Source organism: Bufo bufo, chromosome 3 (genome assembly GCF_905171765.1).
Source record: "Bufo bufo chromosome 3, aBufBuf1.1, whole genome shotgun sequence".
Taxonomy (NCBI): Eukaryota; Metazoa; Chordata; class Amphibia; order Anura; family Bufonidae; genus Bufo; species Bufo bufo.
This window is the reverse complement of record NC_053391.1, coordinates 607,285,847-607,357,935: the sequence shown is the minus strand read 5'-3', so window position 1 is coordinate 607,357,935 and position 72,089 is coordinate 607,285,847.

Here is a 72,089-nt window from a genome sequence, read left to right as displayed (position 1 = left end):
GTGAGCCAGCTCTACATATAGGGGAATACAGCACCACATACCTCTTACATCCAGTGACTTCTCCTGTCATTTAGATCTTCTCTTTCCTCTTCTCCTCCGTTTGACCCAGACCGACATGACTAATTCTTTCAGCCGCATCTCGTCTCTACAGAGTTTGTTACACAGACACAATAGATGTCTCATAATTGGGGTCATTTATCAAACTGGTGTAAAGTAGAACTGGCTTAGGTGCTTATAGCAACCAATAAGATTCCACCTTTCCTTTTCCAAAGGAGCTGTGAAAAATGAAAGGTGAAATCTGTTGCAATGGGTAACTAACCCAGTTCTACTTTACACCATTTTGATAAATTACCCCAAAGGTCCCTATAGTGTCTACAGCAATTAGAATGTCCCCTAGAGTGCCCCAGTAATAATAACACCCTATATTGTGCTCCAGGTAATAATGCCTGTATAGTGTCCCCAAAAATAATGTTCCCTAATAGAAACGCCCCCACACTGCCCCCATATAGTAATTTCCCCCACACTGCCCGATATAGTAATTTCTCCCACACTGCTCAATACAGTAATTTTCCCCACACTGCCCCCATACAGTAATTTCCCCACACTGCCCTCACTCAGTAATTTCCCCCACACTGCTCCATATAGTAATTTCTTCCATACTGCCTCCCATGTAGTAATTCCCCCCACAGAGTAATTTGCCCCCCACAGTGCCCCATCAAGTAATAACCCCCCACTAGATAATTTGCCCTCACACTGCCATCCATTAAGTAATTTGCCCTCACACTGCCATCCATTAAGTAATTTGCCCCCACACTGCCATCCATTAAGTAATTTGCCCCCACACTGCCATCCATTAAGTATTTTTCCCCTACTCTGCCCTTCATTAAGTAATTTGCCCCCACACTGCCCCATCAAGTAATAACCCCACACACTGCCCCATTAGATAATTTGCCCTGACACTGCCATCCATTAAGTAATTTGCCCCCACACTGCCCTTAATTAAGTAATTTGCCCCCACACTGCCCCCATCAAGTAATAACCCCCCACACTGCCCCCCATTAGATAATTTGGCCCGACACTGCCATCCATTAAGTAATTTGCCCCCACAGTATTAATTTCTCCACACTGCCCTCACAGTATTAATTTCCCCCACACTAGTAATTTGCCCCCACGTAGTAGTTTGCCCCCCACTGTCCCTTCAGTAATGTCCCCCAAAGTTGTCACACAAAAAAATTGAAAAAATTAAAGCTAATACTTACCTGTGTCCCAGTCAGCACTCACTCATAGATGGTGCAGGCGCGCTGCGCACACACATCAGTGCGCTGCATCCGGGCACAGGCGTAGCGCGATGACGTCATCACGCCCGCCTGCGCCAGGATTTTACTATTGCATAGGCTTTAGGCTTACTAGGCCTGAAGCCTATGGCGGTGATCGGCGGACGGCGGCGGGGCAGGGAACTATGTGCTCTCGTGCCCCACCGTAGTTTGTGGGCGTTTGGGTCGGCGTTGGGCCCCCCAGTGATGCCGGGCCCAGGGCTACAGACCCAAACGCCCCAATTATAATCCGCCACTGAATGTATGCTGCCGGCTCTGCTCTGATTTTCAGCTAGGACAACCTTAGTGAGGACACTCATCAGCTACAAGCCAGCACAGACTTGGAGGAGAGGTCCGCTTTAGGTGTTCAACTAGCAATGATGACAGTCGAGTGGGAGCACGTATTGAGAATGGTCAGGGACATGGCAATGAGACTGGTGAGGGTGATATAATTGAAAGTCCTAAACCATCATTACTTCTCTAAAAACGTTGTACCAGCCCTGCACATGTATGCTGAGCAGAAGGTGGGCCAGTCCTTGAGCCTGTGGGTGTCTGGTACAGTTCACGGCAACGCCGACGTGTGGAGCTGTAACTATAGTCAAGAACAATATATGTCATTTACAGCCCACTGGGTAAAGGTGGTTCCTGCCCAGGCATACCAGCAACTTGGCCAGGTGATGGCAATGTTGCATCTGCATTGTAATCATAGGATTTCTGCACCAGTGTCGAATATATTGGAGCACTCTATTTGAATATAAAGCTATTGTAGTGTTCTGTCATGCCAACCATTTTCTACAGTCTCAGGAAAATTCTAGCAGCTTGAGAAATGTAGCTATAGTGACCAATGCCTGTATTTCACGCGCATTACGTGAATATTAAATTGGCGATTTTTCACGATCAAGAAAATAATATATGATGAATATTCTACCAAATATTCGCGAAATATCGTGAATTTGAATATTGCCCCGCCGCTCATCACTAATATACAGTCCAGTCACGCCCCCTCTACTCAGTAATCACCAGCACACTAACACTCCCTTGGTTTCACAAGACATTTAGCTAGAGAATTGATAGAAACGCACTGAGCATGCTCGACCTAACAAAGGCTCAAAACTACAGGTCGATGCCATGGTAATTTATGAGGAAACACAGTGGGTAGCAGAGGAAGAAAACTACTTTTATAACTACTGAACAGTAAATATGTGAAATTTACATTATATTAGGTAATTATTGATGATGAATTAGTCTAAAACATAAGTTATAGTTATGGTAACCGGAATACCCCTTTAAGTCTTCCACTCAACTGCAAGACGTCTTGAAAATATCAAGGAAACTGTGCATGCACCTCAGCCACTTACTGTGCAAAAGACGCCCTCCTTGAGCTGCAAAGGCAGAATGGTGTTCCCCTACATCGCTTCATATGCAATGTTTCCAAGTGTTGGAACTCCACCCTCCACATGTTAGACCGACTGTACGAGCAGAGGAAACCTGTGACTGATTTCTTGATGTTGCAGATGGACTACTCTGCAGTGTAACTTCAACGTTAAACAGTGGCAACTCATGCGTGTGCTGTTTTCTCAGGCCCTTTGAGGCAGCCACTTTATTTGTCATTTGCCAACACTACGGGATGAATTATGTCATTCTACTCCTTCACGTCTTGGAGGGGATGCTGAAGATGAAGCGTCTACATCTCACTGCCACCTGAGCCCTGTGGAGGCTGAACTGGCACAGGAGGAGGACAAGGAGGAGGACATAAACACCCAGGAAATCTATACACAAGTTAATCTGCCCAAGTGATAGGTGATGAGCAGGAGGAGAATGAGGAGCTAGATGGAGACGACGCAGATGACCTCAATAGACCATGGTAGTATGCAGTGGAGATGGAGGCAGGCAGTTCCTCTGAGTCCCTTGCACAAATGGCCAGATGCATGCTGAGTTGCTTGCGCAGTGACAGCCGCATTATCACCATTCGGCAGAGGCATGACAACTGGCTCTCAACAATGTTAGACTATCACTATCGGTCCAAAATTTGAGACCTTTATTTACACTTTCCGAGAGGGATGAAAAACTAAACCATCGAGACATCCTTTGTAGTTGGTTGGTCACTGCCCCCATATAAGTACAGTGTTCATTTTAGGACATGGTCAGATATCATAGTCAAGTATCAGAATAATGCCAGTGTGACACCTAACTCTGACACCTGGCCCTGACTCCTGACTCTGACACCTGGCCCTGACTCCTGACTCTGACACCTGACTCTGACACCTGACTCTGACACCTGACTCTGACACCTGGCCCTGACTCCTGACTCTGACTCCTGACTCTGACTCCTGACACTTGACTATGATATCTGACCATGTGCTAAAATGAACACTGTATATAAGACCCCCTTTAGACCTCCATGTCAGACCTCCATCAGACCTCAAACCAGACCCAAAATAAATAAACTAACATACTTCTGTTCTCCTCTGCAGTCGCATTCCCTGGTCTTCTCCGGGCCTGCACTGTACTGTGACCTGACTGCGTACAACGTCATGTCATAGTGCAAGTACTACTCCCTGATGCTGTACACAGTCAGGACAGTGCAGGCAGCACGGCCGGAATAGAACAGGGAGGAGTGAGTACAGAGTTTCACTTAATGGAAGCACTCACTAGTATTCGATTTATAAGGTGCACTGCATCTTATAAAGCAAAAAATACAGTTATTGGCGGTGTGTCAGTGGCAAGGGCTTAGGGGCCCAGTCGCAATAGCGATAGCTGCGACCCCTATAGCTATGCCACTGCTATTGAAATTATAGCAACTGAAGAACAAACAAAGAACTCTAAGGATTATTTCATGCGGGTACATAATATAACACTATATAGTTCTTCCAGTTTCCCAAACAGAAGACTACAAACTGAAATGTAATTAGATACAGTAAGAAAGGACAATACTTCCGACTTACGTGTGCACACAAACAATCAAAGAATGGACACACAAAGAAAATTCTGATTAGATTGTAGGAAAACATGTTAGAAAAAAATAATGTTGCTCATAATGGACTCCTTTTATTCTTGTATTTTGTTGGGGTCCCTGAGGTCTGATCCACAAGACTAGCAAGTGGCGGCATATCCAAGCCATGCACTGTAACTTGATACTACAGAAATATATGGATTAGTAAAACATGGCTGTGTTCTTCCAAAACAGCACCACCCTGGTCTACATATTTTATGTGGTATTACAGCTCAGCCTCATTCACTTCAGTAGGAGCTAAGCTGCTATACCACAAACAACCATGTTTTTTCTAATCTTTTATAACCTCTTAATTGTACTGGTTAGGCAATGTTTTTACGGCTGATGCGATGACGGCCGTGTGTGTCCAGCAATCTGTGGAACGGAATGGGCCGCCCATTATAGAAATGCCTATTCTTGTCCGCAAAATAGACACGAATAGGACATTTTCTATTTATTTTGCGGGGAAACGGAATGGAACAAGAGTGCTGTCCGCATCTTTTGCGGCCCCAGCGAAATTAATGGGTCGGCATCCGAGCTGCAAAAAATGCAAAAATGTGTTATGAATTTCCCCAAAAACTTTGGGACTCGTTTTGGATGAATCAATCAAAATGACATCTGCCATTTTACAGATCATTCAGAACTTCAGAAGACAACAGGGAAGATAAAGAAGGTGGATCACTTAACCGTGGGGGTGCTCCAGCTGGTGGATTTGCCATTCAGCCTAAGCCAGGAGAGAATACACTGACACATGTCATAAGCACTATATAGGATCCCAACTAGGAAATACCTGTGTCTTATGGTTTATTACATTACTGGCTTAGAAGGTCTGACAGAGGGAGAGAAAAGAGATCTCATCTTCAAACAAAGAATACAGGTAGATTAGAGTCACTGAGTATTTAGTGAGACAATAGCTAGTTAATTAATTGACAGGAAGATAGGTATTTGAGATGTGTCACTGTGTAACTCAAGGAATACTGCAGCAACATTTAAAGCTATACTACTCATTTTTTATTAATGTGTATCACCCCAATATACATCATTTAATACACGATGACAGACACAGATATTTTACAATATTAAAGGGGTTGTCTCACTTCAGGAAATTTGTCATTTAGAGAAGGCAGTTACTAATGTATTGGGATTTTCTTATTGCCTCCTCTGCTGGTTTCATTCATTTTTCCATCACATTATACACTGCTTGTTTCCAGGAGTTACAACCAACCTGCAATCCAGCAGTGGTGGCCGTGCTTGCACACTATAGGACAAAGAGCCAGCTTCTCTGGTGGCCAAGACCGTGGAAGTGCGCATAAACTGGGACCTTTTACTATAGTGTGCAAGCACGGCCACTGCTGCCGGATTGCAGGGTGATCATAACTAGTGATGAGCGGCAGGGGCTATATTCGAATTCGTAATTTTTCACGAATACTTGGGGGCGAATATTTGTGAATTTGAGATTATTTTCTTGACTATGAAAAATTGTCAATGTAATATTTGCATAATGCGCGCGAAATACAGGTGTGGGTCACTTTTGCTACATTTTCCAAGCTGCTAGAAGTTTGCTGAGACGGGAGAAAATGGTTGACACGGCAGAACATTAAAAATGGCTTTATATGAAGTTAGAGTGCTCCAATATATTCGTGATTGCGCTAATCGGCACTAATGATGCAAATATTTTGGCGCAATACGTGAAACTTCACATTTTTATAGGTCTGACTACATATTACTGATTGGTGCACTATGTCTTGTTGTGACATCACAGCAATATGTATGTAGCATGTATGTACAGATGTAGTAGAGTTAACACACATGCTTTATGAGACGTGTTATTTAAACTAAATGCGTTACTCGAACACCTTCAATTGCTTTTCAATGGCTTTTGTTTCAAGATAATGCGATGAGTTAAGAAATTTGAGTTAAGAGTTTGTGTGTTAATCCTGCTACATCTGTATGGACATCAGAACCTATCACACTACCTAACACCCTGCACTGGAACCTATTAGCTACAGTACACTATATCAGGATATAACCTACACTGACTATCTCCCACTAACTATCTGTATTATATATATAAGCTATCTAACTATCTATCTAATGTAATGAGTGCAAAGCACAGAGCACAGCAATGACACTGCTCTCTCTCTCAGAACTTTAAAAAACTGTAGAAAATGGCTGCTGGGGAGGTTCTTATATAGTAAGGGGTAGGTAACTTTCCTATTGGTCGCTAGGGTTGTTGCTAAGCTCAGACAAAACATTGCAGCCTTCTCATTGGCCCACAAGCAAGAAGCAGGGAGGGATCATGGGTTCAGATGAAAAAAAATCTAGACTATTCGAAAATACGAATATATATCACTATCTTCTAAATATTCGCAAATTCTCGAAGTGCCGATATTCGCGATTAATATTTGCGATTCGAATATTCGTGCCCAACACTAATCATAACCCCTGGAAATGGGCAATCTATAAAGCATAGTTGCCAACTGTCCCGAATTTTGCGGAACTCTCCCTGATTTTAAGACATTCCCGTAAAATTTGTGATGTCCTGATACAAAAATAGGTATGGCTAATTCAAACTCCACCCATAAAAAGTGGGTGTTCCCAGGTGGGGTTGGGACGTTCCCACTGGCGGGCTTAGATACTACGATTTTACCAACTGAAATATTGGTAAGTATGTATAAAGTGATGAAAAAATTAATCAAGCCAGCAAAAGAGGCAATATGGACACTCACAATACATTAGTATTAGTAAGTGCCTTATCATAACTTTGTCTACATGATAAATGCCATTTAGGATCTGCTGTGTCATTTGAACAGGTTTGACTTAGGGCTGCTCCTAAGGATATTATCTAAGTGGCTCCCCGGGTCTTTACCCTTTAACCACTATACAGGTGTCTGGACTCCACTGCAGGAGAATTACCAGGCCACTACCCAGGGCTGCTTTAAATGACTCCTTCCTGCCCCAGCCAAGCATTCAGTCTGTTCATTCTTTGTGTAGCGCTATACTAGCCCCGCATCCCTCTCATTTAGGCATCTCTGGGGTGTTGCTCAGACACTATGAGCAAACCTTATTGCGGATGCAAATAAGGGGGGACATGGTGTCATGAACCCTCTAGATTTGAATGCGTAATGCTATAATTGTGTGCAGAACTTACCTGGGTCACAGATTCAGATGTTGAAGTCTGTGGGTCCTCGAGGATGGGACGATGATGCTGATTGAGGCAGATAACGGTCATCTCGGGGCACCTGTAAAAAGAAAACATCAGTTGGAAGCTGCGCAGTACCGTCTGGAGCTAAGAAGAAATCAGACCTGCGCCGGGCAAAACATGGAAGAATTACTTCAACAACTGATCCAGAGAGCAGAAGAACATGGGGGAGAGGCATGGCTTCTCTCCTGCCTGCAACAGGACCGCTTATCTGTGATTCCGGATCGGCAATCTGCTAATACAGCCGGCGCTTCCTCCAGCTTTAGAAGCGCAGGGCTGGAAGGGATCACAGAGCTAATCGCGGTGCCTGCTGGCAGCGATGCTCCTCCCTCCTCCCCTCCGCTGAAAAGAGCAAGAAGAGAGAAGAGGACCTTCTCCCCTTCAGTAGATATTAGAAGACGCAGATCAAATAAAACTTCTGCGTCACATGGCGCAAGAAAGGATCAATGTCAGGCAACCACAACTCACCAATGATCATCCGCAACGGCAGCTAGGCAATCCCGGGCACCTGCAAAAGAAAATACAACTGTCGTCATTCAGAAGGGTGAGCATGCATCTATTAACAGTAATAGTGACTGTTTATTACAGGGCACTAAACCATAGGGACACATACCGAACAAACATCACCTAATATACTTCAGGAGAGAATTCAATTGTTTAATGAATTTTTGTAATTTCTATCACAAAAAGACACAGTCCCCATTCAGGATTCAGCATGGTTCTCTCAGGACTCTTCATCTGAATCTGAATGTCAAATATATCCTGAAACATCCAAATCTTTGGTTAAAGACAAGTGTCTTTTGCCATCTTTAGGTGCGGGTAATGGTATTAAAAAAAGTGCAATTGCAGAAACTATGCCATGTCAGATATCACCATTAGGCTGCATTCACACGTCCGTGGTGTGTTGCGGACCCGCAAATTGCGGGTCCGCAACACACCAGCCCGGCACCCCCATAGAAATGCCTATTCTTGTCCGCAAGCTGCGGACAAGAATAGGACATGCTCTATCTTTTTGCGGAGCTGTGGACCCAAAGATCAGGGCCGCGCACCGCAAATGCAGATGCGGACAGCACACAGTCCCCATAGAGAATGAATGGGTCCGCACCCGTTCCGCAAAATTGCGGAACGGATGCGGACCCATTTTGCGGATGTGTGAATGGAGCCTTAGAGTTTCATTTGGCCAAGTCAGCAATAAGAGAAAATATGGCATAGAGAATATGTAGATCTAATATCTCTTTTACCATCAAACAAAACAGGCGCAAAGAAAGATGATGCCGAAAAGAAAAAAGTTCACAAAAATCCTTTTTTAATTGGTTACAGGGATTTTGCATTTACTCTGCAGTGCTAGGGGAAAAATATCCTAAACACTGTTGCGGTTTGTTTTATCACCTTGATGCTATTTTGGAGGCCTACAGAAATTTTGGAGGGTCGGCATGGTATTTATACAAAGAATCCTTCCAACAAAAGCTAGCGGTTTATCCCGAATTAAATTGGGGACAAAAGGATGTGGGGCTATGGATAAATCTCATGCTACCACAAAGGTCTCATAATTTTCGCCAGCAAATCCCTAAGAAAGGAGTTTGCTTCGCATTTAATGAAGCCACTTGCAAATGGCAGTCAAACTGCAAGTATAGACATGAATGCACTTTTTGTGCCGGAAATCACCCCGCCACTAAGTGCTTCAAGAAACAAATTACCAATAAAGAGTCCGTTAGAGGAGGTGACTCCATTGAACCTGTCAAGACTAATCTCCTATTTAAAAAATGTATCCAGACAGGCAGAAAGCGGAGTTGCTAATTGATGGATTCACTAATGGTTTTTACGTACCAGCCTTTAATGGACAAGGTTGTTATTTTTCTGACAATCTAAAATCTGTTCAGTTAAATAAAAAAGTAGTTCTAGATAAGATAAATAAAGAAATATCTGAGCATAGAGTTGCTGGGCCATTTTCTTATCCTCCATTTACCAAATTTAGAGTTTTGCTGTTAGGCCTTTTTCCTAAGAAGGAACATAATAGCTTTAGACTAATTCATAATTTATCTCACCCCAAAGGCGATTCACTTAATGATATGATTGATAAGGACTCCGCTACTGTGCGTTACACTTCGTCTGACCAAGCTCTGTCTTTATTAAGAAAAGCAGGTAGAAACGCTCTATTAGTGAAAACGGACATTAAGTCCGCTTTTCGGCTATTACCGATACATCCATCCGGATACAATTCTTTAGGTTTCCAACTGGAAGGGTTATATTACTATGATAGAGCATTACCTATGGATTTTTCTTTATCATTTTATTATTTTGAAACGTTTTCAACCTTCCTGCAATGGATGGTAGAGTACCATTATAATGGAGGATATACCCTTCATTATCTTGACGACTTTTTATTCATAGGTACGGCGATTCTGAAGACTGTATTAATTTATTACATACTTTCAGAAATATTGCCGGATATTTCAATCACCCTTTAGCGGAAGAAAAAACTGTCTATCCTATGAATTTTATCAAATTTCTAGAAATTTAAATCGATACTATGAATATGGAATTCAGAATCCCAATAGAAAAGATAGTATCTACCAAAATATTATTAATGAATCTGTTAAAAAGCCAGAAATGTACGTTAAGAAGGATTCAATCTGCATTAGGTTCCCTTAACTTTATCACCAGGGTTATTCCAATGGGCCGAATTTTTTCTAAGAGGCTTTATGCTGCCACGGCTGGAAAAAAGAATCTGCAAGATCACATTCGCATAAACAAAAACTTGAAAGATGATATTAGGATTTGGTTAGAATTCTTGGAGAATTATAATGGCAGATCTATTTGGCAAGAAGAATTTGTTACAGCTGAGTCATTACATTTATATACAGATGCAGCAGCATCAATTGGTTATGGAGTGTTATTCGATAAACAATGGTCAGTTGAACGATGGCCGTCTGATTGGTCGTCAAGAAATATTATAAAAAATAAAAAAAAATTGGAACTATTTCCAGTATTAGTTGCATTAACTATTTGGAAAAATCAACTCAGAAACAAGTGTATTTTATTCTTATCAGATAATAAAGGAGTGGTGTTTTCATTGAATTGCTTATCAGCTAAGTCTGAGGCAGTCATCAATGTATTAAGACAAATTGTAATGATATGCTTGCATAATAACATGTGGGTTAGGGCCCAATACGTTACAGGCAAATCTAACGAGATCGCTGATTCTCTATCCCGACAGAATTTCACAAAATTCTGACAACTGGTTCCAGAGGCAGAGAGAAGAGGAATTCCTTGTCGGACATTGGTTTAGACATCTTGAACATTAGTTTACAAAATTTAATAGAAGTTGGCTGCGGTGTATATTAGCCATTTAGCCAAGTTGGATATATGGCGGGTGGGTAATAGTCACTCTGAGAGCGGACTAGGTATTTAAGTTAATAGTTGATGGCAACTATTTGATGGTTATCAATGGTTGGAAAATTTTAAATGGTTAGAATATATTAACTCAAGGTAACCATAAACACCATGGCCAATTATCTACCAATTTATATAAATAAAATAGTTTAATAATCTAATTCAGTAATTGTCTTGGTTATTTATTAAGGTAATGGATGGGTAAATATGACACCATGGAATGGAATGAGAGTGGAGGAATTCCTAGTGTCCCCACCCCCTTGCCAGCCTGAAGAGGACACAGCTGTCAAGAAGGAACATTCTCTCCTTAGCTGGAGGAGGGAACAAGGAGAAGGGTGCGGGACCACCATCAGAAGATAGAGGAGGATGGAGAGAAACAAAGAGTAAGAAGGGGAAAACCTGGTGGCACTGAGTAAGGGGGCATAGTAAGCTGCAACTGGAAGCTTATCACTAGTGTTGAGCACGAATATTCGAAAAGCAAATTTTTATCTCGAATATTGCCACTTTGAGAATTCGTGAATATTTAAAATATAGTCCTATAGATTCGTTATATCGAATATTCGTCATTTTTTCCATCTGAACACAAGATTCCTCCCTGCTTCTTGCTTGTGGGCCAATGAGTCATTGGCCGACAAGCAACTTAAGCAGGGAGGAATCATGACTTCAGATGGAAAAAAAAATACGAATATTCTAAAAAACAAATATATAACACTATATATATATTTCTTTTTTAAAATATTCGTCATTTTTTTTTTCATCTAAAGTGAACACTGAACACTGTTACTGAACACTGAACACTGTTACCGCAGCTACACAGAGTGACAAACGCTATTAGAACAAAAAATTTCTACTGGTGTGATATACCAGTTGACCCCCAAAAAAAGTGATTGAGGCAGGGGTGTTATATACCAATAATATACTTTCTATATAGTGCATTTGGGTAGTGCAGCATTTGTTTGCAATTTTGCTGTGTTATCGCAGTTACACAGAGTGACAAACGCTACTGAAAAACCGGAATTAGTCTTACCGGTAATTCTGTTTCCATGAGATCATCACGACGGCATACAAGGAGATTGACCCCTGACCTCTGTAGGGGCAGGAACAGAGAAAGGTTAAATACCCTCCTCCCACCACCAACACCAGTGTTTCCAAAATCACACAGAGCAACCCGGTGGTGGAAAATAGTGAAACAAAGGTATTACTTCATACCTTCTAGAGACCTACTAGGTCAAAATGATTTAAATCATAGGGAGGGAATAACGTGCCGTCGTGATGATCTCATGGAAACAGAATTACCGGTAAGACTAATTCCGGTTTTTCCATAGCATCATCACGACGGCATACAAGGAGATATAAAAAATATATCAGTTAAGGGGGGGCTACAGCCTGGAGGACTTTCCGCCCGAAGGACAGATCAGAAGATCTGGAAAGATCCAGGCGATAGTGCTTTATAAATGTATGAATGCTGGACCAAGTGGCAGCACGACAGATTTCCTCCAGAGAAGCCCCAGCTCTCTCCGCCTGAGAGGAAGACATGGCTCGAGTGGAATGGGCCCTAATGTTGACTGGACATGTAAGGTTTTGTATCTGGTAACAAAGACTAATGGCTTCTTTGAGCCATCTAGCTATAGAGGACCGGGAGGCTTTTTGGCCCTTAAATCTTCCTCCAAACAGGACTAGAAGATTGTCAGATTTTCTAAACTTCTCAGTCACCGTGATATAGTTTAGGACTGCCCGTCTAACGTCCAGAGAGTGAAACGCCAATTCTTTATCATTAGAGGGGTGCTGGCAAAAAGAAGGTAGGGTAACCTCCTGGCTCCGATGAAAATTGGATACGACTTTGGGGAGAAATCCAGGATCCAAACGGAGAATAATCCTATCATCTAGAACACGGAGGTAGGGTTCCCTGATTGATAGGGCTTGTAATTCCCCTACTCTGCGGGCCGAAGTTATCGCAATTAAGAAGGCCGTTTTCAAGGACCACAATTTTATTGGACAGTCAGACATGGGTTCAAAGGGTGGTAAAGTAAGTCCTGTAAGAACGACGTTCAGATCCCAGGAAGGGACACGGGCGGTGATCGTTGGGCGGAGCCTCGTCGCCGCCTTAATGAATCTTTTGATCCAACGATGGCCGGCTATATCTTGGTCAAAGAAACAACCTAGGGCTGAAATTTGGACTTTCAAGGTAGAGGGTCTAAGTCCCAGGTCCAGACCTTGCTGTAGGAAATCCAGTATTCTTTGGATGTTGGGTTTACGCAAATGTGGCGATTCGTCCCCACTCCAGGAACAAAAACGTTTCCATATCTTAAGGTAAATTGCTGACGTTACCTTCTTTCTGGAGGCTTTCAAAGTAGCAATAACTCCGTCTGACAGGCCCTGAAGCTTCAGGGTTTGGGACTCAGGATCCAAGCCGCCAATTTCAGAAACTGCGGGTTTGGGTGTAGAACTGGACCCTGCTGGAGTAGATCCCCCCGCACAGGAAGGAGCCATGGATCTTGTAGGGAAAATTTTTGGAGGGATGAGAACCAGCTTCTCTTTGGCCATAGGGGAGCGATCACAATCACCGTGGCCTTGTCTTGAAGAATTTTTTGTACCACCTTCGGAATTAGAGGAAGTGGAGGGAAGGCATAGCACAGATTCCAATGCCAACGAATGGCGAAGGCGTCTAAGGCATGAGGTCTGTCCCTGGGGTTTAGGGAACAGAATGTTTCCACCTTTGAGTTTGCCCTGGTGGCAAACAGATCCACGTCGGGCATACCCCATTTCCTTACTACCAGCCCGAATATTTCTGGACTTAGAGACCATTCTGTATGGTCGATTCTGTGGCGACTGAGAAAATCCGCTTCCTGATTTAGTATTCCCTTCAGATGAACTGCCGATATCGAGGCCACATTCTGTTCTGCCCAAGCAAAGATTTTTGTTGACAGCGCTTGTAGGGTTACGGACCGCGTTCCTCCTTGATGGGAGAGGTAGGCAATGGCCGTAGTGTTGTCCGACAGCACTTTTATGTGATGATGACACAACATTCCCTCTGCCACCTTTAACACCTCCCAGACTGCTCTCAGTTCCCTGAAGTTCGATGACTGGGATCTGATCGAATCTGGCCAAGTGCCCTGGAACATACGATCCCCCACCTTTGCACCCCAGCCGGACAGACTTGCGTCTGTTATTACCTGGACCTGGGGAGTTTTCTGCCACGGATTTCCCCGAGATAAGTTTCCGTGGTCTTTCCACCAATTTAGGGACTGCAGAATCTGAGTTGGTGGACTTACTTGATGATCTAGAGAGGATTGGCACTTGTCCCAGACACTCAGGATCCAGGACTGTAGGGGTCTGAAGTGTATTTGACACCAGGGAACTGCCTGAATACAGGATGTTAGCAGGCCTAGCAGACTCATCGCCTCTCTGATAGAGCAGGATCTTCTTTTTTGAAAGGACCTGATCTTTTGTTGGAGAACTGATATTTTGTCTCGAGGTAGGAATACCGCTTGCCTTCGGGAGTCTAGGATCATCCCTAAGAAACGAACTTCCCTTGAGGGGGTGAGGACGGACTTTCCTTTGTTCACGATCCACCCCAGATCGTCTAGGATGGAGAGAAAAAGCTTCAGGTTCGAACTGATTTGGCTGAGACTTTCGCTGACTAGAAGGAAATCGTCTAAATAAGGGATTATCATAAGTCCCTGTCTTCGGGCAAAGGCGACCATCTCTACCACTACTTTGGTAAATATTCTTGGCGCAGATGAAATCCCGAAGGGAAGGGCCCTGAACTGGTAGTGATGGACGTTTCCTGATATATCCTGGATTGCAAACCGGAGAAACTTTTGTGAGTCGGTGTGAATGGGAATGTGGTAATAAGCGTCTTGTAGGTCTATTGTGCACATGAAGACGTCTTTGCTTAGCAGAGGGATTGTAGATGCTAGGGTCTCCATCCTGAATTTTTGATAACGGATGAATCTGTTTAGTGGTTTCAGGTTTATGATAGTCCGAAAAGCGCCTTCTTTCTTCCTGATTAGAAATAGGGTTGAATAGAAACCCCTGCCTCTTTCTGGAGGCGGGACCGGTGAGATTACATTCATTAAGTGAAGTTTCTGGACTCCTTGCCAAAGGTTCATTTGGAACCGTGTCAGTGAAAATTTGTTTGGGGGTCTTGAAGACCACTCTATTTGGTAGCCTGCCCCGACTACCTTGGAAATCCAGGGGTTCTGGGAGATGGATTCCCATGACCCCAGGAATCTTGAGAGTCTTCCCCCCACCCCGACGTCATTGCTTATCGGAGGATTTTGGGTGGGAGAAGGATTGGCCTCTTCCTCTTCCCCCTTTTGGATAGCTCCAACGTCCTGATTTCCCTTTCCCCCTGTAGCTTTTTTCTTGACCCGAGGAGGGGCGAAAAGGATACCGGCGTCTGGAGGGGCGATCTTCCGGAAACCCCTTCTTTCTGTCCGCGGCCTTCTCTAGAATCTTATCTAGCACCGGGCCAAACACATATTCTCCAGAAAAGGGTATGGAACAGAGCTTCAATTTAGACGTCTTGTCCCCTGACCAGCACTTCATCCAGAGGGCTCTTCTGGCTGCATTGGAAAGTGCCGCGTCTCTGGCTGAGAATCGGACTGATTCGGCAGAGGCATCCGCCAGGAAGGCCGTGGCGGATTTTAAAAGAGGGAGAGAACTAAGAATTTGTTCCCTAGATGTTCTATCCTTAATATGAGTTTCCAATTCTCCCAACCAAAGATACATGGATCGGGCGACTGAGGTAGCCGCAATATTGGTTTTAATATTGAACATGGACGCCTCCCAGGATTTCCTGAGAAGACTGTCCGCTTTACGATCCATTGAATCTTTAAGTTGGGAGGTATCTTCAAATGGGAGAGATGTTTTTTTGTTCACTTTGGCCACCTGTACATCGATCTTGGGAATTTCATTGAAAATTTTAGATTCCTCTGGATCAAAAAGCAACCTATTTTTGAACGCAGCCGGGACTCCCAGACGTCTTTCTGGATCTGCCCACTCATCAAGGACCATATCCCTAATACTCTCGTTAATGGGGAACACACGAGTTTTCTTGACTCTTAGGCCCCCAAACATTTCTTCTTGTACTGAATGGGTACGTTGCACTTCCTCCACGCCCATGGTCGACCTTACTGCCTTTAATAGGTCGGACATTTCTTCTGTAGAAAAGTAATATCTACGACTGTCATCCACTGAGTCTGTATCAGAGACTCTCTCCCCCTCTTCCCATGACTTAACGGAGTGGGCACTTTCATCCGCCATAACTTCTAGGTCCGAAGGGGACGGAGACCTAGCCCGCTTCCTCTTAGGTTGCGGCAAGTCGGGGGGGTTAGTGGACAGGTGGGCCAGGGATGAACGGATCTCTTCCTGAATCATGGTTTTCAATTCCTCTTTTAAGGAGGGTGCTTCATCCCGTACAATATTAGAAATACAAGACTTGCACAACTTTTTAGGGTAGCAGTCAGGAAGTCTGCTATTGCAGGAGATACATTTGAGTGTCTTTTTGATTTTTTTCGGGGCTTCTTTAGCCTAAAAGAGAGGAGAAGGCAGGGCATCAGGGTATGACCACTAGAGGGAGAGAGAGAGAGCAAGAGGGGGACAGCAGAGGCGAGCTAGCTGCCCCTGGAAATAACTTCCTCTCTCTCTTTTTTCCCCCTTCCACCCATTACAGCAGGAGAGGGGGATCAACAGACTCCCTGACCTGCACAAACAATACCCCCGAAGGGGACTCACAGTTGGTAGCAGCGCCGGTGGCTCAGCTCTGGGGGATCGCTCAGATGCTGACATCGTCCTCTCTGTAGGCAAGGGTTCCGCACCAGTGGGGACCGATCCTGGGAGCGTTCTGACACGGGCGGTAACCAGCGTTTATGCCTCGGTTTTAAACTGGGCTCCACGCTGCCGCCGCGACGTCACTTCCGGGTCGCCGGCCGTGACGTCAGAAACATGCGCTCCATGCGCCGGCGCGCACCCAGCTATCGCCCTTTCCTTAGGCTAGGAGGGAGTCTGCGCCAGGGACAGGCCCCGGAATAACCAGGACGAGATAGCCCTGAACCCCCTGCCCAGCGTTAGTACTTGGACCGCGGGAGGGCAGGGGGACGCCATGCTGGATGCCGGCGTTTTCCAAAGGTAACGGAAAATAAAAAATAAGCAGGTTCCATTTCCTTAGCTTCATCTCCCTGCATACAGGGAGACCTTTCTCTGCCCTGTCCTCTGTAGGGACAGGAAACACTGGTGTTGGTGGTGGGAGGAGGGTATTTAACCTTTCTCTGTTCCTGCCCCTACAGAGGTCAGGGGTCAATCTCCTTGTATGCCGTCGTGATGATGCTATGGAAACAAATAATTTGAACTGGTGTGATATACCAGTTGCCACCCAAAAAAACTGATTGAAGCAGGGATGTTATATACCAATAATATACTTTCAATCTAGTGCAGCGGTTCTCAACCTAGGGGTCGCGACCCCTTTGGGGGTCGATCGGCCCTTTCCGGGGGGTCGCCTGAGGCTTCCTATTGTGGGTCGCCCGCACAATGGTAGCGGCCCCTTATCCTCGCGCACAGGAAGTGATGTCCTATTCCTGAAAATACAATCGGGAACCCTGGTCCAAATGATTATAAAAAAGAGGATTCAAATGTCTGAGGAGATGACGAGACAGATACCCTCAAATGTGAAATGGAGAAATTCCCTGATACAGAGACAAAACATAAGTGGCATGAAAGAATCTGTAATAATTTTGACTCTTTGGAAAGGGAAATAATAAAGAAAAAATCCAGGAAATTGTATCATCTGGAGAGGAAGGCAGTTACAGATGTCAATATACAGAGGGAAGTCGAGGATACAGACAAACAGGGTGAAGACACAGATTATGGTAATGTCAAGGTTTCCAATAGATTGGAAACATTGGCAACACTTCATTTTTTAGACTACACTCCCCCACATCACAGAGCACGAACGAGAACTATACGCACTCCCACACCACCACGACAGAACACGAAAAAACACAGTCACAGACAGGGGTACACACACGATTACAATTTGAGAGATCGTCCGATGGAGCACACACGGGACAGGGGGAATCACCAACCACCAAGACAAGAACACAGATATCACCAGGACAGGGAACACTATTACACGCCGACACTGACCAGGTCAAGACGGCAAGAACACACAGGACAATTAGAAGAGGACGACATGCACAGAAAAAGGGAACACAGAAATCTGCACAATCGACGACCAACATAATTAATATAAGTGACACTGTACTTTCAGATACGCAGATTAAGCTATTGAATAAAGGTCTGAAATTTGCTCCGTCTAACCCCCTTGATAAATTTGCTACATATATGGGGGTAGAGAAATTCATCAGACGGCTATGCCTTAAAAAATATTTCCTGAAAAACCCAATCAACAGAGAAATGGATATCGAAGGAGACATGAGTAGATATTCACATACTGATTTAAGAGCTAGATCAAAGAAATTCCCCAGGCAGGAGATCAGTAGCGAAATGGCCACCTTTAGAAATAATGTAGAACGGGATTTAAGAGGTATGAAAAGCCGGAAGTTAAATACAAATTTAAACAAAGAGGAGATTAAAGCTATCAAAGCATTACAAGAGATGAATGAGATTATCATTAGGCCGGCTGACAAAGGTGGGGCTGTAGTGATACAAAATATGGCAGACTATCTAAAGGAATGCCATAGACAACTAGAGTCACAAAACACATATCAGAAACTAAGGGGAGACCCAACTGAGGAATATTATAAAAAACTAAAGATTTACTGTGAAGAGGGATTGAAAAGGGGCTTTCTGTCTGAACAGGAAGCGAGGTTCATCTTGAACACGGAAAAAAGGATTCCGGTGTTCTATTGCATCCCCAAGATCCATAAAAATCTACGGTCGCCTCCGGGTCGGCCGATAGTGTCAGGGATTGAATCCATATCATGCAATCTATCGAAGTATATCGACCAATGGCTTCAACCCCACGTGAAACAGGTGCCGTCATATATACGTGACACCACTGACATTGTTGGCACCCTGGAGGCGATCAATTGGGTAGATGGTTGGATCTTGGGGACGCTGGATGTAGGATCCCTGTATACAATTATTGATCATACTCAGGGTGTACAGGCGTTACAGGAACAGATGTCGAAAGAAGTCGGTCTCCCGAGTGAGCAGTTGGAGTATATTTTGGGCGGGGTAAGATATATATTGGCCCATAATTATTTTGCATTTGATCGGGAGTTCTATGTACAGCGCACTGGCACCGCCATGGGTACCAGGTTCGCCCCCAGCTATGCCAATCTTTTTTTGGCGCAATGGGAGGAGGAGGTCATCAAGCCCAGGCTGGGGACGGATCTGGTACTGTGGCGGCGCTACATAGATGACATCCTGTTCATATGGCAGAATACGTCTGAATCCTTGGATATTTTCCTTCAGGACATTAATAAGAATGATAAAAATCTGATGTTCAGCCCCACAGTTAGTCAGCTGAAAGTAGAATTCCTAGATTTGGAAATACAGGTAAAGGGGGGACAACTATTTTGCAACACCTACTTCAAACCAGTTGCTAAGAACAGCTTTATCAGATATGCTAGCTGCCACCTACCTCGCTGGTTGGTAAATGTGCCTACCAGTCAATTTCGGAGACTTAGGCGAAATTGTACAGATGATAATCAATTTGAGGAGGAAGCAACTGTGTTGAAGCAACAATTCCTAGAAAGGGATTATCCGGTCCAAGTGATAGATAGGTCACTTGAAAAAGTGAAAAGAATGGAGAGGAAAGATTTCTTTGTTGCGAGAGATCCCCCACCACAAGATGAGGTATTGAGAATTATACTACCTTTTAATTCTCAGTACAAAACAATGGAAAAAAGTATTCGCAAACATTGGGGACACTTATTAAATGATAGAGTCATTGGTCCCCTCTTGAGTGCAGCCCCCCAAATTACATATACTAGGGCAAACAATTTGGCCGTCAAGATAGCTCCCACAGTGAAATTGAGGAAAGAAACTCAGAAAAAAGATAATTGGTTAGCAGTGAATGGTTTCTTCAGATGTGGGAGGTGTGCCAATTGCAAAATTACTAGCTTCCCAAAAAAGACCACAAAAGTAGAGTCGACTGTCAACTCATTCAGTTTGGAAATACAGGAATGCCTTACTTGCGATTCCACAGATGTGATATATTTGCTACAATGTGGATGCAAGAAACAATATATCGGCAGAACAAAAAGAACATTAAAAAAGAGAGTAGCGGAGCATGTGGCAAATATTAAGAAAGGCCTGGAGACGCACTCCCTATCCAGACATTTTGGAGTAGTACACAATAGTGATCCTACTGGGTTGAAGTTTGTGGCAATTGAAAAGGTTAAAAAACCCTGGAGAGGTGGGAATCATATTGCACATATGTCACGTCAGGAATCCCGGAGGATTTTTGAATATGATACCATCATCCCCAGGGGCCTTAATGCTGAGATGGAGGTGTTCGGGTTTTTGTGAGGGCCTGTCCGGCAGGGATGGGACATCGCAGTTTGGTCGTCTATCGACACTGTGATCTCCCCTCCTTGCGGGACGGTTCCTCTTAATCTACAATAAGCCATAACAGTAACAGAATTACCTCCTAGGCAAACTGAGCCACAATTACGCAATTGAAAACGCATGCAGCTCAATGCGGTTTGTGTGCGTGGTACTCTAATAGTTTTCTCCATTTGTTTCAGTAGTCTTCTCCAATGACCTATATTTTAATGGGATATATAATGATATTTATTGTTTTATATTTATATTTTATGTAATGAATTGCTGAAATATATACAAATGGTAATGCACAGATGTATAGCCATATCAAGGGTGAATCCACTCCGTCAATTATAGATGGGGGTGGAGTTAACCATTTATAAAGAGTGAGGATCCGTTCACTCAGTAGGCCACTGAGGAAGGGGCGAGGGACCCCGAAACGCGTCTGGCGGTAGTTAGAGTGAGCGTTGATCCACCGCATACTAAAGAAAACAAAGCCGGCAAAGAAAGGAAGATAAAGTGAACTGAACAGCGCCGCTGTGAAAGCTGTCGCACAATACTGACGTCACAGTAGTAAAGCATCCGGTCTCCTTGGATACCCAGTCACGTGGGACGCTACGTGCAGGCGGAAGCACACCACGTGGGACGCTGCGGGTGTGCGGCCTTCCATACCACCGCTGCAGGATTAGCAGTGAAGACCGGTAAGACCGAGCTGAGTCTGAGCAGAGACAGTACGTGCAGGTATTGTGGCAGCGGTAGTGAGCCGTTTATCATAGGCCATACCCAGCAAACTATTGGGCCCCACAGGCTTAAATTGGGGGTCACCCAGTAAGAACTGTGTTACACTAATCCACTAGATTTGGATACCTACGGGACATTTTGCGACTGTGGACAATATTGGTGTGCCGCTCAAGTTCATTAGCTGCTATTTGGGTATTTAACCGTGTCATTCCCTTGTGTGCATTTTTATAGATTTGTATATGGTCTATATTTTATTTGTATTTTAGGGGTATGTTTTTAGGATTTTACCACAATTCAGTGGAATAAAGTGTACTATTAATTTGTTGTTTGGTGTTCCCTTTTGTAGTGTGCCCCCCCACACCTGTCTTTTTACATTCAATTTCCCACTCGGTCCTGAGGGTGGGACCTGGGGGTGAGCACCTTTTCCATATACTGAGGAGGTGAGCCGCTGTACTTCTTCTATATATTTTTTGATGTCCTATCACTGCCTGTGCTTGAAGGAGCCTGACGTCTGGACGGGTCCGAGTTTTTTCGTTAATGACACAGCCGCTGACCACCACTGCCACCAATGATTTAATTAAGCCTGGCTGAGCCTCGCTAATTTTATTTTAATTATTTGGCTGAGCAAGGCTTAATTTATTTGGGGGGACATGAAGCACCACTGATTTATTTATTTGGGGGACCCTGAGCACTTCTGATTTATTTATTTGGGGGACCCTGAGCACCATTGATTTATTTATTTGGGGGGTACCCTGAGCACCACTGATTTTTTTATTTTTTTTGGGTGGGGGGTACTGTGAGCACCACTGAGTTATTTTTTAGGGGGTATTTGTTGTTTATTATTTATTTTAAAGTTATTTATTTGGTTTACAAATATTTTGTATTTATGCTAAAGTTCTGTGGTTATGAATGAATACTTGTGTATTTGAATTAACATTTGGTGTATTGGTGTCTGTTTGTGTCTTTGGTGGGTCATCATAACAGTAGCAAAATTAGTTATGACGTAGCAAGGAAAAAAATTTAATGGTTGGGGGTCACCACAACATGAGGAACTGTATTAAGGGGTCACGGCTTTAGAAAGGTTGAGAACCACTGATCTAGTACATTTTGGTAGTGCAGCATTTGGTTGCGGTTTTGATGCGTTACCGCAGCTACACAGAGTGACAAACGCTATTGGAACAAATAATTTCTACTGGTGTGATATACCAGTTGCCCCCCCCCAAAAAATGATTGAGGCAGGGGTGTGATATACCTTCTTCCACAAATACTGCTCTTCTACAGTGACTTTTGTCACAAGGTCATTTTGAAAATGACAGGCAGAGGAAGAGGCAGGCCATTCCGCAGGGGTGGTTGGGGTCGGGCAGGTGCACCAAGCCGGAGCATAAGTGGGAAGTTGCAGAAGGTGCGTGCGATTACGTCAAAGGACGCACCAGAGTTGGTTGAGTGGCTCACTCAGCCTTCCGCTTCTGCACCCTCCTCATCCTCTCTATCTGCACCCTCTTCACTCTCTGCTGTGTGCACCCCCAAAGACACCACCACCATATCCCCGCCGCTCGAGTCAGAGGTATTATTTTGCCATCCATTCCAAGACCTTACCGATGCGCAGCCATTCTTGGCATCGGATCAGGAAGAGGAGGTATCAACGGTCACCTAGCAGTCTGACGACAGTACCCAGATCAGGCCAAGAAGGGTGGTCCCTGCTGTTGCTGCCTACTGCTGTTGCTGCCTACTCCGAGATCTCTAATGTCAGTGGTGGTGAAGGTGACGATGATGATGTGTTGATGGATGTCATGTGGATGCCCACTGCCCACAAGAGAAAAAGAGAAGGGGAGTTCAGAGAGAGAGAGAGAGAGAGAGACGGAGCAGCAGATAGGGAGGAGGAGAAGCCGGCAGAACTTACAATGCACAGGAGGCAAAAAGCAGACTGCTAATGTATCTGGAATGAGCCATTCACCATGCACGGTCACATCTGGCGCTCCCAGGACGCAGGCACATGGCTCCGCATGCTGACAATAGTGTTGCCATCTGCAGCCTGTGCTGTCAACGCATAAGTCGCGGTAAGCCCAACACTCACTTAGGGACGACCGCCTTAAGAAGGCACCTGGCCTCCCATCACTGAGCCCAGTGGGAGCAACAGCGTCAGAACCCACAAAGACACACTCCTGGTGCTCCACGTCCTGCCTCTTCTCCTTCTCCTGTCATTTGTCCTCCACTCCACCTTCCACAGTGCCATCATCGCGTTCATCTGGCAAAAAGCAGGCTTCCGTGGCCCAAATGTTCGAGAGAAAAAAGATGACGACGCTGGATAACCCTCTTGCCCAACGGCTGACTGCCGGCTTGTCGGAACTGCTAACCCGCCAACTACTGCCATATAAATTGGTGGACTCGGAGGCCTTTAGTTTGTGGCCATTGGCACTCCGCAATGGAATGTACCCGGAAGGAATTATTTCTCCCAGAAGGGAATCCCAGAGCTATATGGCCACGTTCAGTGGCAAGTGAATGTATTTCTGGCACACAGTGTCGGTGCCAAGATACATCTGACCACAGACACGTGGTCTAGCAAATATGGGCAGGGAAGGTACATAACTTTTACTGCCCACTGGGTGAACCTTCTGACTGCCGTCAAGCATGCAATCTGTGGCACCCGTGTTGATTTGTTGTTACTACCACGGATTGCATGCAGGCCTGCCTCTTCTTCTCCTCCTCCTACTACATCCTCTGTCTCCTCCTCGGCTGACTCCTCCTTTTCAACTGCTACCGCCTCTTCCGCTGCGCCCCCCAATCTTCCCAGAACCTATTCGACGTACCAGGTGAGACGTTGCCATGCTGTGCTGCTGCTGTTGTGCATGGAAGCCAAGAGCCACACTGGTCCTGCACTCCTTTCAGCTTTGTGGCCACAGACCGATCAGTGGCTAATAGTGTTGAGCGAGCATGTTCGGCCGAATTACTGTGGGACCAGGTAAGCAAGGGCTTTCTAGGGCGCACAATTCCAGGGTGAGGTTCCTGTTGGTGACTGGTGGCGGGTCCCCGTCATCCGGTCACATAGGCCAGCGTAGGTTCCTAGGGTAATTCTAGGGCCAGCCAGTTTTGCCAACCACCCTGTTTTATGCTAATTGCCGCCAGCAACGGTGTGCACATCAATCAACACCGGCCGGACAATTGCTGATTTTGGAGCGTTTCATCTATGTGGTAGGACCAACCGGTTACTTATTGGTGCCGCCGAGCATCATTTATCTGATATTGGCACTTCTTGCATCCGTTTGGTATACCGCCGTGTTGCTCCGAATGTGTATATATGTATACATATAATTTGTTGTTATCTGTTATCTTGGGACCCATTTTTCTAATTGCTCTAATTAAACGTTAAGTTTTACTCTGACCACATATTACTTCTTCTACTGTTCGGCTCCAGCATCGCTATGCTCGGCACATGGCGGTACTCGGCCGAGTACCACATGTGCCTGAAGCGCCATGCTCGAGTCTCCTTTCCGCACGTTTCGCGGCTGCTATGCAGCCAATAGACGTGCAGGTAAGTACTGCCCACACTGTAATGCCAGTAGCCATGTTGGCAACTAGCATTACAGTGATTGGCTGACCGGAACACGTCATCGGGTGCTATATAGCACCCGATGACGCATGATCGGCTCATTTGTAGTCAGGGAGAGCAGCGCTTAGGAAGGGACAGAGAGTGTAGGGAGTGTGATCGCAAACTATTTAGTAGAAAAACGTTTCAAAGACTCAAAAGTCCTTTTAACTACTATTGTGTGTGGTGGCAGGCTGGTAGCAATATAATATAACCATCAATTTTTTTTCCCCAGCATTTTCTATACTTTTTCTGTAGAGGGTGTCTGCAGTGACTTGTGACATGTGTCTATTACCTTCTGTGTGTCAGGGCCAGAGATAGGAAAATTATATGTAAAAAACAGTATATTTTTACATCATTTTCAATACTTTTTCTATAGGGGTGTCTGCAGTGACTTGTGACATCTGTCCAATACCTTCTGTGTGTCAGGGCCAGAGATAGGAAAAATATAAGTGAAAACACGTATGTTTTTTCCATAATTTTTACTTCTTTTTCTATAGAGGGTGTCTGCAGTGACTTGTGACATCTGTCCAATACCTTCTGTGTGTCAGGGCCAGAGATAGGAAAAATATAAGTGAAAACGAGTATATTTTTTCCATTATTTTCAATACTTTTTCTATAGAGGGTGTCTTCAGTGACTTGTGACATCTGTCCAATACCTTCTGTGTGTAATCTACCTTCAGTCACATACTTACTTGTTCTTTTATGTAAGCTGAATGCATAATTTTTGGGGCCTTTAGTACACAGGTCTGCTGGAAAATTGATATCCAATGACCGTGTAATCTATCTCCAGCCACATACTTACTTGTTCTTTTATGTACACTGAATGCATAATTTTTTGGGCCTGTAGTCCACTGGCCTGCTGTAAAATTGATATCTAATGACCTTGTAATCTTCCTCCAGCCACATACTTACTTGTTCTTTTATGTACGCTGAATGAATAATTGTTGCGGGCTCGGAGGAATTCAATACCAGTGACGACCACGTGTTATCGAATTTCAACTATTATCATTAGGGTTTTTTTCAAGAGGGGGGATTTCAATTTTCAAGAGGGGGGATACAATTTTATATTTTTAGTTTGACCTGTAATTGTACTGGCCTGCAGTAAAATTGATATCCATTGACTGTGTAATATACCTCCGGCCACATAATCACTTGATCTTTTCTGTCCGGTGAATGCCTAATGTTTGGGGCCTTTAGTCCAGTGGCCTACAGTAAAAATTGTATCCATTGACCGCATAATGTACTTCAAGCCACATAATGAGAATTTCTTTTATGTCAGGTGAATGCCTAATTTTTAAGGCCTGTACTCCCGTGGCCTAAAATAAAAATTTTCTAGGCTCCAACAGGGCACATAAGGTGTGAGTATGCTTTTTTTTTTAACTGGATTCACCCCTCAAAGTCCTTCATTTTAATCTCAGATGCCTCGATCAGCGAGGCATTTGGGGGTTCAATGACGGAGAGCAGTGTGATTGGCGTTCTCTGTCATTGCGCTCGCTACAGACAAGTGAATTTTTGTGAAATTCGGCGAAGTGGCCAAATCTAATTTTTCATAACTTTGCTTATCACTAGGGTTGAGCGAACCCGAACTGTAAAGTTCGGGTTCGTACCGAACTTTAGGATTTTTGGACCCGAACATTTCAGTAAAAGTTCGGGTTCGGTGTTCAGCTCAACCCTAGCGCTTTTTGAAAGGCTGCAGAGCAGCCAATCAACAAGCGGTTAACTGTCTGACCTTAGAAGCCATCATTAGTAGGCATGGCTGTGATTGGCCAGTGTAGCATGTGACCCAGCCTCTATATAAGCTGGAGTCACGTAGCGCTGCACGTCACTCTGCTGTGCTTAGTGTAAGGAGAGGATGCTGCTGGTGATTTCAGGGAGAGAATAGGAGAGAGTCTTTGCTCAAAATCTGAATCTAACTCAGCAATCTACATACATTGGGCCAGATTTATCATTAGCTCAGGTCAGAATAATGGAGTGAAAAAGTCCCAAAAAAAGTCCCAAAAACTAAAACTGGGCACAAATTTCTTTTTTCTGCTCTGCACTATGCTCGCCAGTTTTCTGAAAGTGGGCGTGTTTTCTTATGTAAATGAATCTCTAGACAGATTTACTATTGGGATTATTTAAAAAGTCGCAAAAAAGTCGCAATTTCACTCCGGTGAGGACCATGCTTATCTTATGAGACTTTTTAATAGAACATGCGACTTTTTCATAAAAACGTGCGACTTTTTCGTAAAGATGTGCGACTTTTGTAAAGCTGCTTACTGACGGATAAACTGCTACCGTCAAACCACATTTATTACAGTCTTAAAGGGCCGATCATAAATCTGACTTGGCTAAAACTGACTTTAGCCATATGTTAAAGTGGAGTAAGCTGTCAGAGTAATGATAAATCTGGCCCATTGTGTTTTGTGGGTGCAGGGCACATTTTTTTTATCCTGCCCTGAGCCCAGTGACCGAAAAAAAAAAACTTTAATAAGTCAGTTAGGTGGGCGGCGGCGGCCATTTTATGCAAGCTCAGTGCACTAGCACTGTATCTGAGCTTTTGGGCAGGGCCGTTGCAAGGATTTTTGCCGACACAAGCGAAGCTACATTTTGGCTCCCCCCCCCTCGCAGCTCACCTGGCCCTGGTCCCGTCTGCAGAAGCTGGCTTCTCCTCTGTGTGGTCCTTGTATCTTCTCTCTGCTTCAATCGCTGGTTTGAGGACCGTATTTTTCACCCTCTAAGACGCACCTAGGTTTTAGAGGAGGATAATAAGAAAAAAATATTTTCCATTACACCTCAGGTCAGACCAGCAATCAGACCCCCAATGTTAATCAGACCTCAGATCAGACCCCCATATCAGACATCAGCCCCCCCATGTCAGCCATCATGCCCCCATGTCACATTTCCTCCCCTCCCCCTCTAGGCCTCAATGTCACATTCTCCCCCTCCATGTCAAATCACCTATGTCACATCAGCCCTCCATGTCACAATTCTCTCCCTCCTTGTCACATTTCTCCCCCTCCAAACCATGTCACATCACCCCCTTCGTGTCACATCATGATCACATCATTACCCCCTATTGTATCACATTTCAGTCCCCCCCCCCCCCCATGGCACATCATCCCCCCCTCCCACCCCCCCGGCTGGCCCTAGCCCCATCCCCATGTCACAAGTGATTTAAAAAATAAATAAAAGAAGGTTCATTTTTCCGCCCTCCCCCAGGGTGCGCCCTAAGGCAGCCGCTTGGTCTGCCTTAGGCTGGGTTCACACGAGCGGATGCCGGTCGTGACATCCGCTCCGTGAATGACAGCCAAGACCTGATGCAGACTGCAGAGGCACGGAGCATTAACATGACTGATAATGCTCCGTGCCTCTCTGTGACCTCTTTACTACGAAATCACAGTGACAACTTTATCTCACTGTGATTTTGTAGTAAAGAGATCACAAAGAGGCACGGAGCATTATCAGTCATGTTAATGCTCCGTGCCTCTGCAGTCTGCATCGGGTCTTGGCACTCTTTCACGGAGCGGATGCCATGCACGGCATCCGCTCGTGTGAACCCAGCCTTATGGTAGCGCCGGCCCTGCTTTTGGGACATTGAAAATCCCAATTGTTTTGGCAATCTACAACATCTGGTGCATTTGCAGGCTTAGGCCTCTTTCACACTTGCGTTGTCCGGATCCGGCGTGTACTCCACTTGCCGGAATTACACGCCGGATCCGGAAAAACGCAAGTGTACTGAAAGCATTTGAAGACGGAACCGTCTTCCAAATGCGTTCAGTGTTACTATGGCACCCAGGACGCTATTAAAGTCCTGGTTGCCATAGTAGGAGCGGGGAGCGGGGGAGCGGTATACTTACAGTCCGTGCGGCTCCCGGGGCGCTCCAGAATGACGTCAGAGCGCCCCATGCGCATGGATGACGTGATCCATGTGATCACATGATCCATGCGCTTGGGGCGCCCTGACGTCACTCTGGAGCGCCCGGGGAGCCGCACGGACGGTAAGTACACTGCTCCCCCGCTCCCCGCTACACTTTACCATGGCTGCCAGGACTTTAGCGTCCCGGCAGCCATGGTAACCACTCTGAAAAAGCTAAATGTCGGCTCCGGCAATGCGCCGAAACGACGTTTAGCTTAAGGCCGGATCCGGATCAATGCCTTTCAATGGGCATTAATTCCGGATCCGGCCTTGCGGCAAGTGTTCCGGATTTTTAACCGGAGCAAAAAGCGCAGCATGCTGCGGTATTTTCTCCGGCCAAAAAACGTTCCGTTCCGGAACTGAAGACATCCTGATGCATCCTGAACGGATTTCTCTCCATTCAGAATGCATTAGGATAATCCTGATCAGGATTCTTCCGGCATAGAGCCCCGACGACGGAACTCTATGCCGGAAGACAAGAACGCAAGTGTGAAAGAGCCCTTAGTCAGTGTGCAATTTAAGCTAGAAATACAGCCATCATTTTCTGGGATTTTAAAAACACACTTTTTGTGCCAAAAAACACTATTTTCCAGATCTGCAAGTGTTAAATTCAAGTTTAATATATACAGCTTTCAAATTCTGTTACCAAAAAAACTGTTTTTTTGGCAATATACAACATCTGGATTAGTCAGTGTGCAATTTAAGCTAGAAATACAGCCATCATTTTCTGGGATTTTAAAAACACAAATTTTAGCCAAAAAACACTATTTTCCTGATCTGCAAGTGTTAAATTCAAGTTTAATATATACAGCTTTCATATTCTGTTACCAAAAAAACACTTTTTTTTTGCAATATATATCTGGATTAGTCAGAGTGCAATTTAAGCTAGAAATACAGCCATCATTTTCTTGATTTCTAAAAACACATTTTTTTGCCAGATTCCACTATTTTTCAGGCTATGCAGCATCAGCACGTGTGAAATTCCAGGGTTATATACAATAGAATGCCAAGAGTGTTCAAAGCAGTAATCAAAGCAAAAGGTGGCTACTTTAAAGAACCTAGAATATGACATATTTTCAGTTGTTTCACACTTGTTTGTTATGTATATAATTCCACATGTGTTAAATCATAGTTTTGATGCCTTCAGTGTGAATCTACAATTTTCATAGTCATGAAAATAAAGAAAACTCTTTGAATGAGAAGGTGCGTCCAAACTTTTGGTCTGTACTGTATATTTGTAATACAGCCATTTTGGGCAAACAAATCTTTAATTGAGGCCTAGTCTGGTTCAGGCCGTGTGAGATACAACCTTTACATACAGGGGTTTGATTTAGTTATTTAAAATACAGCCATTTTGAGCAAACAATTCTTTAATTGAGGCCTAGTCTGGTTCAGGCCGTGTGAGATACACCCTTTACATACAGGGGTTTGATTCAGTTATTTGAAATACAGCCATTTTGGGCAAACAAATCTTAAATTGAGGGCCTAGTCTGGTTCAGGCCGTGTGAGATACACCCTTTACATACTGTCGTTCTATTCTACTATTAATTAAACACGCATTTAGGGCAAGATCCTAAATTCGAGAAATATGAGGAGAGCGTCAAATAAGGGACTTGGCCCAGGTCGTGGTGCTGCTGGTGGAGCTCCTGTTGCAGGGAGAGGACGTGGTTAATCTGTGCCAGCTACACGCACAAGTGAAAACCCTTCCTCAAGGTGCAAGTAGGCAACAGAACCTGCAGCGGTATTTGGTCAGGCCTAATGCGGCTCTACGAATGCTGAGGCCGGAACAAGTACAGGCGATAGTAGATTAGGTTGCTGACAGTAGATCCAGTTCCTTCACATTGTCTCCCACCCAGTCTCCTGCTGAAAGAACACAGTTGGCACCTGCAGCCGATGTCCATCAGTCTTTCACCTCACCCCCTTGCAAATCAGCCAAGCAGTCTGAGCCCCAAGTCATGCAGCAGTCTCTTCTGCTTTTTGGTGACTCTGTTAGCAGGGTTTCCCAGGGCCATCCACCTAGCCCTGCCCCAGAAGTGGAAGATATTGAGTGCACCGATGCCCAACCACTTATCTTTCAAGATGAGTACATGGGTGGACCATCGCAGCACGTCTCGGATGATGACGAAACACAGGTGCCAACTGCTGGGGCTTTCGAAAGTGTGCAGACCGACAAGGAAGGCAGGGGTGAAGATGACGTGGAGGGAGATGAGGTCCTCGACCCCACATGGAATCAAGGTCATGAGAGTGACCTATGTAGTTCGGAGGAAGAGGCGGTGGTCGCACAGAGCCACCAGCACAGCAGAAGAGGGAGCAGGGTGCAAAAGCGGAGCGGCCGTCCTCTAGACAGTACACCTGCTACTGCCCACCGCAGCAAGGGACTGAGCAAACCAAAGCCAGCTCCAAGGAGTTCCCTGGCATGGCAGTACTTCAGATAATGTGCTGACGACCAGACACGAGTGGTTTGCACGCTGTGCAATCAGAGCCTGAAGCGAGGCATAAACGTTCTCAACCTGAGCACAACATGCATGACCAGGCATTTAAGTGCAAAGCACGAGCTGCAGTGGAGTTAGACACCTCAAAAACCAAGAAAGGTCTCTGGCTCCTCCTGCTTCCTCTTCTGCTGCAGTCTCGGCCTCTTCATCCACCTCTGGAGTGACAGTGCCACCTGCTACCCCGCAAACACAGGATCTGCCAGCAACACTAACACCTGGGTCACCAAGCATCTCCACAATGTCCCACGGAAGCGTTCAGCTCTCCATATCCCAAATGCTGGAGAGGAAGAGGAAGTACCCCCCTACCCACCCGTGATCCCTAGCCCTGAATGCCAGCATTTCTAAATTACTGGCCTTTGAAATGCTTGCATTCCGTCTGGTAGAGATGGATAGTTTTAAAGGCCTTATGGCGGTGGCTATCTCACAGTACGTCGTGCCCAGCCGCCACAACTTTTCCAGGAGAGCCATCCCTTCCCTGCACAACCAAGTTGGGGACAAAATCAGGTGTGCACTGCGCAACATCATCTGTGGCAAGGTGCACCTCACTACAGATACGTGGACCAGTAAGCACGGTCAGGGACGTTATATATCCATAACAGCACACTGAGTAAATGCAGCGGCGGCTGGGCCTGAGGCGGATAGCAGTTTGGCGCATGTCCTTCCACCACCGAGGATTGCAGGGTGCTTCACGTTGCCTTCTGTTGCTTCCTCCACCTACTCTGCTTCCTCATACTCTACCAGCTTCTCATCCGGTCAGCGTAACACCTTCACCACCAACTTCAGCACAGCCAGGGGTAAACGACAGCAGGCAATTTTAAAACTTATCTGTTTGCGGGATAAACCCCTCACCGCGCAGCAGCTGTGGCTGGGCCTTGAACAACAGACTGATGAGTGGTTGGTGCTAGTCAGCCTCAAGCCCGGCCTGGTGGTGTGCGATAATGGGCGAAATCTCATAGCAGCTCTTGGACTAAGACAATAAACACGTCCAGCACTTTTTAGTTAGAAAATTTTTCTTTGGTTCCTTTATTGAATACGGTACAAAAAATTTGTTTGTGCAGCAAGAGAATCCCAACCTCCTACCGTGGGTCTGCAGAGGATCGTCTACACGTTTCGAGCACACCTGCTCTTAATCATGCTCTTAAAGGGCTTCTGTCACCCCACTAAACATTTTTTATTTTTTTTTTGGTTACTTATAATCCCTATACTGCGATTTATGCATACATACTGTAATTAATCATTTTGGTTCAGCAGATTCTGTTAAAAACTTACTTTTAAAATATGCAAATTACCTTGCTACCAGCAAGTAGGGCTTGCTGGTAGCAGCCGCATCCTCCTATCCTAAAGAAGCCCCCTCCGCATGTTGATTGACAGGACCAGCGGACGGGATCGTCCTCTGGCTGGTCCTGTCTGCTATCAAGATCTCGCGCCGTAACGGTATTCAGTCGCCGCAGGCACACTGAGAGGCGGACGCTTGCTCGGCCGCTCCATCCTCAATGTGCCTGCGCCGATGACGTCACATTTACACCCGGCGTAGGCGCATTGAGGAAGGAGCGGCCGAGCGAGCGTCCACCTCTCAGTGCGCCTGCGCCGACTGAAGACAGGTACGGCGCAGGCGCCAGATTTTGAATGCAAACAGGGCCAGCAGAGAAAGATCCCGTTCGCTGGCCCTGTCAATCAACATGCGGAGGGGGCGTCTTTAGGATAGGAGGATGGCATTCCCACCTGACAGCGGGGGCACAATGGAAGCACAAGGTGAAGGCAGAGGAGGAGGAAGAGATCGCCAACGCAGCTGGGGCACCTCCAGCACCTCAGAAGGCAGGGTTAGCATGGCCTAAATGTGGAAAAGCATTGTTAGCACGCCACAACAACCAGCACCACCAGCTGATATGGAACATCTTAGCAGGAGGCAGCATTTCACCAACATGGTGGAGCAGTATGTGTGCACATGCCTAAACGTACTGAATGACGGGTCTGCCCCCTTCATCTTCTGGGTCTCCAAATTGGGCACATGGCCTGAGCTTGCCCTTTACCCCTTGGAGGTGCTGGCCTGCCCTGCAGCCAGTGTATTGTCTGAAAGTGTGTTTAGCACGACTGGAGGATTATATTTCCCAATGATTTGGGGTGTACCCTAATTTAAGAAAATAAAAATTAATTTTAAACCAAAAAGTAGTGTAATCTACCTCCTCCTCCTGCACCGCCACTTCCACCTACACTGCCACATCCACCGCCTCCTCAACCTCCTACTCCATATGGACCTCGTCCTCCTAGATCAAGATTTTAAAAAAATATTTTTATGTATTTTATGTTATTTAAAGTTATTTCCCTATCCACATTTGTTTGCAGAGCACTTTCCATGCTCTTAACCACATTTTGATGACATTTGCAGCCCTCTAGCCCTTCCCATGACATTTTTACAGCCATTGACTTCAATGGGGGTCAAGTTCGGGTCCCAAACTCGAATTTTTTTTGTGAAGTTCGGCCGAACCCGTCGAACCCGAACATCCAGGTGTCCGCTCAACTCTACTCATCACTAATTGTGACCAATAATCAGACCACATTTTACTGGTACTCACTGTAAAATTCCAGGTAATTGCAAAGGGTTAACTTTTTTATTGCAATCATATTAATAAACCTTTATCTCAACTCATACCAAAGGTAAACCACGTTTTTACTTATAACTTGCCAAGATGCACAGAAATATCTATACAGATCTACAGTATGGTCGCCATGTCTCGGTTTTGTTGATAACTAATTAACATTTTGATTTCTCTTTTGATGATATATCCCACGGTGCTATTATGGTAAAACATGAGAGCCCATTGGAGGTACAATATTCATAACAACTAATAACCATGTCCGCATGTGATGTTTTCTTAGGGATTGGAATTTATCTTAATTTGAGCTCTTAAGAAAGCATATCACAGTTTACAACAATTAAACATCTAAAGCTTTGAAAATATGATAAAGATCTTTACACCATCAGGAATGAAATGCTAAGGATGATAAGTAATGAGATTATTCTCTAAGAGCTTGAAGCATCCAGAATGCAGATACTTTGCAATACGATGAGAATCTACTAGTGATGAGCGGCATAGGCCATATTTGTTTTCGCAATATTTCGCAAATTTTTTCACATAATATTTGCAATAAATTTGTGAATCCAGTCATTATTTTTGTGATTGCGCAAATCGACACTAATGATGTGCATATTTTTTGCGCAATGCAGGCAACTTTACATTTTATCAGGTCTGAGTAGATATTACTGATTGGTGCACTAAGTGTTGTTGTGACATCACAGCACTATGTCTGTAGCATGTATGTATGGACAGCAGAGAAACAGTAATTCCTATCACACTACCTAACACCCTGCACTGGAACCTATCAGCTACACTATATCACTATCTAACCTACACTGACTATCTCCCACTAACTATCTGTATTATATATATGAGCTAACTAACTAATGTAATTGGATAAGGAATATGATTCAGATGAAAGCACAGAGCACAGCAATGTCACTGCTCTCTCTCTCAGAACTGCAAAAAAAACTGCAGAAAATGGCTGCTGGGGAGTTTCTTATATAGTAAGGGGTAGGCAACTTTCCTATTGGTTGCTAGGGATGTTGCTAAGCTCTGACAAAGATATTGCAGCCTTTTCATTGGCCCACAAGCAAGAAGGGAGGTTACTGATGAAAAAAATAATCTAGAATATTTGCGATTACAAATATATAGCACTAGATTCTACATCTTCGCGAATTCTCAATAAAAAATCGTGATTAGAATATTCACAATCAACACTAGAATCTACAAAGCCATTCAGAGACCATAATACAATATACAAGGTCTAATATTGATGTTGATATCCCATAATTCTAGCCTTTAAAGGGGTTGTCCCACCAAAAATATTCAACGGTTTTCAAACCAGCACCTGGATCTAATTAAATTTAGAATTGCATGAACCTTAAAATTTAGTGTAGCCACTGAGTTATTCACTGAAATCTATCTGTATAGCGCAACCTGCTCTTTGACCTTTTTCTAAATTCGCTGTCCAGATCACTGAGGTTGACAAACATGCTCAGTTCTATCGTTCAGCAGTCACCATCTGCAGCAGAAAGGATATGCCCCTATCCAAGCAGTATTACCCAACTTCGCAAGGGTCTATTTTGTTTGTTGTTTGTGTGTGTGGTAAAAGATATCCACAGTTCCCTCATAACAGTGGCATCCACAGCTTCCCCATAATAGTGTCATCCACAGCGCCTCCATAACAGTGTCATTCACAGTGCTCCCATAACAGTGACCTCCACAACTCCCCCATAATAGTGGCATCTATAGTGCTCCCATAGTAATGTCATCCAAAGTAAATGTAAGGAGTGCCATCGGCTATGAATTCGATTAAATCACTAAATAAAAATAAAAAAGAGGTTCCACAACACCTTCGTATAGTGAAGAAATTGTGTCCTTTATTCACCCATGCGACGTTTCAGTCCACTTGCTTGAAAAAAGTCCCATGGATAAATAATAGTGATGAGCGGCAGTGGCAATATACAGTACAGACCAAAAGTTTGGACACACCTTCTCATTCAAAGAGTTTTCTTTATTTTCATGACTATGAAGGCATCAAAACTATGAATTAACACATGTGGAATTATATACATAACAAACAAGTGTGAAACAACTGAAAATATGTCATATTCTAGGTTCTTCAAAGTAGCCACCTTTTGCTTTGATTACTGCTTTGCACACTCTTGGCATTCTCTTGATGAGCTTCAAGAGGTAGTCCCCTGAAATGGTCTTCCAACAATCTTGAAGGAGTTCCCAGAGATGCTTAGCACTTGTTGGCCCTTTTGCCTTCACTCTGCGGTCCAGCTCACCACAAACCATCTCGATTGGGTTCAGGTCTGGTGACTGTGGAGGCCAGGTCATCTGGCGCAGCACCCTATCACTCTCCTTCATGGTCAAATAGCCTTTACTTTCAAAGTTTTCCCAATTTTTCGGCTGACTGACTGACCTTCATTTCTTAAAGTAATGATGGCCACTCGTTTTTCTTTACTTAGCTACTTTTTTCTTGCCATAATACAAATTCTAACAGTCTATTCTATCAGCTGTGTATCCACCTGACTTCTCCTCAACGCCACTGATGGTCCCAACCCCATTTATAAGGCAAGAAATCCCACTTATTAAACCTGACAGGGCACACCTGTGAAGTGAAAACCATTTCAGGGGACTACCTCTTGAAGCTCACCAAGAGAATGCCAAGAGTGTGCAAAGCAGTAATCAAAGCAAAAGGTGGCTACTTTGAAGAACCTAGAATATGACATATTTTCAGTTGTTTCACACTTGTTTGTTAAGTATATAATTCCAGATGTGTTAATTCATAGTTTTGATGCCTTCAGTGTGAATCTACAATTTTCATAGTCATGAAAATAAAGAAAACTCTTTGAATGAGAAGGTGTGTCCAATGAAGTGAATGGTTCCGCATACGGTCCGCAAAAAAAACAGAGCAGACACGGAAAGAAAATACGTTCGTGTGCAAGAGGCCTAAGGCATAGCTTGCTGGAGATGGTTTGTGTAACCCCTTCTACCCTGGGCCAGTTTTCACCCTTCTGCCCAGGTCATTTTTTGCAAATCTGACATGTGTCACTTTATGTGGTTATAGCTTTGGAACACTTTTATTTATCCAAGCCATTCTGAGATTGTTTTCTCGTGACACATTTTAATTCATGATGAGTCAATATATTTCACCTTTATTTATGAAAAAATCCCAAATTTACCCCCAAAAAATAAAAAATTTGCAATTATCTAAATTTCTCTGCTTTTAAAACATAAAGTGTTACCTCATAAAATATTTATTACTTAACATTTCTCATATGTCTACTTTATGTTGGCATCATTTTGTAAAGGTCATTTTATTTTTTTAGGACGTTAGAAGGCTTAGGAGTTTAGAAGCAATTATTATTTTTAAGAAAATTTCCAAAACCCACTTTTTAAGGACCAGTTCAGTTCTGAAGTCACTTTGTGAGGCTTATGTAGTAGAAACCCCCCATAAATGACCCCATTGTAGAAAGTACACCCCTCAAGTTACTCATAACTGATTTTACAAACGTTGTTAACCCTTTAGGTGTTCCACAAGAATTTACGTAAAATGGAGATAAAATTTCTAAATTTCACTTTTTTAGCAGATTTTCCATATTAATCCATTTTTTTCTTTAACACATCAAGGGTTAACAGCCAAACAAAACTCAATATTTATTACCCTGATTTTTACAGAAACACCCCACATGTGGTCGTAAACTGATTTAACCCCGTAAGGACTCAGCCCTATTTCACCTTAAGGACTTGGCCATTTTTTGCAAATCTGACCAGTGTCACTTTAAGTGCTGATAACTTTAAAACGCTTTGACTTATCCAGGCCATTCTGAGATTGTTATTCCGTCACATATTGTACTTCATGACACTGGTAAAATGAAGTTAAAAAAAAATCTTTTTTATTTATAAAAAAAATACCAAATTTACCAAAAATTTATAAAAAAATGCAAATTTCCAAGTTTTAATTTCTCTACTTTTATAATACATAGTAATACTTTACATTCCCCATATGTCTACTTCATGTTTGGATCATTTTAGAAGCAAGTTTAGAAGCAAATCTTGAAATTTTTCAGAAATTTTCAAAAACCAAATTTTTAGGGACCAGTTCAGGTCTGAAGTCACTTTGTGAGGCTTACATAATAGAAACCACCCAAAAATGACCCCATTCTATAAACTGCACCCCTCAAGGTATTCAAAATGGATTTTACAAACTTTGTTAACCCTTTAGGTGTTCCACAAGAATTAATGGAAAATAGAGATACAATTTTAAAATTTCACTTTTTTGGCAGATTTTCCATTTTAATAATTTTTTTCCAGTTACAAAGCAAGGGTTAACAGCCAAACCAAAGTCAATATTTTTTGGCCCTGATTCTGTAGTTTACAGAAACACCCCATATGTGGTCGTAAACCGCTGTACGGGCACACGGCAGGGCGCAGAAGGAAAGGAATGCCATACGGTTTTTGGAAGGCAGGTTTTGCTGGACTGTTTTTTTTGACACCATGTCCCATTTGAAGCCCCCTGATGCACCCCTAGAGTAGAAACTCCATAAAAGTGACCACATCTAAGAAACTACACCCCTCGAGGTATTCAAAACTGATTTTACAAACGTCGTTAGCCCTTTAGGTGTTCCACAAGAACTAATGGAAAATAGAGATACAATTTTAAAATTTCACTTTTTTGGCAGATTTTCCATTTTAATAATTTTTTTCCAGTAACAAAGCAAGAGTTAACAGTCAAACAAAACTCAATATTTATGGCCCTGATTCTGTAGTTTACAGAAACACCCCATATGTGGTCGTAAACAGCTGTACGGGCACACGGCAGGGCGCAGAAGGAAAGGAATGCAATACGGTTTTTGGAAGACAGATTTTGCTGGACTGTTTTTTTTGACACCATGTCCCATTTGAAGCCCCCCTGATGTACCCCTAGAGTAGAAACTCCAAGAAAGTGGCCCCATTTTAGAAACTACAGGATAGGGTGGCAGTATTCTACTAGTTTAGGGTACATATGATTTTTGGTTGCTCTATATTACACTTTTTGTGAGGCAAGATAACAAGAAATAGCTGTTTTGGCACCGTTTTTATTTTTTGTTATTTACAACATTCATCTGACAGGTTAGATCATGTGATATTTTTATAGACCAGGTTGTCACGGATGCGGCGATACCTAATATGTATACTTTTTTATTTATTTATGTAAGTTTTACACAATGATTTCTTTTTTGAAGCAAAAATAATCATGTTTTAGTGTTTCCATAGTCTGAGAGCCATAATTTTTTTAGTTGTTGGGCGATTACCTTGGGTAGGGTATGATTTTTGCGGGATGAGATGATGGTTTTATTTGCACAATTTTGAGTGCGTGTGACTTTTTGATCGCTTGCTATTACACTTTTTGTGATGTAAGGTGACAAAAAATGGTTTATTTAGCACAGTTTTTATTTTAAATTTTTTACGGTGTTCATCTGAGGGGTTAGGTCATGTGATATTTTTATAGAGCCGGACGATACGGACGCGGCAATACCTAATATGTATACTTTTTATTTATTTATTTAAGTTTTAGGCCCCTTTCACCCGGGCGTTGCGGATTGGGGCCGGATGCGTTCAGGGTGCGTTCAGTGAAACTCGCACCACTTTGCAAGTAAGTTCAGTCAGTTTTGTCTGCGATTATATTCAGTTGTTCAGTTTTTTCCGCACGGGTGCAATGCGTTTTGATGCGGTTTTCACGCGCGTGATATGGGGCCAGGGCTGCGTGAAAAACGCAGAATATAGAACATGCTGCGATTTTCACGCAACGCAGAACTGATGCGTGAAAAAAAACGCTCATGTACACAGACTCATTGAAATGAATAGGTCAGGATTCAGTGCGGGTGCTATGCGTTCACGTCACGCATTGCACCCGCGCGGAAATCTCGCCCATGTTTTAGGCCCCTTTCACACCAGCGTGACGGATTAGGTCCGGATGCGTTCAGGGTGCGTTCAGTGAAACTCGCACTATTTTGCAAGCAAGTTCAGTCAGTTTTGTCTGCGATTGCGTTCAGTTGTTCTGTTTTTTCTGCGCGGGTGCAATGCGTTTTGATGCGTTTTTCACGCGCGTGATAAAAAACTGAAGGTTTACAAACAACATCTCTTAGCAACCATCAGTGAAAAACGCATCGCACCCGCACTTGCTTGCGGATGCAATGCGTTTTTCACACAGCCCCATTCACTTCTATGGGGCCAGGGCTGCGTGAAAAACGCAGAATATAGAACATGCTGCGATTTTTACGCAACGCAGAACTGATGCGTGAAAAACAATGCTCATGTACACAGATTCATTGAAATGAATAGGTCAGGATTCAGTGCGGGTGCTATGCATTCTCGTCACACATTGCACCCGCGCGGTAAACTCGCTCGTGTGAAAGGGGCCTTAGTGTTTCCATAGTCTGAGAGCCATAATTTTTTCAGTTTGTGGGCGATTACCTTGGGTAGGGTATGATTTTTGCGGGATGAGATGACGGTTTTATTGGCACTATTTTGGGGTGCGTGTGACTTTTTGATCGCTTGCTATTACACTTTTTGTGATGTAAGGTGACAATTTTTTTTTATTTAGCACAGTTTTTATTTTACATTTTTTACGGTGTTCATCTGAGGGGTTAGATCATGTGATATTTTTATAGAGCCGGTCGATATGGACGCGGCGATACCTAATATGTATACTTTTTTTATTTATGTAAGTTTTACACAATAATATCATTTTTGAAACAAAAAAAAAAATCATGTTTTAGTGTCTCCATATTCTGAGAGCCATAGTTTTTTCAGTTTTTGGGCAATTATCTGAGATAGGGTCTCATTTTTTGCGGGATGAGATGACGGTTTGATTGGCACTATTTTGGGGTTGCATATGACTTTTTGATCGCTTGCTAATACACTTTTTGTTATGTAAGGTGACAAAAAAATTGTTTATTTAGCAAAGTTTTTATTTAATTTTTTTTACCGTGTTCATCTGAGGGGTTAGGTCATGTGATATTTTATAGAGCCGGTCGATACGAACGCGGTGATACCAAATATGTATACTTTTTTTTATTTATGTAAGTTTTATGCAATAACAGCTTTTTTCAAACAAAAAAAATGATGTTTTAGTGTCTCCATATTCTGAGCCATAGTTATTTTTTGGGCGATTGTCTCAGGTAGGGGCTAATTTTTTGTGGGGTGAGGTGACGGTTAGATTGGTACTATTTTGGTGGGCAATTGCCTTTTTGATCGCTTGTTGTTGTACTTTTTGTGATGTAAGGTGAGAAAAAAATGGTTTATTTAGAACTGTTTTTATTTTTTACGGTGTTTATCTGAGGGGTTAGCTCATGTGATATGTTTATAAAGCCGGTCGATACGGACGCGGCAATACCTAATATGTATAATTTTTTTCCCCCCTATTTTTTACAATTTTTTTTTTACTTTATTTGGGGAAATGACGTTTTTGTTTATTTTTACTTGAAACTTTTAATTTTTTGGGGGGGAAACTTTATTTTTTCAACTTTTTTTTACTTTATTTTTTGTCCCACTTTGGGACTTGAACTTTTGGGGGTCTAATCCTTTACAATGCATTCCAATACTTCTGTATTGGAATGCATTGGCTGTACAGTCGTGGCCAAAAGTTTTGAGAATGACACAAATATTAGTTTTCACAAAGTTTGCTGCTAAACTGCTTTTAGATCTTTGTTTCAGTTGTTTCTGTGATGTAGTGAAATATAATTACACGCACTTTATACGTTTCAAAGGCTTTTATCGACAATTACATGACATTTATGCAAAGAGTCAATATTTGCAGTGTTGGCCCTTCTTTTTCAGGACCTCTGCAATTCGACTGGGCATGCTCTCAATCAACTTCTGGGCCAATTCCTGACTGATAGCAACCCATTCTTTCATAATCACTTCTTCGAGTTTTTCAGAATTAGTGGATTTTTGTTTGTCCACCCGCCTCTTGAGGATTGACCACAAGTTCTCAATGGGATTAAGATCTGGGGAGTTTCCAGGCCATGGACCCAAAATGTCAACGTTTTGGTCCCCGAGCCACTTAGTTATCACTTTTGCCTTATGGCATGGTGCTCCATTGTGCTGGAAAATGCATTGTTCTTCACCAAACTGTTGTTGGATTGTTGGAAGAAGTTGCTGTTGGAGGGTGTTTTGGTACCATTCTTTATTCATGGCTGTGTTTTTGGGCAAAATTGTGAGTGAGCCCACTCCCTTGGATGAGAAGCAACCCCACACATGAATGGTCTCAGGATGCTTTACTGTTGGCATGACACAGGACTGATGGCAGCGCTCACCTTTTCTTCTCCGGACAAGCCTTTTTCCAGATGCCCCAAACAATCGGAAAGAGGCTTCATCGGAGAATATGACTTTGCCCCAGTCCTCAGCAGTCCATTCACCATACTTTCTGCAGAAGATCAATCTGTCCCTGATGGGTTTTTTTTGGAGAGAAGTGGCTTCTTTGCTGCCCTTCTTGACACCAGGCCATCTTCCAAAAGTCTTCACTGTGCGTGCAGATGCGCTCACACCTGCCTGCTGCCATTCTTGAGCAAGCTCTGCACTGGTGGCACTCCGATCCCGCAGCTGAATCCTCTTTAGGAGACGATCCTGGCGCTTGCTGGACTTTCTTGGACTCCCTGAAGCCTTCTTAACCACCTCCCGTCCGCCCATAGGATATAAACGTCCGGGAGGTGGTTCTCTACAGGGAGTGCAGAATTATTAGGCAAGTTGTATTTTTGAGGATTAATTTTATTATTGAACAACAACCATGTTCTCAATGAACCCAAAAAACTTATTAATATCAAAGCTGAATATTTTTGGAAGTAGTTTTTTGTTTGTTTTTAGTTTTAGCTATTTTAGGGGGATATCTGTGTGTGCAGGTGACTATTACTGTGCATAATTATTAGGCAACTTAACAAAAAACTAATATATACCCATTTCAATTATTTATTTTTACCAGTGAAACCAATATAACATCTCAACATTCACAAATATTCATTTCAGACATTCAAAAACAAAACAAAAACAAATCAGTGACCAATATAGCCACCTTTCTTTGCAAGGACACTCAAAAGCCTGCCATCCATGGATTCTGTCAGTGTTTTGATCTGTTCACCATCAACATTGCGTGCAGCAGCAACCACAGCCTCCCAGACACTGTTCAGAGAGGTGTACTGTTTTCCCTCCTTGTAAATCTCACATTTGATGATGGACCACAGGTTCTCAATGGGGTTCAGATCAGGTGAACAAGGAGGCCATGTCATTAGATTTTCTTCTTTTATACCCTTTCTTGCCAGCCACGCTGTGGAGTACTTGGACGCGTGTGATGGAGCATTGTCCTGCATGAAAATCATGTTTTTCTTGAAGGATGCAGACTTCTTCCTGTACCACTGCTTGAAGAAGGTGTCTTCCAGAAACTGGCAGTAGGACTGGGAGTTGACCTTGACTCCATCCTCAACCCTAAAAGGCCCCACAAGCTCATCTTTGATGATACCAGCCCAAACCAGTACTCCACCTCCACCTTGCTGGCGTCTGAGTCGGACTGGAGCTCTCTGCCCTTTACCAATCCAGCCACGGGCCCATCCATCTGGCCCATCAAGACTCACTCTCATTTCATCAGTCCATAAAACCTTAGAAAAATCAGTCTTGAGATATTTCTTGGCCCAGTCTTGACGTTTCAGCTTGTGTGTCTTGTTCAGTGGTGGTCGTCTTTCAGCCTTTCTTACCTTGGCCATGTCTCTGAGTATTGCACACCTTGTGCTTTTGGGCACTCCAGTGATGTTGCAGCTCTGAAATATGGCCAAACTGGTGGCAAGTGGCATCTTGGCAGCTGCACGCTTGACTTTTCTCAGTTCATGGGCAGTTATTTTGCGCCTTGTTTTTTCCACACGCTTCTTGCGACCCTGTTGACTATTTTGAATGAAACGCTTGATTGTTCGATGATCACGCTTCAGAAGCTTTGCAATTTTAAGAGTGCTGCATCCCTCTGCAAGATATCTCACTATTTTTGACTTTTCTGAGCCTGTCAAGTCCTTCTTTTGACCCATTTTGCCAAAGGAAAGCCTAATAATTATACACACCTAATATAGGGTGTTGATGTCATTAGACCACACCCCTTCTCATTACAGAGATGCACATCACCTAATATGCTTAATTGGTAGTAGGCTTTCGAGCCTATACAGCTTGGAGTAAGACAACATGCATAAAGAGGATGATGTGGTCAAAATACTCATTTGCCTAATAATTCTGCACTCCCTGTATTTCTGAACGGACGTTCCAGAACGTCCGTTCAGAAACTGCAGCTGCACGCTAATCGTGCAGCTGCTGATCGGGTTGCCCACTGTCAGTGACAGCAGGGCAACCCAGAGAGAAGGCAGGGACAGTTCCCAGGTGTCCCAGCCTTCTGGATCGCTGCATACACAGTGCTCACCGAGCGCTGTGTATGCAGAGCAGGAAGCGCTATGCACTTCCTGTTCCGGCCTGGCGGTCATGTGACCGCCGGGACCGGAGAGTGCAGGAGCTGTGTGAGGTCTTTCAGAAACCTCGATCAGCCCTGCACTGAGGCTGTACAGTGCAGAATTATGCTGTACAGCCTCTCTGGGGGGTGTATTTCTCCTGTAACTGGGGCTACTATGTCAGCCCCAGTTACAGGAGAAATCAACAGTGAAAAAAAAAAAGAAAAAGTGAAGTAAATGTCCCCCAGAGGTCTTGTATGACACTATGGGGGACCAAAAGTGTAAAATAAAAAATAAATAAATAAAGGGTTGAAAAAATAAAATAAAAAAAAGGTTTCACATGTAAAAAAAAAAATTCCCCAAGTAAGGAATAAAAAAAAAAAATTAAAAATAGAAAAAATAAAATAAAATAGACATATTTGGTATTGCCACGTCCGTAAAAACCATCTCTATAAAAATATCACATGACCTAACCCCTCGGGTGAACACCGTAAAAAAAAAAAAAAAAAAAACTTTGTCAAAACAAGCAATTTTTGTCACCTTACATCACAAAAGGTGCAACACCAAGTGATCAAAAACGCATATGTCCCACAAAATGGTACTAATAAAACCGTCACCTCATCCCGCAAAAAATGAGCCCCTACATAAGAAAATCTCTCAAAAAAAACAAAAACTATAGCTCTCAGAACATGGACACATTAAAACATAATTTTTTTGTTTCAAAAATGCTATTATTGTGTAAAACTTTAATAAATAAGAAAAAGTATACATATTAGGTATCGCCACATCCGTAACAATCTGCTCTATAAAAATGTCACTTGACTGAACTTCTCAGGTGAACGCTGTAAAAATAAATAAATAGAAACTGTGCTAAAACAACAAATTTTTTGGTCACCTTGCCCCAAAAAATCATATTTACCCAAAAATAGTAGCAATTAAACTGGCACCTTATCCCCTAGTTTCCAAAATGGGATCACTTCTTGGGAGTATCTACTGTAAGGGTCTATCAGGGGGCTTCAAATGGGACATGGCATCTAAAAACCATGTGGAGTTCCTTTTCTTCTGTGCCCTGCCGTGTGCCATACAGCAGTTTATGACCACATGTGGGGTGTTTCTGTAAACCGCAGAATCTGGGTAATAAATATTGAGTTTTGTTTGGCTGTTAACCATCGATGTGCTAAAGAAAAAAATTGATTAAATTGGAAAATCTGCCAAAAAAGTGACATTTAAAAATTTGATCTCCATATTCCTTTAATTCTTGTGGAACGCCTAAAGGGTTAACAAAGTTTGTAAAATTGGTTTTGAATACCTTGAGGGTTGTAGTTTCTACAATGGGGTCATTTATGGAGTATCCACTATCTAGGCCCCACAAAGTGACTTCAGACCTGAACTGGTCCTTAAAAAGTGGGTTTTGGCAATTTTCTTAAAAATTTGAAGAATTGCTTCTAAACTTCTAAGTAGGGAGGATGAGCGAACCCGAACTGTATAGTTTGGGTTTGTACCGAATTTTGGGGTGTCCGTGACACGGACCCGAACCCGAACATTTTCGTAAAAGTCCTGGTTCGGGTTCGGTGTTCAGCGCTTTCTTGGCGCTTTTTGAAAGGCTGCAAAGCAGCCAATCAACAAGCGTCATACTACTTGCCCCAGGAGGCCATCAAAGCCATGCCTACTATTGGCATGGCTGTGATTGGCCGGTGCAGCATGTGACCCAGCCTCTATTTAAGCTGGAGTCACGTAGCGCCGCACGTCACTCTGCTCTGATCAGTGTAGGGATAGGATGCAGCTGCTGCTGATTAGATTAGGCAGTGATTTATTTACTGTAGTGATCGATATACAGCTGTGTATCATACAACCTCTGCTATTCAATTGATCACTTAAGGCTGCCCAGAGCGTTTTTCAGTCACTTTTTTCTGGGGTGATCGGCGGCCATTTTGTGTCTTGTGGTGCGCCAGCACAAGCTGCCACCAAGTCCATTTTTAACCATCAACAGTGTGTTTTTTTTTTTGCTATATCCTACATCAGGGGCTTGGCTGTGCTTGCTATTTTATTGAGGGGTAACATACAATTGCCAAAATAGCAGTACCCTAAATCTGGTGTTTCAGCTGTGGCTAGCCAATTGTAATACTGTCTGCTGTCTGCCGAAGCACAGTTTTTGTTCTGGGTTGAATACAATTCCCAACTTAGCAATTCCCTAAATAATTGTTTTCTGCTGTATCAGGCCAAGTTTAAATCTATCCATAAAAGGGTATATTACATTGAAGGTGCGGATAGGGTCATCCTCAATAACTTCACACGCTACCGTGCATTTCCAAGTCTAATTCTGTCCGTAAAAGGGATACCTGTCATCCAGGGCCTAAATACTAGGCCTACAATTTATATTCAGCTAAATCTGTCGTTACTGCTGTGCCTGTATTAGTGTAATACGGTACCCTAATAGATAGCCAGATAGTGTTAGGTGCCTGTAAAAAAAGGCCTGAATTTGAATTCAATACATTGGGCCAAATAATATTTTTCTTATTGTGGTGAACGGTAACAATGAGGAAAACATCTAGTAAGGGACGCGGACGCGGACATGGTCGTGGTGGTGTTAGTGGACCCTCTGGTGCTGGGAGAGGACGTGGCCGTTCTGCCACAGCCACACGTCCTAGTGAACCAACTACCTCAGGTCCCAGTAGCCAGCAGAATTTGCAGCGATATTTGGTGGGGCCCAATGCCGTTCTAAGGATGGTAAGGCCTGAGCAGGTACAGGCATTAGTCAATTGGGTGGCCGACAGTGCATCCAGCACGGTCACATTATCTCCCACCCAGTCTTCTGCAGAAAGCGCACAGATGGCTCATGAAAACCAAGCCCATCAGTCTGTCACATCACCCCCATGCATATCAGGGAAACTGTCTGAGCCTCAAGTTATGCAGCAGTCTCTTATGCTGTTTGAAGACTCTGCTGGCAGGGTTTCCCAAGGGCATCCACCTAGCCCTTCCCCAGCGGTGGAAGACATAGAATGCACTGATGCACAACCACTTATGTTTCCTGATGATGAGGACATGGGATTACCACCTCAGCATGTCTCTGATGATGACGAAACACAGGTGCCAACTGCTGCGTCTTTCTGCAGTGTGCAGACTGAACAGGAGGTCAGGGAGGAAGACTGGGTGGAAGACGATGCAGGGGACGATGAGGTCCTAGACCCCACATGGAATGAAGGTCGTGCCACTGACTTTCAGAATTCGGAGGAAGAGGCAGTGGTGAGACCGAGCCAACAGCGTAGCAAAAGAGGGAGCAGTGGGCAAAAGCAGAACACCCGCCGCCAAGAGACTCCGCCTGCTACTGGCCACCGCCATCTGGGACCGAGCACCCCAAAGGCAGCTTCAAGGAGTTCCCTGGCGTGGCAGTTCTTCAAACAATGTGCTGATGACAAGACCCGATTGGTGTGCACGCTGTGCCATCAGAGCCTGAAGCGAGGCATTAACGTTCTGAACCTTAGCACAACCTGCATGACCAGGCACCTGCATGCAAAGCATGAACTGCAGTGGAGTAAACACCTTAAAAACAAGGAACTCACTCAGGCTCCCCCTGCTACCTCTTCTGCTGCTGCCGCCTCGGCCTCTTCCTCCGCCTCTGGAGGACCGTTGGCACCTGCCGCCCAGCAAACAGAGGATGTACCACCAACACCACCACCTCCGTCAACAAGCATCTCAACCATGTCACACGGCAGCGTTCAGCTCTCCATCTCACAAACATTTGAGAGAAAGCGTAAATTCCCACCTAGCCACCCTCGATCCCTGGCCCTGAATGGCAGCATTTCTAAACTACTGGCCTATGAAATGCTGTCATTCAGGGTGGTGGACACAGACAGCTTCAAACAGCTCATGTCGCTTGCTGTCCCACAGTATGTTGTTCCCAGCCGCCACTACTTCTCCAAGAGAGCTGTGCCTTCCCTGCACAACCAAGTATCTGATAAAATCAAGTGTGCACTGCGCAACGCCATCTGTGGCAAGGTCCACCTAACCACAGATATGTGGACCAGTAAGCACGGCCAGGGACGCTATATCTCCCTAACTGCACACTAGGTAAATGTTGTGGCGGCTGGGCCCCAGGCGGAGAGCTGTTTGGCGCACGTCCTTCCGCCGCCAAGGATCGCAGGGCAACATTCTTTGCCTCCTGTTGCCTCCTCCTCCTACTCGGCTTCCTCCTCCTCTTCTTCCACCTGCTCATCCAGTCAGCCATACACCTTCACCACCAACTTCAGCACAGCCCAGGGTAAACGTCAGCAGGCCATTCTGAAACTCATATGTTTGGGGGACAGGCCCCACACCGCACAGGAGTTGTGGCGGGGTATAGAACAACAGACCGACGAGTGGTTGCTGCCGATGAGCCTCAAGCCCGGCCTGGTGGTGTGCGATAATGGGCGAAATCTCGTTGCAGCTCTGGGACTAGCCGGTTTGACGCACATCCCTTGCCTGGCGCATGTGCTGAATTTGGTGGTGCAGAAGTTCATTCACAACTACCCCGACATGTCAGAGCTGCTGCATAAAGTGCGGGCCGTCTGTGCGCGCTTCCGGCGTTCACATCCTGCCGCTGCTCGCCTGTCTGCGCTACAGCGTAACTTCGGCCTTCCCGCTCACCGCCTTATATGCGACGTGCCCACCAGGTGGAACTCCACCTTGCACATGCTGGACAGACTGTGCGAGCAGCAGCAGGCCATAGTGGAGTTTGAGCTGCAGCACGCACGGGTCAGTCGCACTGCGGAACAGCACCACTTCACCACCAATGACTGGGCCTTCATACGAGACCTGTGTGCCCTGTTGCGCTGTTTCGAGTACTCCACCAACATGGCCAGTGGCGATGACGCCGTTATCAGCGTTACAATACCACTTCTATGTCTCCTTGAGAAAACACTTAGGGCGATGATGGAAGAGGATGTGGCCCAGGAGGAGGAGGAGGAGGAAGAGGGGTCAATTTTAGCACTTTCAGGCCAGTCTCTTCGAAGTGACTCAGAGGGAGGTTTTTTGCAACAGCAGAGGCCAGGTACAAATGTGGCCAGACAGGGCCCACTACTGGAGGACGAGGAGGACGAGGATGAGGAGGAGGTGGAGGAGGATGAGGATGAAGCATGTTCACAGCAGGGTGGCACCCAACGCAGCTCGAGCCCATCACTGGTGCGTGGCTGGGGGGAAACGCAGGACGATGACGATACGCCTCGCACAGAGGACAGCTTGTCCTTACCTCTGGGCAGCCTGGCACACATGAGTGAGTACATGCTGCAGTGCCTGTGCAACGACAGCAGAGTTGCCCACATTTTAACGTGTGCGGACTACTGGGTTGCCACCCTGCTGGATCCACGGTACAAAGACAATGTGCCCACCTTACTTCCTGCACTGGAGCGTGATAGGAAGATGCGCGAGTACAAGCACACGTTGGTAGATGCGCTACTGAGAGCATTCCCAAATGTCACAGGGGAACAAGTGGAAGCCCAAGGCGAAGGCAGAGGAGGAGCAAGAGGTCGCCAACGCAGCTGTGTCACGGCCAGCTCCTCTGAGGGCAGAGTTAGCATGGCAGAGATGTGGAAAAGTTTTGTCACCACGCCACAGCTAACTGCACCACCACCTGATACGGAACGTGTTAGCAGGAGGCAACATTTCACTAACATGGTGGAACAGTACGTGTGCACACCCCTCCACGTACTGAATGATGGTTCGGCCCCATTCAACTTCTGGGTCTCCAAATTGTCCACGTGGCCAGAGCTAGCCTTTTATGCCTTGGAGGTGCTGGCCTGCCCGGCGGCCAGCGTTTTGTCTGAACGTGTATTCAGCACGGCAGAGGGCGGCATTACAGACAAACGCAGCCGCCTGTCTACAGCCAATGTGGACAAGCTGACGTTCATAAAAATGAACTAAGCATGGATCCCACAGGACCTGTCCATCCCTTGTGCAGATTAGACATTTATAACTACCTCCCCTTAACCATATATTATTGTACTCCAGGGCACTTCTTCATTCAATCCTTTTTTATTTTTTATTTTACCATTATATTGCGGGGCAACCCAAAGTTGAATGAACATCTCCTCTGTCTGGGTGCCGGGGCCTAAAAATATCTGACAGTGGCCTGTTCCAGTGTTGGGTGACATGAAGCCTGATTCTCTGCTATGACATGAAGCCTGAATCTCTGCTATGGGAACTCTTTTTTATTATAAAATTACAAAACGTTACATAAATAATTACAAGTACAGACATACAAAACTTAAACATAGACAGCATTCCAGCTGCCCCAGCCACATTCACACACACATTCATACCTACACATAAAACTACAAACCTACAATCTACAATAAATAACCTACAATAAATAACCTAAAATAAATAAAACTTACCCAGCCGGTTCGGCCGAAATAACCTAACCCAAAGAAATTGAAATAAAACACAGAATAAAATCAAACTCAAACGAAAATATGGCTACTTCGCCGTAACTCAACTCCAGGCAACTTGCCCCTAAGCAAAAAAAATATATAGATTTTTTTAATATTTTTTATTTTTTATTTTTTATTTATTATTATTATTTTTTTTAAATATATATATAAACAACACTACAAACTACAAACTTACCCTAACCTAACCTGTCCCTAGCCATTCCCTATCCTAAACTAAAACTAAAACCCCCAGGACTGACCTCCGCCTCATGTCCTCTGCATGTCCGCATAGTCCGAGGCCAGCCCTACCTCCACCACCCACATCCAGCCCTCGCCCCATGTCCTCCCATGTCCGCGTAGTCCAGGACTGGATGTAGGCCTCCCCACACTTTGTAAGTGTCCCCCCCCTCACCCTAACCCACCCAACCTAACTAACTAACCCCCGCTTACCCTATCCTTCAACATAATATACACAATATATACAATATACCATACAATAAACATTACTATAACCACACATAACCACTCCCGAAGGACCAAGTTCAGCCTTTGCAAGCCTTTCAAAAACCATACACTTTATCCAAAACAAAAATCTAGGGTGAGAGTATCAGCCCACCACCAGGAAGAGTACTACTAGGCTATGGTACGCTAAAAGCAAAACCTCTCCAGAGGAGAGAGGCCCTGCTGGTACCCAGTCTTTCGTACTCGAGAGAACGTACCTTCACCAGGTCTCCCAGAATGTTCCTACACACCTCATCCACTGGGAGGACTTTCTGCCTTGTTGAAACTAAACACCGTGCGTTCCACGTGTAGTACCTAACCACTATGCTAACTAAAAAACATGTGCACAGGTCCCTTCTGCCCAGGTCTCTGAGCACTCCATAGGCCCACTCCGCATAGGAGAGGCTGGCTAGCCTAGGCCAGCCAATGGAAGCTCCCACCCGTTTGTACACCTCTGTATTAAAGGGACACTGGAGCAGGAAGTGCTCCATACTTTCCAGTATGGAGCCACACTCCTCCCGGGGACAACCCCTTTCATCAGAGTTCCTGTACTTCAGATTGTCCCTTACATACAGCCTCCCGTGAAAGCAGCGCCAAGCCAAGTCCCAAAACTTCAAGGGGATCCTTGCAGAATTTAGCAACTGTAACCCCTTGTCTAGATCCCGGCTTGGGCAATCCTTGAGGGCCAGGGGCTTCTGGAAGTGGGACAACAAGACCCTCTCGTCAAGGGACCTCCTTGACAGAGTCCTGATTTCCCCTACCCCCAAACCCCACCGGCGGATTACCTTCAGAATCGGGGTGACGTAAGCCGGAAGATATCCGTGAGGCGTACGCAAGTCCTTCACTTGCCCTCCTGTCTCCCATTCCTGGAAGAAAGGCCGAAACCACCCCCGGCAGGAGACTACCCACGGAGAAGCCCTCTCCATCCAGAGGTTCGCCAGATTTACTTTAACAAATGTGTTTACAAGAAACACCACGGGGTTGACCATAGATAACCCCCCTAATCTCCTCGTGCGGTAAGTCACCTCCCTCTTGATCAGGTTCAGTCTATTCCCCCATAAGAGCTGGAAAAACAGACTGTAAACCCGAGTCCAGAGAGGCTCTGGCAAGATACACACACTGCCCAAATAGATAAGCAGAGGGAGCAGGAAAGCCTTGATCAGGTGCACCCTTTCCCTGAGGGTCAAAGACCAGCCCTTCCACTGGTCGACCTTCTGAGCGGCGATCTTAAGCCTGTCGTCCCAATTTTGAGTGGGATAATCCCCATGACCGAAATGGATGCCTAGGACTTTGGCTGACGACTGGGGCCCTGGGAGGGTGTCCGGGAGATCAAAAGCTGGATCACCCCCTCCCAGCCAGAGAATCTCACACTTATCCCGGTTGATCATGGACCCGGATGCTTCCGAGTAGCGATCCACCTCAGACATCACATATTCCGCCTCCCCTTTCGAGGACACGAAAATGGTGACATCGTCGGCGTACGCTACTGACCTCAGAGTGGCTTCCGGCGCCGCCGGATCCATCCCGACTCCCGCCAACGGTCCACGATTGACCCTCTTAAGAAAGGGATCAATCGCAAACACGTATAAAAGCGGGCTCAAAGGACAACCCTGGCGAACGCCGGACCCAACCTCAAAAGGGCAGCCAGACCAACCGTTCACAAGCGGGAAACTCTCCGCCCCCGCATACAAGATCTTTAACCAATCGACAAACCCCCCCGGCAGGCCATACTTCAGAAGGACCGACCAGAGGTACTCATGGTTCACCCGATCAAATGCCTTTGCTTGATCTAAGGACAGCATGTACCCCCTCCAGTGGCCTGCTCTACTCTGTTCCACTGCCTCTCGGACACCGAGCACAGCACTAAAAGTGCTGCGGCCTGGAACCGAGCAATGCTGAGCCACCGAAAGGAGTTGAGGCGCAAATTTCACCAGTCTGTTAAACAGTATCTTGGCCAGAATCTTTCTGTCCGTATTGAGAAGTGCTATGGGACGCCAGTTCTCAATACGGCTCGGATCTTTACCTTTTGATAGGAGGATCAGGGCTGACCTCCTCATTGACTGAGGCAGAGTGCCCGAGGATAGACACTCATTGAATACCTCAGTCAAGAGGGGACATAAAGAGTCCTTAAAGGTCTTATAAAACTCGGATGTTAAGCCATCCGGGCCTGGCGACTTCTTCAGAGCTAACCCTTCCACCGCCAGGATAGCTTCCTCCTTCCTGATCTCTTCTACCAAACCGTCAAAAGAGAGGTGAGCTTCTGACTCAGGGGTGATTTCAGCCAGGAAATCCGACATCTTGTCCCGATCCAGATCCCTCTTTCCCAAGAGGCACGAGTAAAAGGATCTGACGACTTCCAGGATCCCTGATCTGGATCTGTTCAGGGAACCCGTACTGTCAACCAGTCCTGTCACTAACTTACTCTTCACTGACATCTTACAGTTTCTGTAGGGGTCGGGCGAGCGGTACCTCCCGAAGTCCCTTTCAAAAACTAAAGATGTGTGCCTATCATACTGGCACCTCTTGAGCAAAGATTTCACCCTGGAGATATCCTCGCGGCTACCTCCAGTCGAGACCAGATCTTCGAGTTTCCTCCTCAGACCCTGATACAGGCGGTACCTGTCCAGGGACCTGAGGCTCGAGAGCTGGCGGAAGAATTTTGCGGCCCGGTCTTTGAATATCTCCCACCACTCTGACTTAGTGTCACAGAGATCCAGCAAAGCTACCTGACTCTGAAGAAAGTCCTCAAAGGATTGTCTTACCTCTGCTTCCTCCAGGACTCCCGCATTCAGCTTCCAGTAACCTCTTCCCATTTGGGGGGATTCTGAAATATTCAGAGAGAACATAATCAGACAGTGGTCGGAGAATTCTACCTCCACAACCCTCAAGGGCGAGAAAGTAGCCTCCTCCTTCAAAAAAAACCTGTCTATTCTAGACCTAATCCTATCTCCTCTATAGAAAGTGAAACCCCCGTGGTCTGGGGTGTGCCTAATGTGGACATCCACCAGACAAGCCTCACTAGCTATGCTATTTAAAGCTATACTATCATAAGCCAGCGGGTTTCTGGTGCCTCCCCTATCTTGGGACCTTATGATGGTGTTAAAGTCCCCACCAAAGACCACTTGCCGGCTTGTAAAAAGGAAAGGCTTGATCCTCATAAAGAGACATTTCCTGTCCCACCTGGACTGGGGCCCATAAATATTGATCAGGCGCAGTTCCTGTCCCCTCATGAGGATATCCAAGATCAAACACCTCCCCATTTCCAGCTCAACCACCCGTCGGCATTCTACCGGTACGGTGAAAAGAACCGCCACTCCGCTATACGACTCAGCTGCAAGAGACCAGAAGGAGGGCCCAGATCTCCACTCCCTCTTCGCCTTGTGGACTTCTGCCAAGTTTGACAGTCTGGTCTCCTGCAAAAATAAAACATCAGCTTCAACTCGGCTGAAAAAATCAAAGGCTGTGTAGCGAGCCGCATCAGATTTAACGCTGGCGACATTAATGGTCGCCAGTGTCAGCTGAGTGGGTACCGCCATACTTGGTGTTTAAGCTGAATGTCCTCCTTCCTTCCCGACCCTCTTACCCCTCCCGGGGCTATCCTCTAAGGCGGCGCGTCCTCTTTTGAGAGAGACGGTGGTGTCCATTCCATCTGTCACCACCGCTCCCTCTTGCGTACCGCCCCTGTCTTTCTCAGTTCCAGGAATCAGATTTGCCTCCTCTTCTGGGGACCTTACATCCACACCAGAGAGGGGCACGGGGCCTCCTGGAAGCCCTCCCACCTTCGCCCCCGGTACCCCACTTCTTACCTCCTCCCCGCATGAAGAGGAGGCAGAGGTCTCATCCAAAGTGAGATACCGGTTGGAGAGCTCAAGAGGGGAGCCAGTTACGCCTTCCCTGGCTACTTTGGTCGGGCTCTTTTTTTTGAGAACCGTTTCCGTCTATTGATATTAGACCCAGTCTCACTACCCTCTGCACTTTCGTAGTTTGAAGACTGGGTCTCATCGGCCCGGTCTAGTCTCCTGATCTCCACACTTAGCTCCCTGTCCCCTAGGGTCTCCGAACTACGGGAGCCCGCCACTTGGGGAGGGGCAGACATCACCCCATTTTGGTGGGGTTCCTTCTGTTCCCTCTCCGCCTGGCGCCTCTCCCTCCGCCTCTGCCGGGACGGACCGCTCTTGGTCTTCACTGACCCCTTAACTCGACTGTCTCCGCCAGCACCCGCCTCAGCCGAAGAGACCTCCCGGCCCACTCCTGCGTGAGCTCGGGCCGCATTGACCTCTGAGAGGGGACAGCGACTAAATGGGTGTCCGAGCACACCACACAAGTTGCACCTAATTTCCACACAAGATGCGGCAAGATGACCTGTCCCTCCACACAACGCGCACTTCTGCACTTGGCAGCTGGCGCTGAAGTGTGAAGGGCTGCCGCACTTGTGACAGAGCTTAGGCTGCCCCCTGTAGAAAACGAGAATCCTATCCCGGCCGATGAAGGCAGAGGATGGAATGTGGGAAACCGTGCTTCCTAGACATTTCAACTTCACATTGAAAGTCCAGGCTCCCGACCAAATGCCAAATTCGTCCAGGTTTTTCGATGGTACACCCTGGACGTCCCCATACCTACTTAGCCACGTCAGAATATCAACGCAAGAAAGCGATTCATTACGGGTCAAAACGGTCACTTTCTTGACGTTGTTCTGCCGGGTTATCGCCTGAGCGAAAAAACCCTTCCAATCCGGTAAGTTCTTCACCAGCTCATACCCGGACCAGAAAAGCTCTAGGCCCTCCGGCCGGGCAAAGCTGATGTCAAACTCCCTGGAACCATAGGGATGTATCAGGGCGAAGATGTCAGCCACCCTGAAACCCATCTCAAGCAGGAGCTCCACCACCCTCTTTCTCGTAGGGCAGGCATCATTGCTTCTCCACTTGAGACAGACTACATTCCGTCTGGTCCCAGGGCCGGTTGTGGGCAGGGACCAGGTGGTCTCGCCCCCCCTTTCCTCTCGGAAAGCTCGCAGGCCGTGCCTGTCTATCCATAAGGATAGGTCCACCTTCTCACCCTCTACTGTCATTGAACTCTCCCCCTTTTTCAGGGCCTCCAGGAGCCGCCGCTGCAAGTCACCAACCGCGACTCCTAGGAATGAGGAAGCCAACGAGGATAGCCCCTCCCCCCCCACTACGGCAGCCACACTGGCATAACTTCTGCCAGGTGTTACGGCCGCAGGAGGGGCAACCGAACCGGCCCCCCCCACTACACTAGCACCAGACACCACACCGGACCCCTCCGGAGGGCGGACACCAGGAGCCGCAGCCATCGCTTTCTCAGCGACGGTCCGCTGACTCCCAGCATCCATCCCACCTATGGGACCAGATGCAACACCTCCACCAACACCCCTACCACTACCCTGCTCACATGCACCCTTTCTCTCTGCTGGGACAGCTGGTGCAGCAGGTGCAGCAGGTGTCATTTTACCTTTATTTTTTTAATTATTATTTGCCTTATTTTTTCCTCTACTATGCTCCTTGCCACCCTCATTGCCACTGGTCAAGCCCCCCCCTGCTGCCCTTGAGACCTGGGCAGTGATCATCACACTCCTCCCCTCCCCAGCACTTAATTCAGCGCTGGAGGAGGAGGCCGAGACAGAGGGGGCGTGTCCAGTGGCAATGTACATGGCCACCTGTTCTGGTGCAACACAACCTTTCTTAGTGGACCGGAGCACCGTAGTCATATCCTCCCCGGCAGCTCCGGCCCCCGGCTCTTCAATACGCAGGCGCTTACTGCCTGCACCTGTACTCCCAGCTTCGGGAGCGCGTCCAGACACACCCCTGGCCACGCCTCCTTCTTCATTCACCGCCGCCGCCTCCCTTGATCCCCGCCGCACGTTGGCAGCTGCAGGCGGGGACCCAGAACTATCACCGCCATGGGTAGGAGGGACGGTGACCTCATCGTCACACCGCTCCAGCACCACCCCACATACCTGAACGGCAGGCAGGGCGGTAGCCAGAGCAGTGGACGGAGCGGCTGGCAGAGTGGTGGGCGGGGCCTCCCGATGTTTTTGCCCGCCCCCTCCACTTTCAACAGATGACTGCCGGATCCCGCTTTCTGCCGGCACCTCCTCCCTGCCTCCGCATGCAGGGACGGCGTCCGGCGCCATTTTGGGCTGCACAATCTCCCCGCTCCTCCGCTCAGGCACCACCTCAGATGCCGAGCCAGGGAGTTTAGCGGGATACACGCCTGGTGAAGACTTTTCAGCCTCCACCAAGCGTGTATAGACATAACGTGTCTGGATGTTTTTTTTTTCCTTCTTGCTCTTCCTCTTTTTCTTGCCACTGCTCTCGTCCTCATCCAGCAGGTCTTCTCCAAACGCAAAACCCTGAAAGTCTACCACAGGCGACTCCAACATTTTGATCTCTCTCAGTAGACCACCATCTTCATCGCTTCCCTCCATAGCTGACTCCGCATCCGAAGATGGCAACGCTGGTAACTGCACTTGCTCCTGTTCGGGCGGAATGCCACTATATGCCTCCATTACTGGGGTTACCGGGAGGGCTGGTTCAGACTGCGAGGTTTGGGGCCCTGCCTGGGATGCCAGAGATTCGGAGTCTTCCAACTCCTCCACCTCGCTCTCCGCACCCCCGCACGGCTCCCCTCTCCTCGCAGCCTCCATCTCCTTAAATCGCTCCCCATTTAGCAACTTTTCTCTGAAGGGCCCACTGCCCTCCAGCAACTGGTCTTGCCGCTTCAGGGAGGCCTCCAGGTCCTCTTTAAGTACCCCAATTTTCTCCCTGAGGGGGGGCCTCTTTGACCTGGAGGAGATAGTGGACCTGGCCCTCGTCTCCTTTAGATCCTTTCTTACGGCTTTGAGGTGCCGTCCCAGCTCATCGTATTCTCGCAGGTGGGCAGCTATACGAGAGCTGTAGGTGAGGGTACTCTCTCCCTCCCACCGAGACCCCCAACCTACCTGGGACGACACCTCTCGGCTTCCTGCTGGTAGTCTTTTTCCTCCTGATGTCCTCGGGTCCTCAGGGGGGACTTGGCTACCACCGCGTCCAGATGTTTTCACCCCCTCGCCGCCATCGCTCAGAGTCGGTCGCCGCCCGTCCATACTCCCCTCCGACCCACGCCGGGGAGCAGGGGCACCCTTCCGGGAGCTCATGGCCACAGGACCCCACCAGCTCCCTAGGGAGAGGCAGGGCCTGGGCTGGGGGAAAAGGTGTCACACTCCCCCGCAAGCCTGGAACTCCTCCTGGGGAGCAGATGGTAGGAAACTCCCCAGAGAGGCCTGTGCTTTGGAGGTTCAGGAGCTGCAGCAGACACACCCTTTCACCTCAGCTGCAGACACCAGACACACCCAAGACTGAATCTCTGCTATGGGACCACTCTCCTCTGTCTGGGTGCCGGGGCCTAAAAATATCTGACAGTGGCCTGTTCCAGTGGTGGGTGACGTGAAGCCTGATTCTCTGCTATGACATGAAGCCTGATTCTCTGCTATGACATGAAGCCTGATTCTCTGCTATGACATGAAGCCTGATTCTCTGCTATGCCATGAAGCCTGATTCTGTGCTATGGGACCTCTCTCCTCTGTCTGGGTGCCGGGGCCTAAATATCTGACAATGGCCTGTTCCAGTGGTGGGTGACGTGAAGCCTTATTCTCTGCTATGACATGAAGCCTGATTCTCTGCTATGACTTGAAGCCTGATTCTCTGCTATGACATGAAGCCTAATTCTCTGCTATGGGACCTCTCTCCTCTGTCTAGGTCAGTGGCGTACATATAGGGGTCGCAGGGGTCGCAGTTGCGACCGGGCCCGGCACCCCAGGGGGGCCCGGCCGCCTGCGGACCCCTGGCCCCTGCTGCAGCTGCGTCTGGCATCCATCCGTCCGATTCACATATTCAATCACATCACATTTTAGTTGTCCCCCCCCGGGCCCGCCCGCCCTCCTCCTTCCTCCCTCCTCGGCTCTTCCCTCCTCCTTCCTCCCTCCTCGGCTCTTCCCTCCTCCTTCCTCCCTCCTCCCTCCTCCTTCCTCCCTCCTCCCTCCTCCTTCCTCCCTGCGATCAGCACCGGCGCCGGGCCCGTGAACTCCCGCGAGACCTGTGTGAACTCCTGTGCAGGACTCGCGGGAACACGAGCCTGAACTGAGACGGGATCCGAACGGGACTCAGAGAGGACGTCAGATTCGAGAAGAGGAACGCCGAGGCGCCGACCGGAAGAACAGAAGAAGAACTGAAGTTCCCCTGCCCTGCCAGCCGGTAACTCTACGGTAAGTAAAAGCCGGGGGGGGGGGGGGGGAAGGGCCGGGAGCGTATCGGACCCGACCCTGGGCTGGCCTGGCACTCGTCGTCTCTCTGGGGCACAGGGCACACTAGGCCCCCGGCCCCCCAGGCATGCCCCCTGGCAGATGACGGGGGAAGGGGCAGTGGCAGGCCGCAGCAGCAGGGCACACTAGCCCCCCAGGCACCCGGGAGCCTACCATGACCCCAATTTATTGATGGGATTAAGGTCTTTGGGGCCCGCCCTGGGCTGATGCTGATCTGAGGGGTCTTGACTCTTTCGGCTGATGATTGATCTGGTGGCTGATGGGGGGGTCTTTGGGCTGATCTGAGGTCTGATGGGGGCTGACTGGAGGTCTTTGGGCTGATCTGAGGTCTCATGGGGGCTGACTGGGGGTCTTTGGGCTGATCTGAGTCTGATGGGGGCTGACTGGGGGTCTTTGGGCTGATCTGAGGTCTTATGGGGGCTGACTGGGGGTCTTTGGGCTGATCTGAGGTCTCATGGGGGCTGACTGGGGGTCTTTGGGCTGATCTGAGGTCTCATGGGGGCTGACTGGGGGTCTTTGGGCTGATCTGAGGTCTCATGGGGGCTGACTGGAGGTCTTTGGGCTGATCTGAGGTCTCATGGGGGCTGACTGGAGGTCTTTGGGCTGATCTGAGGTCTCATGGGGGCTGACTGGGGGTCTTTGGGCTGATCTGAGGTCTCATGGGGGCTGACTGGGGGTCTTTGGGCTGATCTGAGGTCTCATGGGGGCTGACTGGGGGTCTTTGGGCTGATCTGAGGTCTCATGGGGGCTGACTGGGGGTCTTTGGGCTGATCTGAGGTCTCATGGGGGCTGACTGGGAGTCTGATGAGGGTAGGAAACTAAGATGTCTGTCTGTCAAACTCTGCAGAGATGAGAGATGGCTGAAAGAAATCATCATGGTGGTCCGGTCTGAATGGAGAAGATGAAGAAAGAGAACATCTACATCAAAGGAGACGTCACTGGATGTAAGAGGAATGGGCGCGATATATAGGTAGGGCTGTGCGTAGGTGTGGCTTGAGGGTGGGCGACTGGGCGGGGACACTGGGGGGGCGGGGGGGCCGTTAGATCAGTTTCGCACAGGGGCCCCATGGATTGTGTGTAGGCCACTGGTTTGGGTACAAGGCCTAAATATCTGACAATGGCCTGTTCCAGTGGTGGGTGACATGAAGCCTGATTCTCTGCTATGACATGAAGCCTGATTATCTGCTATGACTTGAAGCCTGATCCTCTGCTATGACATGAAGCCTGATTCTCTGCTATGGGACCTCTCTCCTCTGTCTGGGTGCCGGGGCCTAAAAATATCTGACAATGGCCTGTTCCAGTGGTGGGTGACATGAAGCCTGATTCTCTGCTATGACATGAAGCCTGATTCTCTGCTATGGGACATCTCTCCTCTGTCTGGGTGCCGGGGCCTAAAAATATCTGACAATGGCCTGTTCCAGTGTTGGGTGACATGAAGCCTGATTCTCTGCTATGACATGAAGCCTGATTCTCTGCTATGGGACATCTCTCCTCTGTCTGGGTGCCGGGGCCTAAAAATATCTGACAATGGCCTGTTCCAGTGGTGGGTGATGTGAAGCCTGATTCTCTGCTATGACATGAAGCCTGATTCTCTGCTATGACATGAAGCCTGATTCTCTGCTATGGGACCTCTCTCCTCTGTCTGGGTGCCGGGGCCTAAATATCTGACAATGGCCTGTTCCAGTGGTGGGTGACGTGAAGCCGGATTCTCTGCTATGACATGAAGCCTGATTCTGTGCTATGACTTGAAGCCTGATTCTCTGCTATGACATGAAGCCTTATTCTCTGCTATGGGACCTCTCTCCTCTGTCTGGGTGCCGGGGCCTAAATATCTGACAATGGCCTGTTCCAGTGGTGGGTGACGTGAAGCCTGATTCTCTGCTATGACATGAAGCCTGATTCTCTGCTATGGGACATCTCTCCTCTGTCTGGATGCCGGGGCCTAAAAATATCTGACAATGGCCTGTTCCAGTGTTGGGTAACATGAAGCCTGATTCTCTGCTATGACATGAAGCCTGATTCTCTGCTATGGGACCTCTCTCCTCTGTCTGGGTGCCGGGGCCTAAAAATATCTGACAATGGCCTGTTCCAGTGGTGGGTGACATGAAGCCCGATTCTCTTCTATGAAATGAAGCCTGATTCTCTGCTATGGGACATCTCTCCTCTGTCTGGATGCCGGGGCCTAAAAATATCTGACAATGGCCTGTTCCAGTGTTGGGTGACATGAAGCCTGATTCTCTGCTATGACATGAAGCCTGATTCTCTGCTATGGGACCTCTCTCCTCTGTCTGGGTGCCGGGGCCTAAATATCTGACAATGGCCTCTTCCAGTGGTGGTTGACGTGAAGCCTGATTCTCTGCTATGCCATGAAGCCTGATTCTCTGCTATGGGACCTCTCTCCTCTGTCTGGGTGCCGGGGCGTAAATATCTGACAATGGCCTGTTCCAGTGTTGGGTGACATGAAGCCTGATTCTCTGCTATGACATGAAGCCTGATTCTCTGCTATGGGACCTCTCTCCTCTGTCTGGATGCCGGGGCCTAAATATCTGACAATGGCCTGTTCCAGTGGTGGGTGACGTGAAGCCTGATTCTCTGCTATGCCATGAAGCCTGATTCTCTGCTATGGGACCTCTCTCCTCTGTCTGGGTGCCGGGGCCTAAATATCTGACAATGACCTGTTCCAGTGGTGGGTGATGTGAAGCCTGATTCTCTGCTATGACTTGAAGCCTGATTCTCTGCTATGACATGAAGCCTGATTCTCTGCTATGGGACCTATCTCCTCTGTCTGGGTGCCGGGGCCTAAAAATATCTGACAATGGCCTGTTCCAGTGGTGGGTGACATGAAGCCCGATTCTCTGCTATGACATGAAGCCTGATTCTCTGCTATGGGACATCTCTCCTCTGTCTGGGTGCCGGGGCCTAAAAATATCTGACAATGGCCTGTTCCAGTGGTGGGTGATGTGAAGCCTGATTCTCTGCTATGACATGAAGCCTGATTCTCTGCTATGACATGTAGCCTGATTCTCTGCTATGGGACCTCTCTCCTCTGTCTGGGTGCCGGGGCCTAAATATCTGACAATGGCCTGTTCCAGTGGTGGGTGACGTGAAGCCTGATTCTCTGCTATGACATGAAGCCTGATTCTCTGCTATGACTTGAAGCCTGATTCTCTGCTATGACATGAAGCCTTATTCTCTGCTATGGGACCTCTCTCCTCTGTCTGGGTGCCGGGGCCTAAATATCTGACAATGGCCTGTTCCAGTGGTGGGTGACGTGAAGCCTGATTCTCTGCTATGCCATGAAGCCTGATTCTCTGCTATGGGATCTCTCTCCTCTGTCTGGGTGCCGGGGCCTAAATATCTGACAATGACCTGTTCCAGTGGTGGGTGATGTGAAGCCTGATTCTCTGCTATGACTTGAAGCCTGATTCTCTGCTATGACATGAAGCCTGATTCTCTGCTATGGGACCTCTCTCCTCTGTCTGGGTGCCGGGGCCTAAAAATATCTGACAATGGCCTGTTCCAGTGGTGGGTGACATGAAGCCCGATTCTCTGCTATGACATGAAGCCTGATTCTCTGCTATGGGACATCTCTCCTCTGTCTGGGTGCCGGGGCCTAAAAATATCTGACAATGGCCTGTTCCAGTGGTGGGTGATGTGAAGCCTGATTCTCTGCTATGACATGAAGCCTGATTCTCTGCTATGACATGAAGCCTGATTCTCTGCTATGGGACCTCTCTCCTCTGTCTGGGTGCCGGGGCCTAAATATCTGACAATGGCCTGTTCCAGTGGTGGGTGACGTGAAGCCTGATTCTCTGCTATGACATGAAGCCTGATTCTCTGCTATGGGACCTCTCTCCTCTGTCTGGGTGCCGGGGCCTAAATATCTGACAATGGCCTGTTCCAGTGGTGGGTGACGTGAAGCCGGATTCTCTGCTATGACATGAAGCCTGATTCTCTGCTATGACTTGAAGCCTGATTCTCTGCTATGACATGAAGCCTTATTCTCTGCTATGGGACCTCTCTCCTCTGTCTGGGTGCCGGGGCCTAAATATCTGACAATGGCCTGTTCCAGTGGTGGGTGACGTGAAGCCTGATTCTCTGCTATGACATGAAGCCTGATTCTCTGCTATGGGACATCTCTCCTCTGTCTGGATGTCGGGGCCTAAAATTATCTGACAATGGCCTGTTCCAGTGTTGGGTAACATGAAGCCTGATTCTCTGCTATGACATGAAGCCTGATTCTCTGCTATGGGACCTCTCTCCTCTGTCTGGGTGCCGGGGCCTAAATATCTGACAATGGCCTGTTCCAGTGGTGGGTGACGTGAAGCCTGATTCTCTGCTATGCCATGAAGCCTGATTCTCTGCTATGGGACCTCTCTCCTCTGTCTGGGTGCCGGGGCCTAAATATCTGACAATGACCTGTTCCAGTGGTGGGTGATGTGAAGCCTGATTCTCTGCTATGACATGAAGCCTGATTCTCTGCTATGACTTGAAGCCTGATTCTCTGCTATGACATGAAGCCTGATTCTCTGCTATGGGACCTCTCTCCTCTGTCTGGTTGCCGGGGCCTAAAAATATCTGACAATGGCCTGTTCCAGTGGTGGGTGACATGAAGCCCGATTCTCTGCTATGACATGAAGCCTGATTCTCTGCTATGGGACATCTCTCCTCTGTCTGGGTGCCGGGGCCTAAAAATATCTGACAATGGCCTGTTCCAGTGGTGGGTGATGTGAAGCCTGATTCTCTGCTATGACATGAAGCCTAATTCTCTGCTATGACATGAAGCCTGATTCTCTGCTATGGGACCTCTCTCCTCTGTCTGGGTGCCGGGGCCTAAATATCTGACAATGGCCTGTTCCAGTGGTGGGTGACGTGAAGCCGGATTCTCTGCTATGACATGAAGCCTGATTCTGTGCTATGACTTGAAGCCTGATTCTCTGCTATGACATGAAGCCTTATTCTCTGCTATGGGACCTCTCTCCTCTGTCTGGGTGCCGGGGCCTAAATATCTGACAATGGCCTGTTCCAGTGGTGGGTGACGTGAAGCCTGATTCTCTGCTATGACATGAAGCCTGATTCTCTGCCATGAGATCTCTCTCCAATTGATATTGGTTAATTTAAATTTATTTTATTTTTATTTTAATTCATTTCCCTATCCACATTTGTTTGCAGGGGATTTACCTACATTTTGTTGCCTTTTGCAGCCCTCTAGCTCTTTCCTGGGCTATTTTACAGCCTTTTTAGTGCCGAAAAGTTCGGGTCCCCAATGACTTCAATGGGGTTCGGGTTCGGGGCGAAGTTCGGGTCGATTTCGGATCCCGAAACCGAACATTTCTGCGAAGTTCGGCCGAACTTCTCGAACCCGAACATCCAGGTGTTCACTCAACTCTACTTCTATGCCTTCTAACGTCCTAAAAAAATTAAATGACATTTCCAAAATGATGCCAACATAAAGTAGACATATGGGTAATGTTAAGTAATAAATATTTTATGAGGTATCACTTTCTGTTTTAAAAGCAGAGAAATTGAAATTTAGAAAATTGCGAATTTTTCCAAATTTTTGGTAAATTTGGGGATTTTTTCATAAATAAAGGTGAAATATTTTTACTCAAATTTATGACTGTCATGAAGTACAATGTGTCACGAGAAAACAATCTCTGAATGACTTGGATAAGTAAAGGCGTTCCAAAGTTATTACCACATAAAGTGAGATATGTCAGTTTTGCAAAATTAGGCCTGGTCAGGAAGGGGGCAAATGCCCAGATGGCAAGTGGTTAACAAGAATTGAACCTCTTTCCTTGAAGTTCTTGATGATCCTATAAATTGTTGATTGAGGTGCAATCTTAGTAGCCACAAAATCCTTGCCTGTGAAGCCATTTTTATGCAACGCAATGATGGATGCACGCGTTTCTTTGCAGGTCACCATGGTTAACAATGATTTCAAGCATCACCCTCCTTTTAACATGTCAAGTCTGCCATTTTACCCCAATCAGCCTGACATAATGATCTCCAGCCTTGTGCTCGTCAACATTCTCACCTGAGTTAACAAGACGATTACCTAAATGATCTCAGCAGGTCCTTTAATGACAGCAATGAAATGCAGTGGAAAGGTTTTTTTGGGATTAAGTTAATTTTCATGGCAAAGAAGGACTATGCAATTCATCTGATCACTCTTCATAACATTCTGGAGTATATGCAAATTGCTATTATAAAAACTTAAGCAGCAACTTTTCCAATTTCCAATATTTATGTAATTCTCAAAACTTTTGGCCATGACTGTATGAGTAATACTGTGAGTATTACTCATACAGCTTCCGGCCTGTGAGATCCAGGGGGCTGGATCTCACAGGCTCTTCACCGGAAGGCAGCGCGATGCCTTCCTTAGACAAAAAAGTAGAAGCTCACAAAAAATGACTCCATTTTGGAAACTAGAGGATAAGGCCCCAGTTTTATTGGTACTATTTTTGGGTATATATGATTTTTTGATCATTCATTATTACACTTTATGGGGCAAGGTAATTTTGGCACAGTTTTTATTCATTTATTTTCACAGCGTTCACCTGAGTTAGGTCATGTGCTATTTTTATAGAGCAGATCGTTACAGACGTGGCAATACCTAATATGTATACTTTTTCTTATTTATTTAAGTCTTGCACAATAAAAGTATTTTTGAAACCAAAAAATGATGTTTTAGTGTCACCATGCTATAAGAGCTATACTTTTTTTTTATTTTTTTTGCGATTTTCTTATGTAGGGTCTCATTTTTTGCAGGATGAGGTGACGGTTTTATTGGTTCCATTTTGTGGGACATACACCTTTTTGATCGCTTGGTGTTGCACTTTTTGTGATGTAAGGTGACAAAAATGGCTTTTTCAATTTTTTTAGGGTGTTTATCGGATGAGGTGGATCATGTGATATATTTATAGAGCCGGTCGATATACCTAATATGTGTGTTTTTCCTTTTTTTTTCTATTTTTTATTATGAAATCTGGGGAAAGGGGTATTTTTTTTTCATTTTTTTTACTCAAAACTTTATTTTTTTAAATTAAAAACACATTTTTTTACTTTTTTTAAAAACTTTATTTCTGTCCCACTCTGGGACTTCAACTTTTTGGGGTCTGATCCCCTCTGCAATGCATTACAATACATCTGTGTTGTAATGCATTGCCTGTTAGAATATTACACAGAGTAATACACTAACAGGTTCCCTAATAGACAGGGCCTGAGGCTGGATCTCCTCAGCACCCGTAGAAGGCAGGTCTCGATGCCGTGCAAGGCATTGGGCAGGGTCTGCACGGCATCGGGCTGCCTTGTCACCCATCGGATCCCCGCCACAGCAGCCCGGGGACTCGATGGGCTCACTCACCCACATCAAACCCCTTCTATATCTTGGGCAGCGCTGACCGCGGCATAGAAGGGGTTAAACCACCGGCATCGCTATCAGGGACTGCAGGAACTGCAGGAGGTTTGGGGGGCCACAAAACTGAGTAAAGCTTGAGTTTCGGGGGACCCAACGACACCTGAGGAAAAGAGGTTCCGTACGAGTCAGGGAAAACTGCTGGACCATATCCCCCCAAGTTATTGCATGGTCACCGTCAGGAGGACTGGTGGTCCCAATGGGACCCCAATGGGTTGCATTGGTCACGGCTAGGAAGCATGGCCGAGTGAGGATGAATACCAAAGTGTGAACACTGAGCTAGAGGTGGGTTAGGGAAAACCTCTGCATAGTGAGCGCCTAGCCGGGCAAGGATTTATTGTTTTGTGTTAATGTAACTGTCACAGATGTACAGAGACATACGGACGTCCCGGCAACAGTGAATGGCAGGATATCTATGAGACTGGCAACACGTGGTTTGATCTGACAGGTTTTCCTTGTGGATCAATAGGTGTCACGGTAAGTGGGGAAAGGAAGAACACCAAATAAACAAACTACAACAGTAACACAGACTAGGCCGCAAAGCTAGTGAGGAGGGAGATGGTAACTTCTTAGTTATCCCTGAGCCTCTCCCTGACTGCTGAAAGTATGAGCTAATCCTAATGGTGGAAGAACTTATACACCGGAACCTAAGACCTGCTGAAACTATCACAAACCCTAAATTAGAGAGCGGGGATGAGACTGCCGTAAAGGGACCAGCGTCTCACTGAAACCTAGACACAACACACACACAAAGTAGAAACAGGACTTAGCTTGAGATAAGTAAGAAGCAGGAGAACCTCTAACAACCAGCTTAGAACTCTAGAAGGAAATAACAACCGCAAGGTCTGCAGTGAGAGGCGGGCTTAAATAGAGCCACTAAAAAGCAAATGAGCAGAACCTGTGGAGAGGTGAGATCCTGCCCACAACAACAGACAGAAAGGAAAAACAGAAAGACCTGTGAGATAGATTCACGTGCTGCAAGTCTATCTGACCTTCTCAGACCTCTGACAGGGCAGGCAGTGACAATAGGTGTCTGTGTCATTTCTGGTAATGGTCACACCCCTTGCCTCCAGGTGTTGCTTATGTGGTCATTTAACCTTCCTTATTTATATTTGCTTCTCCCACTATGCTGTGCGGTTTATAGCTTCTGTGCCTGTGGATTGTTTGTGGTTGGATCTTGGCTGAGTTCCTGGTGCTTCCATAGCCTCTTTGAAGTTAAGTATTTCCTTTCCATTTTGTATTTTGTTTGGGTTCTGTGTGTTGCATTTCCCTATTGTTTGTAGTAGGCCTGAAGTAGACTCCTGTTCGTCCTTTCTTTTGGAGGAACAGGTAGTATCGTCCCTGGCATTAGTACCAGGGTCCTATAGGGCTAGATAGGACTCCAGGTAGTCCTGCGTATGAACTCACCTACCTTTGGGGGTCTGTTCATACTGGTAGTCAGTCAGGATTTTGGTTAGGGTTTTACTAGGAGGTATCCATCTTCCTTCCCTAGTTCTCAGGCCTGATTCCCTGTTTCCCCCTTCCATCTTATGCTCGGTTTTGTGTTTCCCTCCCACACCGAAGCGTGACATTATAAACCGCCAAAACCGTAATTTTTCTGTTTGTTTGTGTGCAGCCATAGATCCTTTTGCTGCACTGGTCAGGTCAGCTGCAAGGGTTGTCTTTGGAGGTAGCTCACCTCACTGTTGGTCCTGGTGGTAGTGGTGGAGACCAGGCCTATCTGGAGCCTAAAGTTGCCCTCACAGACAGATTCTTTGGGGGGACATGATAATTTCATTTTGTTTAGGGAGGCGTGCAAACTGTATTTTAGGCTACGTCCACACTCATGTGGGGATGAGAAACAGCGAGTCTGTGTGTTTATTTCCTTGCTTAAGTGGGATGCACAGTGATGAGATTTTTCTCTGCTAATCAGATCGCAGTCTCTCCGGTTGGTAGATTAATTTTTCGAAGCTTTGGGTCTTATCTATGATGATCTGGATCGGACCTCTCTAGCCGAAACCAAGCTGCGCGGCCTTCGTCAGGGTGATCATTCCACTGAAATTTATTGCCCTGAGTTTAGGAGGTGGGCTACGGATACAGAGTGGAACGATCCTGCCCTCCGTAGCCAGTTTTGTCAAGGGTTATCAGAGAGGCTGAAGGACGCTTTGGACTTTCATGAAACCCATGTCTCTGAAGACTGCTATGACTGGCTATACGCATTGATAGACGCCTGAGAGAGAGATCTAGGGGCCATCACTCTCAGGACGTACTATCACATGATCTAACGTCCTCCTCTGACACTTTGGGTGAAGCTACTCCTGGGTTTATGTCTGGGGACAAACCCATGCAATTAGGGGGAGCTACTCCTGGATCCACTTTTAAGCATACTGGTAATAGGAAGGGAGAGTGTTTTTTCTGCGGACAGAATGGACATTTTATCAGAGTATGTCCAAACATTCAATGGCAAAAAGAAAAAGAGGGACATTTAATTCCCATCTGACTCTTGGAGGGGTGAGAGGAGAGTCAGAAAATGTACATTGGTCTTTGACTGGTAGTACCCGATTTCTCCTGACTGCTGAGGTGGCTCTAGAGTCAGAGTAAAAAACTGTGGGGATTGAGGTGTTTATCGACAGCAGGGCCGGGGTGAACTTGATTGATGCTCAGTTCGTCCGTATGCACAGGTTTTCACCGAGTGCATTAGAAAAAAACATTTCCATTTTTGCTATTAATTCTGCACCTCTAACTCAGAAGTGTTTATTTCAAGTGGTGCATAATATCAGATTAAGAGTGGGTGACTTTCATCAAGAATTTATCTTGTGTTTTATGTTGGAGGGTCTCCCTGCTCTAGTGGTTCTGGGTTTACCGTGGTTAAGCAAGCAGAATCAAACAAGAGATGAGCGAATTTTTCAGAAATTCGATTCAGCCGGTTCACCGAATTTATTTGTGGCAAATTTTGTTAAAAAATGGCTATTTCCTGGCCTTTATAGTGGTGTAAGAACACTGTGCCTTGCAGTAACACGCATAGGGAGTCTGCTGTGGTAGTGAAATAATACTGTGAGTCAGTATGACAAGCAGATGACAGGAATCACTGCACACTTCACTTATTTGGGCAGTCACGGGGCCAAAACTGACCAAATATCTCAAGTATGAACTCACCCTTACAGGTTGATGTTAGCATCCCCCCCCCCCCCCCAATTTTTTTTATCACAATTCACTGCAGAAGGGCAATTAAGACATATTCTTTTTCCTATAACTACACCTCAAAAAAAGAAATATAACAATCACAATTCACCACAGAATGGCTAATGGGACGTACATATATTTCCTTTTTCTACACCACGAAAATGGCTGTAGTATAATGTAACTTCACCGCTGAATGCCAATTATGACATATATATTTTTTGTTATTTTCCTATTTCTACACCCCAAAAAAAGAAATAAAACAATCTCAATTCACCGCCGAACACTAATGGGACGTACGTATATTTCCTTTTTCTATATCACGTAATTAGCTGTAGTCCAATGTTACTTCAGCGCTGAACTGCAATTAAGACATATATAAATACAGTTTTGAGATCGGCTGCCTTCTCTAAAAAGTCGGAATGTTGAGGGCAATTCCTCCTCATCCGTAGATATTGGCCACGGGGAATACCCGTTTTTAGCGGGAATGGGTGGCTGCTCTCCCACCACAAAAGAGAATTAGTAGAGGTGGGTCTTCGGAAGATGGAGGTATCCAGTGTTTCATTGGGGTTTTTTATGATGCAAATGTCCAAGAAGGGCAGTTGTGTGGAGTTACATTCAGAGGTAAACCGCAATCAGACATTATTGGTATTTAGGAATTAAAGAAAAATGGAGATGAAATTTATAAATTTCACTTTTTTGGCAGATTTTCCATTTTAATCCATTTTTATCATTAACACATCAAGGGTTAACAGCCAAGTAAAACTTAATATTTAGTACCATGATTCAGCGGTTTACATAAACACCCCACGTGATCGTAAACTGATGTAAGGGCACACGGCAGGGCACAGAAGAAAAGGAGAGCCATATGGTTTTTGGAAGGCAGATTTTGCTGAACTGGTTTTTAGATGCCATGTCCCATTTGAATCCCCCTGATGCACCCTTACAGTAGAAACTCCCAAAAATTGACTCCATTTTGGAAACTAGGGGATAAGGTGCCATTTTATTGGTACTACTTTGGGGTACATATGATTTTTAATTGCTCTATATTACGTTTTTTGCAAGGTAACAAAAAAATGGCACAGTTTTTATTTTAAATTTTTTACAACATAAGGCCTCATGCACATGGCCGTTGTTTTGGTCCACACCCGAGCCGCCGTTTTTGCGGCTCGGATGCGGACCAATTCACTTCAATGGAGCCACAAAAGATGCGGACAGCACTCCGTGTGCTGTCCGCATTCGTTGCACCGTTTCGCGGCCCTGCAAAAAAAATATAGCATGTCCTATTCTTGTCCATTTTGCAGACAAGAATAGGCATTTCTACAATAGGCATTTCCGTTCCGAAAATTGCGGAAGGCACACGGGCGGCTTCTGTTTTTTGCGGATCCGCAGTTTGCGGACCACAAAAAAGGCACGGTCGTGTGCATGTAGCCTTAATCTGACAGGGTAGATCATGTGCTATTTTTATAGAGCAGGTTATTACGGACGCAATTATATCAAATATGTCTACTTTCCTTGTTTGTTTCAGTTTTACATAATAAAGCATTTTTGAAAAAAAAAAATATTTTTAAATGCTATATTGTTTTTATTTTTCTGCCGATCGTCTTGTGCAGGGGCTTGTTTTTTGCAGGAAGAGTTGACGTTTTTATTGGTACCATTTTTGGTTAAATATGATTTTTTGATCATTCATTATTACACTTTATGGGGCAAGGTGACCAAAAAATTGGTTGTTTTAACACTGTTTTTTTTATTTATTTTTACAGAGTTCATCTGAGGGGTTAGGTCATGTGACATTTTCATACAGCAGATTATTACGGATGTGGCAATACCTAGTATGTATACTTTTTCTTATTTAAGTTTTACACAATAATAGCATTTTTGAACCCCAAAAAAATTGTTTTAGTGTCTCCATAGTCTGAGAGTCATAGCTTTTTTATTTTGTGACCGATTGTCTTAGTTAGGGTTTCATTTTTTGTGGGATGAGGTGATGGTTTAATTCACTTTTCTTTTTTTACTATTGATTTCTCCTGTAAATGGGGCTGACATAGTGGCCCCAGTTACAGTGGAAATACACCCCCCAGAGAGGCTGTAAAGCATAATACAGTGCAGGGTTGAT